This window comes from Micromesistius poutassou, assembly GCF_964030765.1.
Source record: "Micromesistius poutassou genome assembly, chromosome: 5".
NCBI lineage: Eukaryota > Metazoa > Chordata > Actinopteri > Gadiformes > Gadidae > Micromesistius > Micromesistius poutassou.
Window position 1 is genome coordinate 3,147,812 of NC_140275.1, and position 72,089 is coordinate 3,219,900.

Below are 72,089 nucleotides of genomic sequence, written 5' to 3' on the forward strand. Positions count from 1 at the left end.
GTGGGGTCGTCCCCAGTCCCTGGCTCTCTGGGGCTAACGAGCGGCGATGAGGACACCAACAGAGATGCTTCCCGCCATTGATTTACTCATTAGCAGACGAGGCACTCTGCTGAGGAGTATCAGGCATCGTCAGCCTCCACACAGCCCGCCGTAAAACCTCCTAGCGTGCTTCCCTGGCTTGCCTCCCAGGCCTGATGGAAGCGCTTTTCCTTACCGCAGTGGCGTGTGGCGGGAAGAGGAGGAAAACTACAACTACATCTCTGACTGGGGAACTTCATGACCCGTGTCGCATTGAACCCCGGCAGGGGACTGACCCTGGGTCCTGACCGAGAGCCAGTCCACCTGGGAATGGAGCTGGATGTATCTGCTACACAATGCTAACATTACTTAGCACTGTGTAGCATCTTATCCTAGCTAGCGTTGTTGTATACGGGGAATGGGTTAACCTAGCGATTGCTAGTGCTTGGCACATCCTTACTGTACAGACAGTGATATAAAAACTGAAGACATTTTTGTAGTTCCACTGGCGTCCTGCTTTGTTTCCTGTAGGCTGTCTACATTTTATCTGGAAGCCCAAACCGTGGACACACTGCCAAGAACTTAAAACATCCATTAAAGCAAATCAGATCATTTTTTTGTGTAATTTAAAGAGATATATTATCCTGTAATAAAAATGTTTATTTTATTATATTTTAACGCAATGACTTGGCTGCAGTACCATTAAAATGCTGGGATCTTAAAGTGTAAGTGAACCGCTGTTGTTTCAGCTTAAATTCCAACACAGTGTATTTTTGGCTGACAGTTCTATGAAGAAGGCAGGTGTTATCCCCATGGTTACGACCCACGTCAGCTTTGTAATTCATTTTTTGGAGATAGCATGCCTAAATGTTGTTGACCATGAGCATGATATAATGAATTATATTGTACATGAAACACCCTTATTATCAACCCATTATAAACAAAAGACTAGCCCTATACAAGCCACCACTAGCCCTGTATAACACACCACTAGCCCATAATAACACACTACTAGCGCATAATAACACACTACTAGCCCATAATAACACACTACTAGCCATAATAACACACTACTAGCACATGATAACACACTACTAGCCATAATAACACACTACTAGCCCATAATAGCACACTACTAGCCCATGATAACACACTACTAGCCATAATAACACACTACTAGCCCATAATAGCACACTACTAGCACATGATAACACACCACTAGCCCATAATAACACACTACTAGCCCATGATAACACACTACTAGTAATTTTAGCACTATAACACTTAGACATTATAGTAGGGGGGGCTGCTAACCCAGTACTATATACCAGTACAACACAGTACTATATACCAGTACAACACAGTACTATATACCAGTACAACATAGTACTATATACCAGTACAACATAGTACTATATACCAGTACAACACAGTACTATATACCAGTACAACATAGTACTATATACCAGTACAACACAGTAGCCTACTATATACCATCACAACCCAGTACTATATACCAGTACAATCCAGTACTGGGCCATCCTAGCCCAGTGCAGGAGACTGGGCCCCAGTGCTGTCATCATCAGACCACAGCAGCATAGAGGGCGGCTTGTTGGTTCAGCATTCCTGGGGTCTGGACGGACCTGCGGGTCTAGACCCTAAATGACCGTCCTCTCTCTCACACACACACACACACACACACACACACACACACACACACACACACACACACACACACACACACACACACACACACACACACACACACACACCATTCAGAGGACGGTCAAACGGTACAAACACGCACACACGCGCCATTCATCACCAGTGCATTATCCAACCCCGATAGTAAGATGCGAGTCTACAGTAGGTGAAAACACATCCCGTATTTATGACACCGTGAAACCAAACGAGGCCCTCGGGCCGTGGGATGAGAGCGGCGATGTTTGAACCAACAACCTCATAGGCCTCCTATCTTCTCTGATGGACAGGCGTTAATCATATCACGGTGAATAAGGATCGTTTCAGAGCCACGGGCAACAATGAAGCCATTTTGTGTCGGCGGAGAATCCTTTCCATCGGGATCCACCCAGCCCATCCTCCGCCCTGCACCACCACATCCACCCTGATACCAGCCCTTTGTCGGCGATATGTCGGCCAGTCTGCACGATCCACTAAACCATGGGGGGGGTATTCACGTCGGATGATGTGTGATATCACATTAACACCGACGTCAGATGAATGATGAACGGCGGTGTGGTCAGTGATCACCTGCCGGAGACCCGAGACTACCGAACCCCGGGGACCCGACCGGGAGGGACCGGGCGGGCCAGGAGGGACCGGGGATCGTTGATCACTCACCGAGAAGAGCATGGAGTAGATGTTGAGGGTGAATTTGATGAAGTAGTAGAAGCGGTTGGTCTTCCGGAGCTCCGAGTAGGACGGCATGGCGGAGACGGAGGCTGCTGGGCCGCCGGGCGGTGAACGCTACTGACGGCTGGCCCCCCGCGGTGAAGCGCTCCCCCGACCGACTCTCTCACTCACACACACATACACATACACACACACCCGCGGTGCGCTCCCCGACCGACCCACTCACACACACACACCCGTTTAAAATCTGCTATTAAAGAACACCGTCGTTTGTTATTCCTCTCATTCTATTGTGTGGATTGTGTGTGTGTGCGTGTGTGTGTGTGTGTGTGTGAGCATGTGTGTATGTGTGTGTAGCGCACGCAATCACTTCCGTGCGGCGCCACCGCCGTACACACACGCTTTGTTTTGACTCCATCCTTAAAGGGCCAGCGCGCGGCTCGGCTGGCCACGTCTGACGGATTTAGTGGGAGAGGATTTGACGAATTACACACACACACACACACACACACACACACACACACACACACACACACACACACACACACACACACACACACACACACACACACACACACACACACACACACTGAAACACAGAGCTAAATTAAGTCTTGCGTGGGGTTGCATCAGTGGTTGCCAACCCTGGTTGCTAGGTGTATTCCCTCACAAATAGGTTTACAGCTGGACATGGCCTGTGGCTGGTTGATCCATAAGGTCATAAACTGCAATACATGAGTACTGATATTCAACTTTTACATAGTTTTTCTTTCACTGTGAAGGAAGCATTGTGTTACTTTATTATTTGTGATTAATGAATCAATTAATGATTTAATATTCAAAAACAAAACATTGAACAAAACAAAACTTCAGTAGTTTGTTGACGTATTCAATTATAAATACAATATATTATTGTATATTATACAACATATAATTTTACAGGCATAAGAAGACTTTGATTTACACAGAACATTCCCGCTATCTTTAAAAATGTTGCTCAAGGTGTGACTACTTTACATTTACATTTAGGGAATTTAGCAGCAACTTACAATAAGTACATTTGTCAGAACAAGTCGGTAGAGTAAAGATGTTCATAGATAGAACGAAATGCCAAGCACTAACCATTGCTAGGTTAACCCATTCCCTGTGTACAACAAAGATAGGATAAGACGCTACACAATGCTACTATTTTCAAGTGCCAGGACGTACAACATACATTAACTTTGTACTATTCCACTGTGGAAAGGCTCTGTGATGCACTGTGCTGTTCCTATTTATGCACTCAGCAGACAAAGACACTGACAGTGAGATGATGTCATTCAGGAGGGGGTGAGGGGCCTACAGGTAGCTGAGGTGTTTCTGTTCTCCTCATGAAGAAGGTCTATTATCTAACGGTAATCCTAGCCTCACTCCTCCCATGGAGCCAATGAGGAACCCCTCAAACGGGTGTGAAGGTCAGGGTGACGCGCGGGTAGGGGATATAATCCACTAATCCTCCCGCTCTGACATCTGAACACCCAGAGGCAGAGACATCTGCCTGTATGTAAACACACAGGTGGACCTAAGTGCACACACACACACACACACACACACACACACACACACACACACACACACACACAACTCAGTATTATACTGTGTATTGTGTTATATACTGAAAAAAAGATCACGTAATTTCATCATACAGTTATTGTCTGTGTTTACAATTTTATTCCATAGGGTAATGGGTACAAAGGTAGCTAAGGATATGTCAACATGTAATTATATTTTATTATGATATATCCCTCTATTATAATCATCTATACCATCCTACTCCTAACAAACAACCGTGTATAATATAATATGATATAATGATATGAACAACTGGGCAGGAAGGACAATAACATTCACATTTATAACCTTTTACCATATGGGTATTACCTAATACCCCTGAACCTTATCACCCTATAGTATCTACTATCCCCTCTCTTCATAGAACCATAACACCTACAGTGGGGAGAGATGAGACTACAAACCTCTCCATTGTTTCACATTGAATTAATAATTAATAATTAATTAATCATGAATAATATCAACAGGGTTACTGCGTGACTATAATGTGACAAGAATAAGAGCTGTTTAAATATGCGTGTTTGCGATTTACAATCACCACCCCATTCATGAAGGCTATAATATACTGAATAATATGTAAACGAGAACAAATCAATGTACTGAGATTGAAAGCTAGAGTACGGTATTAAGTGCAGAATTATGCTCCCTTTGTTCACATGAATCCCGTTAGAATATTAGCTTGCCTGGCAGTCAATGGTTCAATGCGCTGGTGTTTGGACCATGAAGGTAACACCAATAATAACCGGCTCGCTCTACATTATGCTGCTAATTATAGTAATTTGACCGAAAAAATATTATATTTTATTTGATTGATATTAAAATGATTGAATCGCCTCTGCTGAAAATAATTCTGTTGGATTCTGTGGTTGGAAATATCGTCCATAGCAACAGTCTTTTATTCAGAGCAGGTTCTACTTCTCAGAAATAACCGACCGCTGAATGTCGTAATCGACCAATCAGAATCAAGTAGTAGGGTTGATAATAGTAGGGTTGGAAATATCGTCCATAGCAACGGTCTTTTATTCAGAGCAGGTTCTACTTCTCAGAAATAACCAACCGCTGAATGTCGTAATCGACCAATCAGAATCAAGTAGTAGGGTTGATAATAAAAGCTGTGTATGTCAACGTCGTCGCCATATTGGAAGTTAACTGACGTTTACATTTCTAAACCGATTTCAATGACTCAATTTTAATTGTGTGCTCATGATCTAGCGGATTACAAAAAAATACAATACAGATTATGAACATTTAATATCAAATCTATCTATCCATCTATTATAATTAAATTTTAATATAAAATCCACTCTTTGAAATCCATTGAGAAAAGTAAATGTCATGGTGCTTAACAGCAGCTCCCCTTGCCGCTGGTATTGGGTTACAGGCCAGTCTTGGCCTTTCCAGTAAGTCGACATTGAGATACGACCGTAGGCCATCGCTGCGTCTCTGTACATATGATTATGGGCAACATGCCTCATAGCGTCCAAGGTCCTACGCTACATCTGAATCTCTCTCCTCTCACACCCTGTCTCTCTTCACGGTACTGTCCAGAAGCGCTCAAAACAGCCCATAAAATATATCTATATATATCTATATATAATTTAATTTAGATAAATTGGATTGGTTTATAAATCAATAAAGACATTGATCGTCCTCGCGTCTATGAGCCATTCGGCTTCCAGCTCCTGGGTCTGGTAGGAGTGGCAGTGAGGCTCACCCTGATAGACTGCAGTCAGGTGGTCGTATATCAACACTCTGGAGGGAAGGCGTCACCCTATTTCATCACCACAGGCGATGTGTGTGTCCAGGCTGGCTGGCTGACTTTAGATAAGGTTTGGGAGGTCAAACCGATAGGTTAGGAAAGGTACACTGAGAAATTAAATGGGCTAGGGAGGGGCAGAATGGGAGTTGATTAAACACAAATCATGAAAGGCCTAATAATAATTATCATTCCTTCAGATTTACATTTACATTTATATTTAGGGCATTTGGCAGATGCTTTTATTTAATGATGCTTTTATGTGACTTACAATAAGTACATTTGCCAGAAGAAAGAAACAATATATCGCTGTTGGTACATTAAAGATGTTCATAGAAACAAGTGCCAAGCCCTAACAATCGCTAGGTTAACCCATTCCCCCAGTACAACATAGCTAGGATAAGATGCTACACAATGCAAAGTACTATTTTTTAGTGCAACGACGTGCAACACAATAAGTGCGTACATATTCCGTCTGTATTCATCCTACTTAAATTCAAAATGACGTAAAAATTCAAAATGTGTCATAGCCTACTGCACATCTGATAATAAAATAATTTGACACCTGATCCAAGTGGTCGCCCCGTCAGCTCACCACCAGCTAACCAAAGAGGCCTTTCCATAACCGTCGATATCGACTACAGCCACTCTCTGATGTGATGTCATGCGTTTCAACCTGGAACCGTGAGCAGGCTGGGACATCTTGTGTGTAAAGGAAGTGATGTATCAGACACAACAGGAAATCAATGTCCACAGGAGGGTCCGCTGTCACCCAGCCCACACAGCTGACAGGAGCTGCCTCAGAGGCTGGTGGCTGTGACACGGTGACTCCCCATGTTGTCTCACCGTGTCACACAGTGATTGCTCATGGGCCCTGGGGCAGCGAGTGTGGGGCCGAGTCCCCAGTGTTCTGAGTTCTTTTCATCTCAAAAAGACACGCAGGGGAAGATAATCTGAGATCAAACATTCCCATTTCTTCCCCCCCCCCCCCCCCACCCGGTTCGTCTCGTTCCTGAGACCTCTCTCTGTGCTGAAGGTGTCACGACGTTTTCTCCAAACCGCATGCGGCACATTTCCCCTTTTCAATTACAATTACAATCTTCCCTGCCTGATGCTTCTCAGCCTCCCTCCAAAGTTACTTTGGATGGAAGCGCCGGCGGAACACCTCACTGCTGCACTAACCACCAGGGTGTGCGTGTGTCTGTGATGTGCAGCCCTTTGTGAGTGTCTGTTCGTTCAGGAGAGGAGGGATGGAACCCACAACCCCACAAACCCTGGTAGAAATGGCTTACCTCACCAGGCTTCCTTGTCTTAAACTCTCACACACACACACACATACACACATACACACACACACACACACACACACACACACACCAAACACACACACACACACATACACACACGCGCACACACACACACACACACACACACACACACACACACACACACACACACACACACACACACACACACCAAACACACACACACACACACACACACACACACACACACAAACACACACACACACACACACACACTCCGTCAAACACTCATCTGCTCAAACACACAAGAACTAGGTTGTGGTCCTATTATCTTCAGTGATGAAATGTCTTTTAACGTGACATTAACTCATTTCTAAACCCAAATCCTGCATGCGCTCCTAAAACGAGGGACTGGCTCTGCCGGCGTCGCCCTCCATCGAGCGTCACTCATATTAATGAGTCGCAAAGGGCAGCCATTCCTCTTTCTCTCACTCCGACGTTGGCTCAGACGGACGGCCTGGTGCTGGATAATAACATCTGTCATAATAACCCCCCCCCCCCCCCCCACCCCGAAAATATGTTTTCATGGATGAGATGGGCCCCCAGATGAAAAAATTAAACAATTAATAATTATATATTTGATCAAATAATTTGTTTGTAATATGAATGTACATAAATGAAGTATTTATCGATATTGTTCACATGCAGGATTAAAGACGTATGCATAAAATAAAAGACGAACGGTATGTCGAATTAGCTGTCCTTACTGGACAGCTAATTAGATATCGCCTAATCAACTAGGCGTGGGTAATAGATGGAGACCTATAGAGTATTCTATTCTAGGATAGAATCTCCCTCTGCAATCAGCACTGATCACAGACGACCAGACGAGCGCTCACTAACCAGAGCTCCCTCACGGAGACCAGAAAGAATTCTAAGAAAAACCTTCTGATTGTGAGATGGAATCCAAGAATTATGTAAATAATTATTTGGAATGGTTTACCCCTGCAGCAGGTAAAATCCGAATGTGAACACATCCACTCCCGTTATCAATCCAACAAACAGATGAATGATTGACTCACTGATCGATGATTGACTCTGAAATGTTACTTTCTGTTTGTCATCTTGTGTACCGATGACTACGTTCAAACATCCAGAACATCCTGTTCTGATACAGCTACAGAAGCCGCTATCTGTCCTGTTTTGACTCGATGAAGACAGGTTTATAACACACTAGTGTACTATGTTTGCATACAAAAACGTCTAGTGCTCAAACTCAAAGTGATGGATGATTTTCAAAACATGAGAAATTAATCTGAACACGCAAAATGAATATGAATAGTCTGCTTATCTAAATAGCTCTGAAGGAGTTTGGGGGTTCATGACCAAAGGAACCACAAGAGGGCGCAGTGAGCAAGAATAGTAAAGCATTCATTCGATCGGCAGAGATTCCTTCATCTATCATTGTTGGGTGCTCCAGATTTCCATTTGCTTCAGGTCAATTAATATTATTGATAAATTGAGTCCAAATAGGCCTACTGACCGGGTCACCTCGTCTGTAGCCTACTTTATTTGACCCTACGTTACCCAACAACTTCCTTTTTTCATTGGATCATTGCGTTGCCCTGGAAAACTAAAAGGACCAATATACAAAACGAACTATGATTAACATGAGGCATAAACCATTATTATAACAATTGTTCCACACCACTTGGTGTAGGATACTAAAAACAGCACCGATAAGTTGTTGCTGTGACTCCGGTTGTGCGCTCATGGAAAAATAACAAATGTAATTTCCTTTCATTGTTCAAAGGTCATTTTAATACACCAACACACCAACACATCCAAGCTCAGCTCTGTGCGGGTGTGCGCTCGGGTTCTGCGCGTCGCAGGGCTCCGTGGAGGCGCGCCGCGTTGGGAGCCGAGAGCGCGCGGCCGAGACGCGCAGAGGAGACGCGCGTAGCGGAGGAGACCCGCAGACTTGAAGGCTTCATCTCCCCGTCACTTCACGGAGACACCGAGACCCGCCGCACCGTCCGGGACCCGTCGCACCGTCTGACAACAGAGCAGGTCCGACTCCGGGCTTTGGCGCACAATGGAAAGTTTAACCCAACGTACTTTGATTGAAATTCCTCAATGAAATTATTCTTCAATTAATTCCTGAAGTAACTCTGGAGACCAAAATGGATTTCGATTTTTTTTTGCCATCGTGTAAAAAGTCCTTGAAGAAAGTTGAGTATGCCTCCTTAATGTAAGGCTCCTTTAGGCTCCGTTAGACTCTTCAGATCACAGTCACTAGTCCTCCAGCTATGGACCCCCTCTACGACCCCACGGACGCCCCGTTGCTGGACCGGAACGGGACCAACGCCTCGGACACCAACGGCACGGCGGACGGGAACCAGTTCGTCCAGCCGGTGTGGCGGATCGTCCTCTGGGGTCTGGCCTACAGCTGCATCGTCCTGGTGTCCGTGGTGGGCAACCTCATCGTCATCTGGATCATCATGGCGCACAAGCGCATGAGGACCGTCACCAACTATTTCCTGCTGAACCTGGCGTTCACCGAGGCGTCCATGTCGGCCTTCAACACGGTCATCAACTTCACGTACGCGGTGCACAACGACTGGTACTACGGGCTGGTCTATTGCCGCTTCCACAACTTCTTCCCCGTGGCCGCCGTGTTCGCCAGCATCTACTCCATGACGGCCATAGCGCTGGACAGGCGAGTGGATCAGTTAAATTACATTAGATTAAATTACATTTAAATTAAATTAAATTTTATTTGTCTAGCCCTTAATCACAGGTGTCTCAAAGGTCTTAACAGGCCCCATATGTATAAGACCCCCCTGACCCAAGCCCCCAGAGGGCAAGAAAAAACTTCCTTAATTAGCAAGGAAGAAATCTAGAGAAGAAACACAGAGTGGGGGATCCCTCCTTCCAGGGATGATGAGGAGTGCAGTGGGTGCCATAGTTGAGATACATACTTAAATGAATACATGCAGGCAAAACATTTTAAATCGGTGATGGGGTGCTGGCCGGTTAACCGTAAGGATGGTCCAGGCATCCAGTCGCAGTCACCGCAACAAGCTAGAACAGACTGAATAATGAATTCAATCAAACTAGATATACAACTATGCACAGCCCACCTCAAAAATAACTTTGAATTTGAATTAACAGCTGTGGTTGTACCTGTATATTGTGGTAATAATTATTATTCTATTATTCTATTATTATTAAATTTTGAGCAGAACAATTGTGACCGATTTAATTTCTCCTGGGATTAATAAAGTATTCTCATCACCTGTCACTGTGCGGCCAAACGAATGTGAATAACACGAACACCGTGTAGAGTTTGGGGCGACGAACCGTCCACGCTCGATAAATCAGTGGTTATTAATTATTATTATTCATGTGTATGACCAAGCCTTGTTGAATATGTATGAATATGGAACGGGCAAAGGCCTATTCTGTTCTGTTTATCACTCTGAGTTTAATTGAGATAGGATGCGTCTATGGGGGGGTTATTTACATGCTTCAGCACCCTCCTCTTCCTCTGTACCTGTGTGTGGGTGAGTGTGAGTATGTGTGTGCGTGTGAGTATCTGTGTGTGTCTCTGTGTGCATGCGTGTATGGGTGTGTGTGAGTATGTGTGTGCGTGTGTGGGTGCGTGTGTGTGTCTGGGTGCTTGTGAGTATGTGTGTGTGTGGGTGCGTGTGTGTGTGTCTGTTTATGTGTAAGAGAAATGTATGAGATAGAGATAATGTCTTTTTGTGCGGTGTGTCAGAGTTTGTGCGGTTGCGTGAGAGTTTATATGTGTGCATGTGTGTGGGTGAGTGTGAGTATGTGCCCGTGTGTGTGTATGTGTGTGCATTCGTGTGTGTGTGTGTGTGCCCGTGTTTGAGAGAAAGAGTATGAGATAGAGATAATGTGTTTTTGCGTGGTGTGTCAGAGAATATATGCACTTGTGATAGTTTATATGTGTGTGCGTGTGTGTATGTGTGGGAGAGACAAAAATCTTAATTGTGTGTGTGTGTTTGTGTGTATGTCTGAAATGTCTGTGCGAGAGAGAGTGTGTGTGCGCACGTCATTTCTGACATGTCATAATTGTAAAAAATACTCTTAATACCCGTGTAAAATGAATCAAGTCCTGCGTCCTGCATCATCAAAGTCCCTGAGATTTAATCACCTTAATTTACTTAGACATGAAGAGCATGAGCATAAACTCACCTTAGGGGAACAGGTGGGGACGAGGGGACAGTCTGTTCACATCTGACCCACTCACCACTCTGCCTGTCCTACGCAAACACACACACACACACACACACACACACACACACACACACACTCACTCACCACTCTCACTCTCTTACACAAACACACACACTCTCTCTCACACACACACACTCACCACTCTCGCTCTCTTACACAAACACATACTCTCACACACGCACACACATACACACACACACACACACTCCCCACTCTCGCTCTCTTACACACGCACACACACTCTCTCACACACACACACACACTCACCACTCTCACTCTCTTACACAAACACATACTCTCACACACGCACACACACACACACACACACACTCCCCACTCTCGCTCTCTTACACACGCACACACAAACTCTCTCTCACTCACACACACACACACACACACACACACACTCACTCACCTTTCTCGCTCTCTTACTAACACACACACACTCTCTCTCGCACTAACACACGCTCCTCACGCACACACATTATACCCTTTCTCTCTCTCTCCCCCCCCCCCCTCCACCCCCCCCCCCCCCCCCCCCGCCCCCGATGCCGCGGTGCAGGACTGCTTTAAGGAGCCGTCGGTAAATTATGCTGTCAGAGTCGCTGCATGCACATGGCTCAGAACAATGGCATGATGCCCGCCCCCCCCCCCCCCCCCCCCGCCGGCTGTAGATAAGACTATCTTCTATAATACAATATCATCTTAATGAGACGTGCGGTCCCCACCAAGCCTTTCATCTCAGAGGCGCAGAGGGAGTGCGATGAGGAGATGAGAAACACGTCATAACAGGAGATGGGAGGAGAGATATATGGATCATGTGTGATTGATGGAGCCCTGAATCAGGCCCTGGATGTGCTTTAGTGACACTGTGGGACCGCATCTATGTACGCCATGATTGAACTGGAAATACATTCCGTTTATGGCGCTGAATGCGATGCTCTCATCATGAAATAATGGTTAATCTGTACAAAGAAGTACAGGCAATACTCGGATCGCTCTTCTGAACCATGTGGGAGACCACAGAAAATGTGATGGCAAACCCTTGTCTGGACAAACCACCTCTCTCAGGACAGGACGTCATGCTCAGAGCCCTGAGAGAGGCCATGCACACTCAAACAGGAGTGGGATTCCACAAGAAACATTAAGTCCCATGAAGTTGATAAATGTCTCTCAGAGCTATTTCTTTATGGACCCAATACCTTTGATAGGTATTATCATCGTACACGTTGTAGGAGCACCCAGGGCGGCACCCACAGTATAAAACACGTGTCAGAGAGATGATTTCTAAAGGGGTTCCAGTGGGCCACCCGTCTCTCTACTACTTTGGAACAATCAAATGGTGGGCGTGCATGTGGCTCAGGAGGTAGAGGTAGAGTGGCTTGGCTGGTAACCAGAAGGTTGCTAGTTCGATCCCCGGCTCCACCTCCAGCTAGTGTCAAGTCGTCACACCTCAGCCTGACTGCTCCTGACAAGCTGGCTGTCGCCTTGCGTGGTGGACTCCGCCGTCGGTGTGTGAATGTGTGTGTGAATGGTTGACTGTTAGGCTCTATTGTAAAGCGCTGTGAGTGGCCGCTGGTTAGGAAAGCGCCGCGTAAATGAAGTCCATTTACCAGCCTGCGTGTCTCGGAGATGACAGGGCCTGCGTCAGCCGCCCGTCTCCTGAAAGGCTTCGGTTGCGCTGCCGCCATCGTACGTCACGTTGCTCCCAATCTGCGCCTCCCATCAGCGACCAGGGAGTTGGGGGGGAGGCTGGGGGAGCAATCACTCATTCACTGCCATGAAGCCCGCGTCTCAGGCCTGACTCTGCGTCACGCGGTAATTTCTTGTCTCGGGGTGAAATGAAAATGGACGAGGACTGGGGGGGGGGTGATGGCTCCTTGCTAATGGCTAGGAGGCGGTGAGGAATCAATCGCTACCCCTCTTCTCACGACGCTGTGGATCAGTTGAAGTGAAGCCCCCGGACGTGTGGGAGGGGGAGGGGCATATAGATATGTGCTCCTCTCACACCGAAGAGCTCACGGCTCTGGCTGGAGGCCATTTCTGTACCTTGGGGCCCACCTCTCCTCCCTCTCCCTCCCTCTGCTTCTGTCCCTGCGGACCACTCTCGTCCCTCTCTGGGGCCTCACAGAGCCCTCCTGTGGGGCCTCACAGGGCCCTCAGTGGGGAGGGCCCTCCCTTGAAAACACATTGAATTGCATAAATATTGAAACATTCTTTATGAGATCCACTGGATCCGTAAGCATTCACCCCCCCCTCCTGTCCAGTATAGTGTATTATACTGTCTAGTATAGTGTATTATACTGTCCAGTATAGTGTATTATACTGTCTAGTATAGTGTATTATACTGTCTAGTATAGTGTATTATACTGTCTAGTATAGTGTATTATACTGTCTAGTATAGTGTATTATACTGTCCAGTATAGTGTATTATACTGTCTAGTATAGTGTATTATACTGTCTAGTATAGTGTATTATACTGTCCAGTATAGTGTATTATACTGTCCTGTATTGTGTATTATACTGTCTTGTATTGTGTATTATACTGTCTAGTATAGTGTATTATACTGTCTAGTATAGTGTATTATACTGTCTTGTATTGTGTATTATACTGTCTAGTATAGTGTATTATACTGTCCAGTATAGTGTATTATACTGTCTTGTATTGTGTATTATACTGTCTAGTATAGTGTATTATACTGTCTAGTATAGTGTATTATACTGTCTAGTATAGTGTATTATACTGTCTAGTATAGTGTATTATACTTTGTACTGTCTAGTCTGGTCCTCTCTAGTGCAGTCCTGCCTGGTGACAGACAGTCATGGAGTTGACAGGTGGTGGTGGTGTGGTGGTGTGGGAGACAGCTGAAAGTCTCACCAGGACCCTCTGTCCTCCATTCAGAGGATTGATTTCTTACACACATACACCCTGCCCCTGCGGGGGGAGGGGGGAGGAAGTTTCCGAGAGCAGCAGCGGCCCCCCGCTGGGTTCAGGACCCCTGCAGCAGATGCTTCTCAAGTCACCTTAGCACCCTCCCGTCCTCGTGATCCTCCTGGAAGACGAGGACAGGAAGGAGTCGACGTTCCACCCTCACAGCCCCTCACAAAGAAGCTCTAAAAAAAGACCTGGGAGGTTTCGCGCCACTGACACAAACTGATACTTTATTCTGTTGGCACCTAATGGGGTTTTCTCCTTTCGCTAGCCGGGACCCAGAATCCTCTACTCTCCTCTTACCTCCTCTCCTCTGTTCTCCTCCTCCTTTCCTCTCCTCTGCTCTCCTTTTTCCTCCTCTCCTCTGCTCTCCTCTTTCCTCCTCTCCTCTGTTCTCCTTTCCTCTCCCCTCCTCTCCTCTCCCCTGTTCTCCTTTCCTCTCCCCTCCTCTCCTCTCCTCTGTTCTCCTCTCCCCTCCTCTCCCCTCGTCTCCTCTCCTCTGTTCTCCTTTCCTCTCCTCTCCTCTCCTCTCCTCTCCTCTCCTCTCCTCTCCGTCTCCCTCTGGGCTGGAGGATCGCGAGTGCATCCGCCCATTTCAGGAGAGCCAGGGCCCCTGAAAGCCGATGATGAAGGGAATCATGGACTGAGGAGGGTCTATTAACGGAGGGCTGCGTCATCGCAGCTGCAGCGGGGACAGATGTGACGTGAGGGGTCAAAGGTCAACCGTGTGTTGATGTTAATCTGACGGGTTAGGACTGATGATCCCTTGATTTCAAGCTACAGCTCACCATCCAAGTCAAACTAACATGGCCTTATTTACTGTAGACTTGGTAACAGCTGTTTTAGAGAAAGAACACTAGCACTAAGAACAGCACTAGTAACAGCACTAGTAACAGCACTAGTAACAGTACTAGTAACAGCACTAGTAACAGTACTAGTATCAGCACTAGTAACAGCACTAAGAACAGCACTAGTAACAGCACTAGTAACAGCACTAGTAACAGTACTAGTTACAGCACTAAGAACAGCACTAGTAACAGCACTAGTTACAGCACTAAGAACAGCACTAGTAACAGTACTAGTAACAGTACTAGTAACAGCACTAGTAACAGCACTAGTAACAGTACTAGTTACAGCACTAAGAACAGCACTAGTAACAGTACTAGTAACAGTACTAGTAACAGCACTAGTAACAGCACTAGTAACAGTACTAGTTACAGCACTAAGAACAGCACTAGTAACAGTACTAGTAACAGTACTAGTAACAGCACTAGTAACAGCACTAGTAACAGCACTAGTAACAGTACTAGTAACAGCACTAGTAACAGTACTAGTATCAGCACTAGTATCAGCACTAGTAACAGTACTAGTTACAGCACTAGTAACAGCACTAGTAACAGCACTAGTAACAGCACTAGTAACAGTACTAGTTACAGCACTAGTAACAGCACTAGTAACAGCACTAGTAACAGCACTAGCCATAGTACAACAGATGTCTCAGAGGGTCCAATCAGGGGGGGTTTCCTTTAAATGCTGCTGCTTTGGAATTTCAATTTTGAAAGCAATTCTCCTGTTGAACAACACCGCTCTCTCTCCCCGAGGCCGAGTAAAGAAATCACGCTTATGATCCGATTACTGGAAACCGGCTCGCAAATGTGATTTGGAGGAAAAATGAAGGATAGATAAAGAAAGGGAGCTGGGGCCGGTTGGAGGCTCGGGAGGGGGGCCTCACCGCTGGGGCGCTGCTTTAATCACAGAGGCGGTCCCTCAGGGAGACGGTCACCATGGAGATGGTCCCCATGGAGACGGTCCCTCAGGGAGACGGTCCCCATGGAGACGGCCCCTCAGGGAGACGGTCACCATGGAGACGGTCCCCATGGAGACGGTTGGACACCGAGCTCTTCCCGGTTTGCCCTGCAGGCTGAGCTGCTGTTGGTTGGATCTGAGAGTCTCTCCATGACACCAATTTCACCTTCTGTGAGGATGGGGGCGGCTTCCCTAGGCTGACACCCACTCTGAAGATGGCCCCCTGCTGGGAGAGGAGTCGGGCGAAGGAGGTGGAGCTGGAGGGCGAAGGGGGTGGAGCTGGAGGGCGAAGGGGGTGGAGCTGGAGGGCGAAGGGGGTGGAGCTGGAGGGCGAAGGGGGTGGAGCTGGAGGGCGGAAGCGTGTGTGTCTCCCAGGGCGGAGGCACTCAGTGGAGGAACTCGGGGCTCCGATGTGAGGCGTAAAATGAAAGGAAATGGAGAGTGCAGCGGTGCAACGCCCCTGGAAATGAAATACCTCCCATCAATAACAGCCGATAATAGGATGGATACATACGTACCACGCAGCCAATCACAGCAGGAGAAATAGAGGGGTTCCCATGTTGCGATGGTACGGTTAAGAGAGCGAGCGAGAGAGAGAGAGAGTGTAATGGAATGTAATGCTTGAATGAGCTTTGCATAGACTCAATATTGGTGTTATTTATCTTTTGAAGGATAATAATAATAATAAGTAATAATAAGTAATGTGTCAATTGTAATTGCATCGTTTGTTTGAAACCAACCGTGCAGTGCAGCACCCACGCCAAACAATCTAGTTTTACTGGTCCCAGTAAGCAAGGAATACCATCAACAAGAGTTTGGTGGTTCAAGTTAAACACTGCAGTGCATTATGGGTATGTATCTTGGCCATCAGTCACTGGCCGTGATTGACAAAACAATCAAGGATTTTAAGAGGGCTGGTTTGTTGCCGTCCAACAGAAGGTCTAGTTCTGATGTGGCATTGACACCTGACCATGGGGGCTTCTCATCTCTGAGCTGACAAGAAGTAATTGACTAGATTAGAAGATAATTAATTGAGACACTGAGGGGAGAATGGGTGGCTAAACAGATCATATTGACTATGAGGCTGTATGTTCATGTTCCCCTGTGGAGTATGGGTGAAGACAATCACTACAGACCACTATTAAGGTGGAGCTGAATAAAGCTCTGTTAAACCTTGCCCATCACTGTGAAAACATAGTTCCAGGGTGAGTGTTACGACCTGCAGGGAAGTGTGTTCATGGTTACAGCTCACTAACCCCCCCCCCCCCCCCCCCCCACCTTGTTGACGGCGCGATTACGGGCTGGCGGAGTTGTTGACGGGGTGGGAGGGGGGGGTATTATCTATAACAGAAAATGGGCAAATAACACCATGGATGAAAGAGGAAAGGAGATCTGACAAAACAAGGCTTGAACCAGCCAGATCAACTTAAAACAGTAAACTCCCCAAACAAAGCCTACCAGATCTCAAATGGACACCAAACTTAAAGTGGTAGAAGAGAGAGAGACTGCGAGTGGACCCTCTCTGATATAGCTCATTGGTCAGGCTAATCATCGTCAGCACGGACACCGGTTCTCTCTCCACCAGCTCTCTGGAGTGAAGATAGATTAGACCGGAGCCAGGACAGTGACGAAGCAAACACTTTAATCAAGTCTTTAATAGTGGTTGATAGAATTAATGGGCCCAATAAACAGCGACGGTTGTTTCAAAGGCAATATGAAGTGTCTGGAATGAAAGAGTGAACACCATTCAGCAAAGTATCCCTCTCTGCATTTTTCTAAAATAACACCAACTCGCAGTAAGATTACTCTATTATTTTCTCTATTTTCCATTTCCCATCATCCTCTGTTTGTCGTATTCAGTGTGTCTGTTTACTATGTAAAACAGTTGGCATAACATATGGCATAACATATCTTGTAGAAAGAAACCCCTCAAATAAACGAAATGTTTGACAAATTCATTATGCCTTACATCTCGTTAGTTTCATAGACACTGCGGGCTGCTTAGGCTGGTCCTTTGGGGACAGCCTGCATCAATTAAGAAACCTTCCAATGCCTTCCTAAAATGGTGCAGAATCTCAGCTAATCTTAGCTAATTAGGATGTTTCCGATTTACTATTGAATTAACAGTCGTACGCCAAAATTTGACCGATTTTTTTCCACCTATTTATAAAGCTTTGTCGCGATAGAGACGCAGCCGTCGCATGAATAGCAAAGCACCAAACCAAACTAAACGCTGTGCCAGACGGGATCCTCTTCCTCCTCTGAAAGCAAATGAACCAAACTTCTAAATTAAAAAAGAGGACAATGTTTTAAAGTGTTACTGCTGTGATTGTTCGCATGAATACGATGATGAAGAATGAGGGTGAGAAAGAGCTCGGCATTATGGGTTATCATTCATAACAGACCTCTTCACATTGCAGTTTTGTGTAATACAAAAACTATGATTCCATCCTCAACCAAAGAGCTTCAGAAAATGTATTTTTTTTCCTTACAGGGATGGATTTGTTTCCTTACAGGGATGGAATAGGTGATGAACTGAAGAAGTATATTTCAAAAGAAGTCAAAAAATATATACAACTATCCAAGTCATGAAAAAGTTACTTCTCAGATGATCTTTGATGGACACCTGTGTATCCTTTTATCCTTTTTTTATGGACACAGATGACAAAACCTGCCTTGAGGCGACAATAGTGCCTTCGGCATGTGACTCAGCATGTCAATTTTCAAATCAATTCTATTTTGAGTGTTTCATCACAGCTACAATCTAAAAGGGCTTCACAGACCCACTCTGGACCAGACCCCATAACACTCAGCCCTTGGAAAGACAAGGAAAAGCTTTTCTTGGACCACAGCCGAGCTTAGCAATAGGCTCCAAAACAGGGTTAAATGCACGGCTGGTCCGGCCCGTCAGGTCTTGATAGTCCGTCACTAACCTCCGTGCGCTCTCCCCTGCAGGTACATGGCCATCATCCACCCACTGCAGCAGAGGATGTCAGCCACAGAGACCAAGGTGGTGGTGGGGGTGATCTGGGTGCTGGCCCTGCTGCTGGCCTTCCCGCAGTACTACTACTCCAACACCATCGCACTCCCCGGACGTGTGGTCTGCTACATCGACTGGCCCGAGTACACGCTCTGCGACTTCAAAAAGATGTGAGCCGTTTCACTCCTGCCTCGTTCTCTCTCTCTCCCTGCCTGCTCCCTGACCCCTCTCCCTGGCGAGAGGACGTGTAAAATGCATGTTGTTAATTGCCTTGTGATGGAAGGTGGGCGGGAAGGACAGGGTTTGTGTCGGGGGAGACTGGCGGAGAGTGTGAGTGGGGAGGAGAGGAAGTGTTGTTGTGAATTTCAGGCACATCACAAGAGTGTTTCTTTTTGAAGAGACTAAGGACCATAGGCAATACAACTTTTGAGCCTTTCTTTGGAGACCCTGGCCGAAAATCGGCCATTCCAAATTGTCTTCTTCTGACAATCACATTTTTTTTTCCTTTTTGATAGTTCGAAGACTTTCATTTTTTCATTTGCACACAATCTCTTATATGGAGCCCCTCTAGGGGTCACATGATAGAAAAGAAACCTTTATGTGTAAATACGTGCTCTTGGATTCCCAATCTGTGCACACGGTTTTATAAAACCAGCACAGCAGGGATTCCCCATGAGGCATTGTGACGGCGAACGAAAAATCGGATTCAGACCGACATCTATACAGTATGAATGTAGCAACAATATGTAGTTGAAATATGATATATTATTATTATATATATATATTATATACTCTTGGTTGAGTTTACAGACATACAAAAATTGGAAAACAGTGGTTGGAGCTGCTTTTTGTCATGCTGCAAATCTCTATAAAGATAAACACTACATTCAGTCATTCATACTGTATATATCTGAGTCAGATATGTGTTCGCCGTTACAATACTTAATGGGGAATCCCTGCTGTGTAGAAAATAACAAATTTGAGGGAACTGATTTAGAAAACCGTGTGCACGGATTGGGAACACAAGATTGGGAACACACAGATTTATTTGTTTTAAAGAAAGCATTGAAGTGCGACGCAAGCGCCATCTGTGCGTAAGTTACCACCATAGCTTATTTGCAACTCTTCAAAGTTGTAAAAACATGCAGGGATGCAGAACCATTAATAAAAGCACCTGTGTCGACTCCCCAGTCATTTGATGCAGTAGTATCAAGTCAATCTTAAGCGTTATCATTTATAGGAGGATCTCTTGACGCTTGGTCGGGCCATGAAAGAATAGTGGCTGCGATACACTTTCTTGCAATAAATGTCCTTGGGCCCGCTCAGTCCGGTGCCGCCTGCAGTAAACAGCCTCGACAACCATGGGTTTGTACCAAACATAAAAGATGATGAAATACTACTCCAATAGGATCCAAAGAAAGCTCACTGTTCATCAGACCAGTGCCGGTGTAGGCGCATCAGGAAAAGTAACTAGCCTGGAGCTCTAGTCTGTGGTTCTAAGCTTTAGAGTTACTGCCCTTGATCAAAAAGTGAGGCTTCCCTGGATTCTAAACAAATCGCTGCCTTTAGTTTTTCCTCCCAGCAGCCAAACGCCATAAATCCCATGCTTTTCCTCTCGAGTAAGGGCAAACAGGGCAAAGATGAGACAAAGAATGTTTCCTTTCATGCCTTCTTCAAGTTAATTTATACACACAAGCCACAGAATGGATGCCTTTAGCGAGAGGAAGTAACCTTGAGGGTCCCTCGTACAATCTAAACAGTGCTTCAGTCAGGACGCAGGCCTAGCATCTGCTCAGCCTAGCTCAACACAAGCTTAATCATCCTCCACGGGGTTAAAAGGAAAGTCAACATGGACGTACCTTAAGAAAATTTCATTTTCATTTCCCTAATGGCCGCCAGATGCGTTGCAGAAAGACTCTATTTGCATGGAAGTCGTTTGAGGCAAACATGCCCATTTCCTTCCACTTTGAGCGCCTCAATTAAGACTTCCTGTCCTCCTCTAATGCAGACAGGCAGTGAATGGCGATTCAGACTTAAATAGTATTCCGTCATTGTTTTCAGTTTGATTAGCCATGGCAACAGCATACATGTTTATGTGTAGTGTAAATGTTACATTTACATTGTATATTTAGCAGTTTTTTTGAATTTATAAGTAATAGATCTAATAATCTGTGGCTTAAGTCACTCCCCAGAGATCAATGAAGCACCTGTTCTACCAAGGACCACGGAACATTATCAACAGGGTCAGATGGGTCAGCCACACAAGGATCAAATGGCTGTACTTTCACCTTCCTAGCCTTCCTAGACAGTGGCGATTCTAGACCGGTTTGAATGGGGGGGCCGAGATGGGGCCGACTTTTCTGTTAGAGGGGCACGAACGAAATTGATTGTTGACGGGGGGGGGGGGGGGGGGGGGGGGGGGATCGTGGACGACCGCTATTGCGAGCGCGATTGTTGATGGGGGGGGGGGGGGGGGTCCGTATTGCGAGTGCGATTGTTGGCGGGGGGGGGGGATCGCGGACGAGCGCTATTGCGGGCACGATTGTTGATGGGGGGGGTTGGCTTGTTTGGGGGGGCCACAGGGGGGGCCGGACTCAAAGTTAATAAGTAATCTAAAGTTGGATTTATGAGAATACTAAAACACAACCACAGAGATCTCTGTCGCTCCGTCGCTGCGTGACAGAAGCTCTGCGACTGTAGCTTCCTGTCCCAGCAGGGAGTCGTGGCAGAGAGAAGACAGGAGACGAGCCGCGGCAGAACAATACGGTGCCGTGGGTCCACGAGGAACCCAGAGAAACCCCTGCTGGGCCCAACACACCTGCTAAGTGGCTCTAGCTGCTAGGGCGAAGATAACACAGGAGACACACACACACACACACACAATGCATCTCTTTTATGATCGCTAAGCAACTGTTGCAGAGCACTGAGGACACAAACGGTGGTACACAAGACCCACAGACACAGTCGTAAATATAAAACACACACATTCCTACGCAGAACAACAGACATAGTTCCAATAACGACTCTCTCTGTGTTCATCTCCCCGCTCATCAAACCTGTGTCTACCCCCGCTGCCAGGCAGGATATTGCCCCCACCCACCACCTCCCCCGCCTACCGCCATAGACCGAGTCGGCAAGCAAGGAAACGTCACTTCCGGTCAGGGCCGTGAGGGAAAACAAACCGTTTTCCCCATACACACTCATGCAAAAAGGCGGTATTTTAAACCTTTGTCAAACGCTTGTCCGCTGTCATTTCTTGGTTTGAATCACTTGTATATGCTGTCAAAGGGTTATATATTAAAAAAATTATCATGATCGGGTCGATTGTTGTCCGTATATTTTTTAAAAAGTGGATCTTTCACAGTTGGTCTCCCCCCACAGCGTTGAGTCTAGGTGGGTGTTCCCTTGGTCGCCGGCTGTAGACACTCGGAGAGACAATGCCGAAGAGTTGTTGTTTACCATTTTGCACCGCAAATAAATTTAAAAATCACAACCTGAGCTTTTATATCTTGCCAAACCGATATAGATCCGGCCGGCGACCAAGGGAACACCCACCTAGACTCAACGCTGTGGGGGGAGACCAACTGTGAAAGATCCACTTTTTAAAAAATATACGGACAACAATCGACCCGATCATGATAATTTTTTTAATATATAGCCCTTTGACAGCATATACAAGTGATTCAAACCAAGAAATGACAGCGGACAAGCGTTTGACAAAGGTTTAAAATACCGCCTTTTTGCATGAGTGTGTATGGGGAAAACGGTTTGTTTTCCCCCACGGCCCTGACCGGAAGTGACGTTTCCTTGCTTGCCGACTCGGTCTATCCACCAAAGTAGCATCGCAAAACAAATTAGACTATCCCCCTTGGAGCGGATCGGGCCTGGGGATGAGGCACTGAGGCTCGGTTGTAGCCATCACCTGTTCTAATGGAACCAATCAAGGTACCTGACCCCTCCCCCTACCAGCTGATCCCCCCCCCCACTCCTTCTGTGATTGACACATATGATCGGGCGCCATCTGTCCGTCTGGCACTGGTGGCACCTGGTGCTGGTCAGACGACGCCCCCCCTCACCGCTCAACACCCCTGACCCCATAACTTCAGCCGGAGGAATTTTGCGGGTGCAAGGTCTCAGGGGAGGTTATAAATACAATCTGCACACAAAACGGTGCCAATGCGATCGGTTTCGTGACCGCACACACATACCGTTGATGGGGACATTGTGCTAGTGACACCCTCCACCTCCCTGACGTGGTGACTTGGCTGCTGTAGCTAGGTCACAGGGTGAGCTTGGGTTCTCGTGCGTTCGAGGGAGGAGTTGTATTGCAGCCGGGTGGAAGTGAGGCGACAATCGTTATGGGTTTTGGATTCAGAGAACTTTATCGTCCGTGAACAAGGACAGAATGTCGTCTTTGACGCTCACACTGATGTGTTTGGCTGTGAGCCAAAGCGGAGGTCTGTTGAGTCCTGATGGAGAGGCGTGTGTGAAGGCAGGTGGAAGCCTTCAGCAGCTTGTTGACTACTGCGAATGGTGTTAAGATCCACCAGGGGCTCACCAGGGACGTCTGATTGCTCCCCACAAGCACTCGGCTCTGCTTCTCAAGGAGTGTGTGTCTGTGTCTGTGATTTCCATGTAATAGTTTAGTAGAACTGGATTGAACCCCGTGTTTTGGATCGCTAGCCAACTTTAGAGCAAATTCGAATGTTTAAAGATTTTCCTCAATCAATCATTTTACTAAAACCGTCAGGGCGTGACTGAATAATTGTTGGGTGTGTGCACGTGTGTAGGGTGTGTATGTGTGTCTGTGTGTGTGTGTGTGTGTGTGTATGTGTGTGTGTGTGTGTGTGTGTGTGTGTGTGTAGAGTGATGTTTGAGTGTGTGTGTGTGTGTGTGTGTGTGTGTGTGTGTGTGTGTGTGTGTGTGTGTGTGCTGCTTCGTTACGTATGTGCAGCGCGGCCAGCCTGCGGTGTTCCAGGAGAAGACAGAAGCATTTCCCTCTCTGGGCGGTCCGCTGCATCCCCCATCCTCAGAACACATTCCCCGGCCACCACTACCCAGCAACAACCAAGCTCAGCTTTACTCCAGGGAACAAACTAGTACTGGCTTGTGACAGTGGTTCCATTCAAACAAGCCAGGGAGATAATTCAGATGTTCAGACTGAGAGCTGACAGAGGTGGGGTTTAGAGATGATGGAGGTGAGGGGTGGAGGTGACAGGGGTTGACAGGGGAAGGGTGGGAAGGGGTTTGAGGGGAGGGGGTGACCGAGGTGTGAGAGACAAGGATGGAGGTGAGGGGGGTGGAGGTGACTGCGGTGGAGGAGATCCCTTCGAAAAAGGGATGCAGAAGTATTACAACACGCAAGCCACCGTCATCCGTCATCATCGCTCACCTCCATGTGTGGGAACGGAGAGACGAGTCGACGGAGGAAATCCTAATGAATTACAAACGAGGAGTACCTGTTCCCCGCATGCGGTGGGGTCAGCTCGCTTTATCATCGCTGTGCGCTGAGAAAGGCTAACCTATTAGTGAGCTGTGACAGCCAATTTCACACATGTCTGACAGCTCAGAGAACGCAGGAGTCTGTCTTCTCAGGCGTTAAGGCAGAGAGGCTGAGACGGAGGAACAGAGAATAGAGTATAGAGAGAGAGAGAATAGAGAGAGACCAAGACAGCGACAGATTCTCTGTAGCGGCATCAACGCCCTGTAAACTATTTCCATTCTAACACGCTGTGGAGATCACACCTCCCAGCTCAAACCCTGCAAGGAAGTAAAAATACAAACGCAAGCACACCACAAACGCAAGCACACCACAAACACAAGACGTTCCACACAAAAGGAGTATAGCTAACCTGCCAAGCGGATTACTCACGTATATATACCCTTCTCTGTATTCCAATGGCTCCCATTCGTATTTTTGTCACAAGTGGATGAGAGCCAACATCAATATTTTCAGAATGGAAATTTTCTTTCTGGGCTCTTTGGGGTGTAAGTGGGGTGGGGTGGGGGGGGGGGTACTACTTTGTTTTTCTGTTTCTGCCGAAGTATTGAGGGCGAGCGTTCACAAACTCTGTATTGAGGCCTTGCACTTTGTGGTATACTTTATATGTTTTCGCTGACGCACACTCATGCTGTGAGTGCTCTCCTCCAGAATTGGTATAACAAAGTTGATCATTTTTTGACAACTTATATTGGTAGTGGATGTTTTAGAGTAGCCGTGTAGAGTAGTTCTTTCAAGGTCTTGGCAGGAGAAGAAAGTAGAGAATGATAGGGGTGAGAAGAGAGAACGAGGGCTGAGAGGTATGGAGACGGACAGAGAGGAGAGGGATGGAGAGGAGCGGTAAGGAGATGAGAAGAGTTAAGGATAGGTAGAGAGAGAGAGGTGAGGAGAGGGACAGAGAGAGGAGAGGGACAGAGAGAGGAGAGGTAGGAGAGGTACAGAGAGGAGAGGTCGGCAGAGGGAAAGCGAGAGGAGAGTGGAGAAGTGGAGAAAAAGAGCACAATATTATCAGGTGCCAGCAAGGTGACGGCTGCCTTTCGTTTTTTATTATTAATTTCATCCCACGTCCCACAAACACGTATTGTATTGTGTATCACAATACACACAAGCACACCAACACCCAAAGTGCTTTTTCCATTTCTCATGTTTTGCTTCACGGTACACGGCGTGGCTAACTCCTGGCGGCGGGTCTGGCTGCAGTAGGGGCTGCAAGGTGGCCTATTGTCTGCCCCATGAAAGGCAGGAGCGACGCCCGGTGGCAGCCGTGGCTGCCCCCCGGCTGAGCTGTTTATGCTGATTAGCATAATTGCAGTTAATTGCCAAGCAAAAAGACCCTGCCCGCTCCGCGGGACACTGTGCCCAGAGGGAGAGAGGGAGAGGGAGCGTTGTTTCACTGGCGCATGAGTAGAGGGTGGGTGGTTCGCCTATGCTATGGTGCACAAACACACACACTCTGAATGGGTTTATTGAATACACTATTTGAATGCATTATTTATTATTATCTATAATCTAGCACATGCTTTGTTCCGAAGCATTTTTCAGTGAATTCAGATGCATGCCCTGGAGGAGAAGGTATGGGTTAAAAGTCACTGGACATTCTAATTAAATTACACACTCCACGAAGGTTCTGTGAAGTTGGGGCTACACACACACCGACACACACACACACACACACACACACACACACACAGGAACACACATTACCACTGCGCTGTGAACGTGGAGAGCGAATCATTCGATAAATACAGAGACCGTCGCGATTCATCATTTCAAGCAGGCTTTAAATCAATCGGACAGTTGGGCTGAGCGTTCTCACCCCATCCCTCACCCCCGACATCTGTAATCGTCAGTAGTTTAAACACTTCATTCTCCTCCGTCGCAGTAAAACGGACGGATTCTGGCCGCTGCCTTGATTCATTACTCTGCTGTGGAACTTCTCACTCTGCTGTGGAACTGTGGGAGTTCTCAAGTTAGCCCCTGGTTAGAGGAGTGGTCATTCAGTACGACACTGAAGGAAAATAAAACATCTGAACTTTAGGTACAGATGTACTAAGTTATTTGTACGTGTCAGTAACATATCTTATTTGGATGTGCAGTTACACAATTTATATCTTATATGCTTTATGCTTTATCCCTCCATGTTTTATCTTGGTTTTTCTTAAGTAATAGTAGTATGTTGTTTCCTAATTATCAGACGGCCTTAAAGTAAATCATGACCACAAACTAAAGTGGATGTACCCATAGGTGGCAGAGAGATAGAGATAGACGGTAGACAGTTGACCAAAGGGTAAGCAACTTGGAGGAACCAGCAGCAGTAACTCGATTGTGAAAGCACCCAACAGAAACACACCAACTCCTCCCTCCAAAGCCCCTCGCCACAAACACCAGATTTATTTTTTATTTTTCTTGGCACAGCTGATTTGATTTGATTGCTCAGGGGGTCAGTGGAAGTGACGGAACAAATATGACCAAAAACGCTTCTAAAAATAAATGATGTATCCTAACTTAAAAGGCGACGGAAAACACCAAGCTCTAACACGTGCCTCCGTGTCCTTAACCCTGACCTCATGTCCCTAACGTCCTTAACCCTGACCTCATGTCCCTAACGTCCTTAACCCTGACCTCATGTCCCTAACGTCCTTAACCCTGACCTCATGTCCCTAACGTCCTTAACCCTGACCTCATGTCCTCAACGTCCTTAACCCTGACCTCATGTCCCTAACGTCCTTAACCCTGACCTCATGTCCTCAACGTCCTTAACCCTGACCTCATGTCCCTAACGTCCTTAACCCTGACCTCATGTCCCTAACGTCCTTAACCCTGACCTCATGTCCCTAACGTCCTGACCCTGACCTCATGTCCCTAACGTCCTGACCCTGACCTCATGTCCCTAACGTCCTTAACCCTGACCTCATGTCCCTAACGTCCTGACCCTCACCTCATGTCCCTAACGTCCTTAAAACCCTGACCTCATGTCCCTAACGTCCTGACCCTGATCGCCCCCCTCCGCCCACGCCCCCAGGTACTACGTGTGCGTGGTCATCCTCATATACCTCCTGCCCCTGGTGGTGATGGGCTGCGCCTACCTGGTGGTGGGCCTGACCCTGTGGGCCAGCGAGATCCCGGGGGACTCCTCCGACCGCTACAAGGAGCAGCTCATCGCCAAGCGCAAGGTTCGCCGCCCTGGGGGTCCGCACGGGGGAACCGGGGAATGTTTTCTCACTCGCTGCATCTTCTCTTTCCTCTCCGCTCTTCTCCGTCTCAGTCTGTTTTCCCTCATTGTGTGTTATCCGCCCGCCACCGTAAATTGATTTCCCTGGAGCACTTTGATAACCCCAATCAGATCCAAATCCAATCTAACGGCTCAGTCTTTACGTTCCATCAGTGCTTCTCTCACTCTGAGGATTACCTTGTGAGGATTATTTCCAGATACACCGCCTGCCTAGCTGTTATTTACCCTCAGCTAAATTACGAGGAAAGGAAGGAACTATTTTACTTCAGAAATGTCCAAAATGGAGACAGTATTCTTGAGTACTTGAGTATAATGCCAGGGTGTCCTCCTAATGAAGTGGTATAATGAAATACTCTACGTTAGATAACTACGTTAAAATCCACCTGTTAACATAACAAACACAACAGAAAACATAACCAGTAAACGCAGATGTTCCTTGTTTTTGGGCATCCTGCCAAACAAAGCAACAAAAGATCATTATTGTTCGAGGGCTGCAGCTGCATCTGAAAGTCACCAATTCACACAAGCAGTAATCACATTACCATCCCATCAGGCTTTATTAGCCGGGCTGTGATCAGGAACAAGCAGAAATGTTCACATTTGCGTCCACGTTTTTTACCCTCTTCGCCGATTTATCATGACTGGCATAAATGTCACCATATTTCCTCATCGATCTCTCTTGTCTCACTCCCCTGTCTCTCCTTGTCCTGCTTTTTCTGTGGTCTCTGGCCGATGGTCTAATTTGTGTTGAGCTTTTGTTCCCGCGTTCCTTGCTCTTCCATTCTCCACCGCTTCACCCGCCCTCACCTCAACCTTCCTGTTGCTTTGTTGTTTCTCGATGCCCTTGCTTGTTGGTGTGTATTTGTGTCGCCTTGCATCTCAACGGGTGTCCTAAATAGGGTTACAACAAGATCACCTGAACACAAATTATTGTTTAAAGCCAGCGGGATACTTTGAATACACAACGCATATTCTACCGCAATTGTTCCAGTCTGTAATTCCACTAATAGGCTTTGATTTGATCACATCTGTAATCCAATTTCCCTGAAGGTTCAGGTTTGCCATGTGTGGCATATTAACACAAATCTGCAAATTACAAATAAGTCGACCAGGGAACTGGTGTTACATGGTGTTACGATGTCAGTGTGGAACTAACCACTAGTGGTGCCAGCGATGGCAGGCTTGCACATAGGCAACAGCGTCCAACTGTCAAAATGACTATACAAACTAAGCTGTGACACATCTCAACCAGTTTTGACTTGACTTGACTTTCTGAATCCGGTCACAGGTGGTCAAGATGATGATCGTGGTGGTGTGCACCTTTGCCATCTGCTGGCTGCCCTACCACGTCTTCTTCCTGCTCCACGAGTTCCTCCCGGAGATGTTTGAGCAGACCTTCATCCAGCAGGTGTACCTGGCCGTGATGTGGCTGGCCATGAGCTCCACCATGTACAACCCCATCATCTACTGCTGCCTCAATGACAGGTCTGTGGTCCCGACACTCAACAGAGAGACGGGGGAGGGGAGACACGAGACAGAAGGTTGAACGGAGAGACATAGGTTGAAGGAAAGGGAGGACTGACTTGAAGGGATGGACTGACACACGCGCACACACACACACACACACACACACAGTCGTCTCCATAACAGTTGATTGGCGTGTTTACAGGCGTTTTCAGTTCTCTCTATCCCGGAGTAAAAGAAGAAGAAACGAAAAGCCAGCTCTGAGCTTGTATTTGGTATATGGAGATTACACAGATGGGCCGACGGACAGGCGGCCACACCGACAGACGGACTCCGAACCCTCTGCATCTGTTTAACCGTGATGTGATTTGGCAGCAATGTGCAGAAAGGGGTATACACACTATGTTTAGAACCCCGCCAGACCCTGGCTGTGTGCTTGAGTGCTCGGCTGGCTCTGTGTGGAACCAAGTCAACATTTTTGCAGGAAATCCAATGTTCCCTCTTCCTCCGAGAGAAGCTGGATGCGCAATGATACATGATCTCCTCCAGGTTGGCGGGATGGACCTTTCCCCCTGGACGAATGGCCTCTATGCACTTTAAAGGGTTCCTGTTACCACCAGGTGTGAGAGGGAGTTGTCATTCCAAGCCATTTACAAATCCATCCAGTACTTCACATCTGTTCATTCAGATGGACCGATGCAACTCCAGCCTAGCAGTTGGTACATTCTACCAGAGTGGGGACCGTAGGAGTAGTTGGTCCACATTGCATACACCTCTCCCACTGATGTCAGAGGATAGGCCTTGTGCATTGAAGCTTCTCATCACAACGAGCGCCTCCGTGTTGGAACAATAGGAGCTTTGTTGTTATGTTGTTATGGGAATAGTTTCTAATGCAAGACTTGGTAAAACAAAGTTTTCATTAGCCTAGCTTTTGGTATATTTACGTTGATTTAGGATATTACAGTATTACGACTCCCTTGAGTCCTCTGAATATGGGTACCAGCAGCAAAATCTCCCATGATCTCCCATACGAGCCCCATTGATAATGAATAATGAATAATGAATGATGAATGAATGAAATAATGAATAAGTCTCACATTGAGTTGTGAAATAGGGGCCCTTTTAAACTGATTTAATGTCAGTACTGACAGACTCTTTGCGAATGAGTGATCAGGCTCATCAGTTATTCAACATCCATGTCAGCAACAGAGGCTTCCAACCATCTTTCATCAGTCCTTTACACCAGAAGCCTCATGAAACCATCTTGATCTCACACACTCACATCCCAGCTTCTTGCTGAAGATCAGACTGGTCTCGCTCCAGTTTATATCAACTTTGAAAACCCAAAAAGTGGACGTACCCAGCGGCAGGGTGCAGGGAGGTTCAGGTCAGAATGTGCGCTGCACCGCTGTCTGCAGAATTTCAAATACAGGGGAGCCCAAGGAAGGCTAGGCCAATTGATGGTCCAGTAGTTTTATAAAGATGGAAAAGACAATATGAATTTCAATGAAAGATTTTCTCATCTTTTGTTTGACTTCCAACTGGATTTGGCAAGAGCGAAGATAGTAAGAGCATCACTTCAATATTTTATCTGGTTGGCTGGACTTTTTTGAACGACGTAAGACCGGCCCATTTATGGAAACCAATGCCAGGTCGAGGCCTGGCTCGTTATGCGCTACCCCCCCCCCCCCCCCCCATTAGCGCTGATTGGCCTGTCCACATATTGGAATTCAAAGTCAGTTTCAACCGGAGCGAGGACAGCCTGGTCTTCAGCCAACAGGACGGTCTCATGAGGCCGCTGGCATGGGGAGAACGACATTTTGTTCCCTGCTCTTTTCCTGGGGAGAAAGCACTTGAGCGCTGCTGTGGACTGAACATAAACAGCTGGCTGCACATGCCCTGACTTGTTAGCATTCCTACTAGAAAGAAGGGAAAAAAAGAAAGCCCGTCGATGAATTTTCTGATTGCTTTTTGTCCCGTAGTAAAGAAAGAGGGAAAAAGTGGAGCGGGGGCGCAGGCGGGTGGCTGAATGAGGGACATCCCCTGACAAATGACCAGACACACTGGTCCCTCCCCCTCCTCGTCTCTCGGTCTCATCACACGCTCAACATGGAGACCCGTGTCGGAGTGGTGGACGGGGACTTTGTCTGCCTTACCCGACACACGGGCGGCACAGCTCCTCTTTATTGGGCGACATATTGGAATTCAAATGTGCGACAAGCTTTGCAGCGGCTCTCTCTCCCTCCCTCACCTCCGCCCGACACACCAAAGACCCCCCCCCCCACCCCCCCACTCCGCCCTCCCTCCCTCCCTCTACGGGAGCTTGCGCTGCCTTAGTGCTTATTGGCCTTAGTTTTCCTCTTCTCTTCATATTGCTTGTTTGATGAATCTGAGTAGAACATTTAGGCCGGTATTTTATTTTGTAGAAAAAAGTGCATTATAGTTTTAGTTGCTCTTCGTGTTTTAAGTGTTCCACAAACCTTTTGCTGACCCTAAAACACACCCCTTGTGTGTGTGCGTCTTTGTGCTTTTACTGAGTGTCCATCTGGGCTTAAATTTGTATTTCTAAAATGTAAGCAAATGTTGATCTGTGTATCTCTGTGCGTCTCCGTCTTTACATCCTCTGTGTGTATGTGCATGTACCTACGTGTGTGCATGTGTGATTCCACTGGATTCATGTCTATGCATGTCCACTCTCCATGCTTGTATTTTATGTGTGTATTTCTTTTATTTATGTGTGTTTGCTCCCCCCCCCCCCCCCAGGTTCCGCGCGGGCTTCAAGCAGGCGCTGGGCTGCTGCCCCTGCGTCCCGCGGGGGACCTACGAGGGGCTGGAGCTCAAGTCCACCCGCTACCTGCACACGCAGACCAGCGTGTACAAGACCAGCTGCATGGAGACCAGCGTGTCCACGGTCATGCATCTGACCGAAGAGGGAGAGCCGCGCGCCAGGAGGACCGGCCCCACCCCCGCCACCCTGGGCCCGCCGGGGGGGGCCGCGGCGGTGCCCGGAGCCCCCCACGGAGGGGCCGGGGGGAGGGGGAGAGGCGGGGGGGCGCGCCGCTCCTCCCTGGACCTGGCCTCCAACGGCTCCTCGTCCCGCAGCGTCTCCAAGACGGTGTCCGAGACGTCCAGCTTCTACTCCAGCCACAACCTGCAGGAGTAGGGGGCGGAGCCTGGCAGGAAGCACAGGTGTGTATACAGGTGTGTGTGTGTGTGTGTGTGTGTGTGTGCACAGGTGTGTGTACATGTATGTATTAGGCCTGGGCAATAAAACAATACATTATCGTATCGTGATAGACTTTTGATCAATATCAATATAAAACATGTTCAATATATACTATTGAACCACTGAATCTAGCAGCTGGGTTTGTTACACAAACACGGTTCTGTACTTATTTACAATATTTGAGTGTTTTTCATTGTTGTATCGACATTGGAGTATTTATCGATGAAGAACAGTGGAAGGTCATTAAGTGTTAAACAGAAGTGTTTAAATCCAGCATTGTCATTCCTAGTCTTTTTAGGTCATTAAAAGCATCACTAGTTATCGATATCGATCAATATGATGAAGTTATAGCGTGACATGTCTTTCAGCCATATCCCCCAGGCCTAGTATGTATACAGGTGTGTGTAGAGGTGGGTGAACAGGTGTGTGTGCGTGTGTACAGGCGTGTGTGCACGCGTGTGTGTGTACAGGCGTCTGTGTATAGCGTGTGTGTACTGCTGTGTGTGTGTATGTGCTTGCCCTGGTGTGTGTAGCGGTGTGTGTAGCGCCGGAACAAACACCTGGTCTGGTTTGTGAGACAGAGACAGAACCAATATGATGTCATCCAGAGAAACACCCAGGTTGAAAATAACCGGCGTGAGTTAAAAGAAAAGAAAAAAAGCGACTAAAGGCGCAAGCGGAGGGAATCGTCAACGACGCCACAAACACATTCACAAGACGCACATCGTCACATCCATCATGCTCATTTTAAAACCGAGCGTTCGTCCTCGCGTCTCCTCGCGTCCCCGGCCTCTCTACGTACGGCGTGACGTGGAGGCGGTTCGCAGGTCCCCGCGTGCCTCACACCCCCCGCCCCCCCCCGGCCCCCCCCCCCCCCCCCCCCCCCCCACCCGTGCTGGGGAGACGGAGCCCAGGGTAACGTGAGAGTTGGTTTTTTGGGTGAGAATGTAGCGGGAGAGAGCGGGGGGGGGTTGTTCATCGATGAAGTGAGAGAAAAATAAAATCACACTCGCTGTGAACCGGCTGTGAACACGGAGGTGATTTTCTTTGCGTGTGTGAGATGTTATCACGTGGTGTTCTGCATACTGGTTCCCATAGTGAAGGGGATTTGCTCTGTTGTATACGCGGAATGGGTTAACCTAACAAGGAGTTTGTGCATGGTGCTTGGTTCTATGAGCATCCTTACTGTACCGACAGAGGATATATGGTTTCTCTTCCTCTGAGAAATGTATTTATTGTAAGTCGCTTTGGATAAAAGCATCTGCTAAATACCCTAAATGCCGTAAATGTAAATGTAAATGATTTGGTAACAAACCTATTGTGCAGTGCAGTGCACTGCACTGCACTGCACACTTCATGACATCACACTGCGGCGGTGCACAGATGGAGACGTCGGAGTGCTGTGTGTTCACGTTAGGCTGAAAATGGACCCCGACAGTATGGGCCCTAGATGGAGAGGCTAGCACCAAACACAGCCGTCGGCCACGTGTTCACCGGCTGCCTACCTGTATCGACGAGACAGGAATAAAAAATAAAAAGTATAGAAAAATGAAATCATGACTGCCAGTATGTTCTATGAAGATGCCCATATATATAGTAAATGTTCCTCATTTAGATAGCTCTTTCATCCAAAGCGCCTTACAGTGTTGACTGACATTCACCCATTCATTCACACACACACCGACGACAGAGTCAACCACGCAGGGCGACAGCCAGCTTGTCAGGAGCAATTAGGGTGAGGCGTCTTGCTCAGGGACACCACGACACTCGCTTGGAAGCGCCGGGGATCGAACCACCAACCTTGCGGTTAACAGCCAACCTGCTCTACCTCCTGAGCTAATGCTCAGGATGTAATGCTCAGTATTGACTATTTATTTAGTAATCTACAGACACTGTTATACAAAGTGCCTTAGAGTGAATTCAGATGATGTGATTAGTTCCAGGTGGGGATTAGGGCAACCTGCTCAACGAAGCATAGAACTAAACTGTTGACACTGGGGATCGAACCCAGAACCTTGAGTGCAGGTAAAGGCAGCCGGCACACCTCCTTGGGAGTTCAGGAGAGAGAGAGAGGGGGGGGGAGAGAGAAGGAGAGAGACTGAGGGGGGGCGGGGTCGAGGGAAAGGGAGTTCAGGAGAGAGAAAGAGAGAGAGCGAGAGAGGTGAGAGACTGAGGGGGGGCCAGGGAGTGAGAGAGAAAGAGAGGGGAGAAAGAAGGAGAAAAAGAGGGAGAGTAGGAGAGAGAGGAGGAGAAGGGGAGAGAGAAGGAGAGAGGAGGAGAAGGAGAGGGAGAGAAGGAGAGAGGACAAGTATGACTGCGGGTGGTTCCAACTCGGAAGAGATTACCCGACACAGCACCACCCCTCCTCTACCACCCCCCCCAACCTCTACTACCAGCACCATCCCACAGCAGAGAACATGTCTGCTCTGCCTCACATGACATTTGCTCCATAAACACATGCATACACGTGCCGAACCAAACCCAAATACACACACACACACACACACACACTATGACACACACTTTGCAGAAGCACACACAGACCCAAACGTACACACACAGACACACACACACACACACACAGACACACACACACACACGCACACACACCCTGTCCTTTTCCCAGCAGACTTATTATATCCTTTTAGCTCGTCGGGGGGGAATGGAAGGGAGGGAGGGGAGAGAGAGGAGGGAGGGGGGGACCAGGGTCAAAGTGAATCTGTATACAACAGGACATGAGTGCTGGTTGCTGTGATGGGGGGGGGGGGGGGTGGAGGGGGGGAAATGGCGGACCACCTGCTGTCAGCCTTCAGTGGGTCTGCATGCGCTGGGGTCTATTCTCAGCACACAAAAGAGACAGGGGGGGGGGGCCTTAATGTCAGCTGGCGCCATCTAAAGTGATGAGGGGGGGGGGGGGTACCCTGCGTGGGGTTCAAGTGTGACCACTTAATGCTCCTCTGGACTTAATTGTGTTGTGGTGGAATTAAATGGGCGCCTGTACTGGGCGCGTGCTGCATGTTGCTGGGCAGTCTGGTCCAACAGGGCTGTGGTCTGGAGGCGAATAAGAGAGAAGAGGAGGCTCCAATACTCTTATTTACTTATTCAAAAGAATATCGTACTCAATATATATTTAGATTTTTTACCAATTATGTTTTGATATAATATATGTTTTTCCATATTGGCCATCCCTATAATGTGATCTAGTATCTTTTTAATACCGATAATATCCGATAATATCAAGCATATAATAAACCAGGTGATTTAATACATTTTTCCATATCGGTCCTGCTTATAACGTGATGATTGATGATAATATGTAGGCCAGCCATGGGCTGAGCGTTCTTGTGTTTGTGAAGTGATCTCATCAGACAGAGACGTCAAGAGGACCCTCAAATTCTTCGCGACCAAAGTGGAGGATGCACGATACACACAACAATCCGTAGCAAACATATGAATCCGACCCAGCCGTTCCTCAGAGTGGGATGGGATTACAGACGTAGGCCATGAGCGGGGGAAAAATCGTTGAATTGGATACAGTCCGCGGCGTGTGGTTTATGAACGTCGGAAATAAAAACCTTTTAATAAAGAACATAGGTTGTTAGAAAGCAATCAATGCCACGGTATTAACAAGCCAATAAAATCCCACTGCCCGAGACTTCTGAACCTTACTTGAAGTCCTGGAGAGCAAGAACACGAGACAAGCGTGAGCGAGGGGATTACTGTGTGAAAGGAGTGATCAGCGCCGTGCCGTGGACTCCTCTGGATCAGAGTGGCGTCCTGCGAGACAGCCCGCCTGCCCAAACTCAACGCTAAGCTCACACACCTAAGCATCGAGCTTCGTTAAACATCAAAGCCAACCTAGCGTTGACACAACTCTGTTCATAGCGGACCTACCGCTCACATTCTCAAAGTTTCGCAAAGTTAAAACAACTTCAACTTTGACCCCCAGTGGACGCCGACCGCTCAGAGTGCGTCCGATTAGATTAGAGTTTTGTTTGATGTTCTAAAACGGACAGAATCCAAACAAACATTTGAACCGTGCAGGGGAAGCTCTGGTGATTCTCCCAGGCTGCACAACGTACGTCCGTGCAGCATCACAGACGCCCCCAGTCTGAAGAGCCTCATGTGTTCACGTCTCTGGGAGGCTGTTTCCCAGAGCCCTGGGAGAACCATGATGTCATTAGACAAGGCTCATTGGATTACACACATTATTCCACCTGCACTCCCCCCAGGCGTGGTGGTGGTGGTGGGCGAGGAGGACGATTGGCATTGCAGAAAGATTTGTGTGTGTGTGTGTGTGTGTGTGTGTGTATGTGTGTGTGCATTTGTGTGTATTTATGGTTGTGTGTGGTGAGTGAGTGGGTGTGTATGTTTTGATGTAGGTGTGTGGTGATTGAGTGTGTACGTTTGAATATCTGTAGTGTGTGGTGAGTGTGTGTGTGTGTGTGTGTGTGTGTGTGTGTGTGTGTGCTCGTTGACTGTATGAATGTGTGTGGTGCGTGTGTGTGTGTGTGTATGTGTACGTTGACTGTATGAATGTGTGTATGTACCAACGAGAACTCGTCCAAGAGTTATGTTTTGGAATAATAACAGCAGTACTGCTATGTTATGTGTGCGTGTGTGTGTGTGTGTACGAAGGTGAAAGACTGTTGTGTATGTGTGTGTATGTTTACATCGTTTTAATTCCAGGCCTGTTTCTTTGTCTCTGTTGATATTTTCTTGCAACAGATCATAGCCATGCAATGTTATGTTCACAGCAAACACACAGCATGACCGGTTTAGACTCTACAGACATAGTACATTGCACTGATGGACTCACTATTAATCAAAACAAAACATAACATAGGAACTTCATGCCGAGGGACCACTCATGACCATGACTACTCTATTAACATCTGAATCCTGCCCTCCAACCCGGGCCAGGCCTGCAGTAGGGCTGTCAAAATTGCTCAAAAATTACGTTTGAATATTCCCTCTAAAAAACCACATATATTCAAACTATTCGAATATCTATATTTGCGCATTATGTCAATGACGCGCATTACGTCAATAACAGGACAAACTAATACAACGAGATATAACTACTTGTATAGGTAGTTTATTTAAGTTTAAACATATTTGACAACATATTACCTACACAAAAATAAGTAAATTAACTAATGGCCAAGACCGCATGACCTCGCTCTCGCTCGCTCTCTTTTTCTCTCTCTCTCTCTCGCTCCCCCTCACTCTCTCTGCGCATACCGGTTTAAATAAACAAAACAATGAAATGCTGAGTGCTGATCAAGAGTTTTGTGCAAGCAATTTAACTTCCCGACTCTTGTCGCTTGACTTGTCGCTTGACTCGTCTCTTGTCTTGTGGTGTTCTGGTCGCCCACTCGCAAAGCAGACAGCAGGTGTTTGTTTTTACACATTTTAATATTAATTTTGACCTTCCAATGTCTGTTTTTAAAAACTATTTGAATATATATTCAAATTTAGAATATTCATTGACAGCCCTAGCCTGCAGCAGTACCGCCCACTGCCCCGGGCCATGGGGCGCCATATCCGCTCCCCCGGGCTGGAGCAGCAGGCCTGGGGAAGAAGAGGGGCCCGCTCACCCCCTAAATGATGGATGGTACCTCCTGCGTGGAGCCGGGGCGGGGAGAGGGCCCCGCCTGGGGTGTTTAATGAATGCGTAATCAACTCTTCTCCTCTCGTCGAGTTAGTGCTCAATGTTGAGGACATGGTTGTATAGGGCCTCTCGAAAACACGCCCGTGCTCGCTGATAAACGAGACTCTCACGCACACACACACGCACACTAACACACACACAGACGCACATGCGCAAGCGGTGATGGAGACCTCTCCACAGAGAAGTGTTGCCAGAGGGAAAGGCAGTTAGAGGCAAACAGGCTCATCAGCCCCATCTTCAAACACACACGACGCACGCATGCAGCCACGCACACCAACACACGCTTGAACTTACACATACTCATACGCAGTCATAATAACACAAATACTCACAAACAGATGCACACACACTCATGCAAACACACACACACACACACATACACACACACTCATGTTCCCTCTCCTCCCCTCCATTTTGTTGCTCACTCTCAACTCTTTCTATCTCTCTTGATCTCTGTTCCCTCCTTCCTCTCTCCAATCATGCTAATTTTACTAGAGACAGCTGAACACATGCACACGCACGCGCACACACACACAGACACACGCAAAGATCTTATCATTTGTTTTCCGGGAGGGTTGAGAAGAAATGCTAATGAGGACGTGCTCAGGAAGGCGAGAGTGTGTGTGAGCGTCTGCACACTTCAACACTCTCCTGTTTCTGTGTGTGTGTGTTCACAGGCATGGCTGTCCTGATGACCTCCACCCGTCCCCCCGGTCCCAGTCCCACTCACTATCATCCCCCATCGAGGCCAGCTGACCAGTGACGGCCCCAGACCCCAGAGAACATCACGACCTGTTGAATCCAGAGATAAGCTGCCCAGGACAGGGAGAGGGAGAGCATCGATCTCTCTTCGTCCACTTCATATGTCCACCGGGCAGCTGTGTGAGTGTGTGAGTGCGCCTACTGCCACCATCAATCACGGCGCGATGGGCGGGGCTAACCACGTGCCCAGCCAATCAGTGTCTCCGCTGACCTGCCTGTTCACGTTGGAAGCGGAAGAACTGTGGTGTCCCGTCTCAAGGCAGGGGAGAGAGTTCTCTGTCTGAGGCGGCGGCGTAGCCAGGTGGAGGATATCATGTTCAAACTCCCCCCGAAATACAACAATAATTGTGAAAAGAAGTTACCAAAATTTGAAGTCTTTTGGGAGTTATAGTTTTGCTTTGATTTTTTTAAATTCAAATGTATATAAGAATATTAAATTGAGAAATGACTTGCCATTGCAAATCAAACGTTATGCCGTTTATTTAAATGAAGCCTTGAAAACTGATGTTACACACATCAGTATAGAAAGCAAGGAGCAAGATGACTTGTCAAACTTAAATATTAAATATACTATTCTTAAAAATAATATATAACTATATATACTATATGAAATATTGCCATGGATTGTGTTTCATAGACACCATGTATTGCAATTAATACACAAGGTATGGCATGATTTATGAATGCTTCATAACAATCAGGCTGAAATTGCTAATACTTTCCAATGGTAGTCAGCTGCTGGGCTGAGTTTAGTCATTTCCTCTCCAGGCCCTGTAGTCCATGGGCTTCCTCTGTGGCAATGGCACGATATGGACTGGAATTGCTTAGGTGTGGAGACAAGGAAAGAAGAGAGGAGATGAGGATAGGAGACAAGGAAAGAAGTGGAGAGAAGGAGAGCAGACAAGGAGAGGAGAGCAGGAGAGAGGAGAGTCATGTCTAAACTGACATAAAATCAATAGGGAAAAAAGCTGTGAAAGATTTATGTTTCTGAAACTTTATCAACGCCCCCTAAAATCAGTTCCTGACTATGCCACTGCTTTTGGAAGTGATTTGCTGTGTGCGTGTATTTTGGCCCTGGTGTCATATGATGCCTGGGATAAGCTTGGTTTGTTAGGTGGTCTCAACTATGATGTCTGCTTACAGCAGGCCCTGCACTTCTACCAACGTCACACTCTTATCTGTTTGTCACCGCGAATGGACAACACATGCAACAGCTTTTCATTTTCTGAAGGAAAATCTAATGAGCATGTACTTTTATCTCCAGAAATCTGACTAACATATTGCCCAATTACCAAAATCATGGAGATTTTTTTTTCTGTTCACATGTAACTTGTTGTACATTCAGTGTTACTGTGTTGGACTACTGTAATATGAGTTTATTTATGTAATATTTATGTAAACAAGCTCACTCTCGCTCTCTCTTTCTCTTTCTATATAAATATATATATTCTCAGATTTAAAAATGAATAATCACCCGCACCTTAAGTAACCTCTTCTGCAGCCAAAGATGTAAATCTGGACATCTTTTTGGATTATTAAAACTAATAAAGCTGGAGGCTAAAGCCATCAGTTCGCAGGTTATTAAATTTAACTTTAATTTAACAAAAAAATTTAAATTTAACAACATTGTAATTAAGTTTCTGAGGGCAGGGGGAGATATAAGGCCCTATCAGAGGAGTGAATCAGCTTAACAACCTTTTAGGCCAATGAGTCAACTCTCTTGGTTTCCCACCTCTTCTCCCAGGGAGGAGAGGGATGTCAGCCAATAGAGCCGTCTCCATGCCCCAGAGGAGCTCTCCATCGTGCCTGTCTCAACCTCTCAAATCCAACAAACTCCGCCCACCAATTTAGTGTGAAATTTGTTGATGTTAGGCAATTAGGTGTTGAAGAACAAGAAATGCTTCGGTTTTAATCAGTTTATATAGTATTATTCGTGGTATCATTTGTGTATTTGTGAGTATTTGCTCCTCTGTCTGGTATTTTATATGAGCTACTTTTAAGTATTAGTGTGTGCTTTTCCTCTGTATATTTTGTGATTCACACCAGTGTGTGTGTACATTCCCCTCAAATGTCCTCTAGCACATGGTATATGACTTTCACACAGTGTGGAGTGCAGTTGTGTTCACCGGGGTATGTGGGTGGGAGTTGTACTTACCTCTGTACAGTTCAACACCTCAACGATGTGCGCTGCATAACGGCTCCAATGAACCACCTTCAGAGAGTTTGTTTGCCGAGATACGGGGAGAAACTTGATGTAAACTAACACATGCGACAATGTTTTTGTATTGTGTTTGCAATCAGTATTTCATAGTCAGGTTTATTTGTGGATCTTGTATGTAGAATTTGTCATTTATTCCTGCAAACAAATGTGGGATGTTCTATATTTGGAAAGATGTCATCATGCTTTTGGTTCGAGTGGCTCTGCACCAAAAAAATAAAAAAAATAAAAGGGTTATATGTTTAATCAGTGGAAGTGTCCCTTTATGGTCGTCGTCATTGGCACCAACATCTTCACTGAAACATGGCGTGTTTCATATTGTGTTTGCTCTGGGATTGGTGTCATTTCCAGGGAGCGCATGTCTGCTGTTTCAGGCAGACCGTGTCATGTTGTGCTCAGGTGAGGGACATAAGCTTGTGTGATTACGATGTCCAGCTCTCCACATTCACCGTGCTCGTTCCAGGAAACCAGAAGCGGCCTCGCTGTTGTGTTCCAATACGTATATCAATTTACATAAAACAGCCCCATTTGGACACCGGGCCGGGAGATGTGTGTGAGCGGAGAGGGCCCTTTAATCCTGCTAATGTTCACACCACCACGGACAACAATAAGCTCCTTGATGGGTGGGTCTGGGTGCAGCACGCTGCTCCTCCAGAAATGACAGCCCTTAGCTGTGGTGGTATGGATGGATGGAAGCTGAAGAGGGAGACGGAGGTGAGGCTAGAGATAGTCACGGATGACAGGGACAGGTAGGAGATGGAGGGAGAAAGAGTGTAGGGCAGCTAAATTAAATAGAGAAAAGTGCTAAAAGAGGATGGGGTGGAATCAAGACGAGAGGCCTATTTGTGATGCTGCTGAGGTCAGAAACTCTTTTAATGTCAGACTCTGAGCCAGAACATATATATGCACATCCACATATACATATACATATACATATACAACACTTGAAGACTAAAGCATATGCTTAGGGACTTTGTGTCCGATTGTGTATTATAAAAGACCAGACACGATGTCCTCCGAAACACAGCTCGCTTGTGGAGTGGGGCAGACTGATAAACACGTACTGTTTTTAGTGTAACAAAAATATATTTCGTTTTTTGGCAACAAACCTTCTCAAAACACAGACCTTCTCTCATGTGGGCACAAACATTTTGATTTCATTGTGTGTGTATATTTAAAAGCTTTGTGCATTGTGCAAAAATAATGGGTGAACAGAGCGCTGAACAAAGCTGCAGCCAAACAACAACATGGCCTTCAAATTGAAATTAAATGAACATCCTCACGCCTTTGCTCATACCCCGGTGTTCAGACAGAGGGTCGAGGACCAGGGCCGGGCCCCTGGGTCAGGCGGGACCCCACCATGTGGGTGAGCTAATTACCAGGCCTGTGTACTCTCACACAACCGGGTTTCATTCCCCCATTCCCCCAAACAACACAGATAGGCTGGCCAGAGCTATATTGGCAACAAACGCCAAAAACCTTGCAGATGACAGGAGGAGGTGGAGGAGGAGGATGAGGGGGAGGTTGAGGAGGAGGAGGAGGAGTAGGAAGAGGAGCAGGAGCGGGAGGAGGAGGAGGAAGAGGTGGAGGTGGAGGAGGAGAGGAGGAGGAGGAGGAGGAGAGGGAGAAGTAAGGCACTTTATGATGAGAGTACGGCTGGAAGAGCATAGAGGAACACGCTTTGGCTGCAGAATATTCTCGAGACCGTTGTGACCGTGGTGCGTGTGTGCCAGCCCAAACAACATTGGCTTGCATATAATCACATGTGTGTGCTGGATATGTGTGCAAAATGAAGTGTGTGTGTGTGTGTGTGTGTGTGTGTGTGTGTGTGTGTGTGTGTGTTCATGTTTGTATATGTGTGTTTGTGTGTGTGCCAGGCTTTGCGGTTTTGTGCCTTTGTGCTGATTAGAGCTCAGACAGGTGGTGAAGAGCTCCAGAGACAGAGAGGGAGTGAGAGAGAGAGGAGGGGAGAGAGAGAGAGAGAGAGAGAGAGAGAGAGAGAGAGAAAGAGACAAGAGAGATTTTGGGAAGCTTGACTCCTGAATTGAACTGAAGGACCATCATTTTCAACATGAGTGGCTGCATATCAAGTGCATAATCACACACCAGTAGCCCTCCATGCATATCTTACTGTCTTTGTCGGCTAGCTGCAGCTCCACACTGGCCTGTTCTGGTCTGACACCCGCCAGGATAAGCTGAACACTGAAGTGGTCATGGATCTAAAGACACACACCAGCCGTTTGGCGGGTCCTTCCTGAGCTCAGTCCTGCAATACTGTGAAGGTGGTGGTGGTGGAGGTGCTGGTGGAGACAGGTGACATACAGGCACCGTCATAGAGAACTTCAGAATACAGCATGAATAGGTATGATGTTTGACGTGGAGCAAAACATCTAACCGGCCGTCAGTTTGTTAGTTGGTTGTTCACATATTCCCTTTACGCAGTGCTAAACTCTAACAGACAAAACAACACCACAATGAAAAAAAACGCTCCGCTGTCACAAACAATATAATCCTGAAACTAGTGTTTTCCCAGCATTGTGGCAGCGTCTGGTGTACAAACTACTCCAGCTGGATGCTGCAGACAACAAAGGGATAAGGGATGTGTCAGAGGAAGGGCTCTGTGCACACCTCAAGTGCTTCAGATGGACTCCTCAAAGCAAGGCGATGTGTTTCTTCTTCTCCTGAGGGGGAGGATGGTTTGTTTTTGGCAATGGAAGCAATGGTCTCGTTGTGCTTCTGAATGTTTCCTGTGTTGGGTTGTAAAGCAGATCATATATGCCGTCACAACCTTAGCACATCAGCATATCCCTTGTACCCAAAAAAGCGAAGTGTGTTGTGGCAACCCGGCCCGGTCCCAATCAACGTGATGCAGAGCACCTGAGGAAGCCGGCTTAAAAGGCAGGCTTCCACATCCAATCAGGGCTCTCTCGTGGCTGGTGTGGACGGAGAGTCCAGCCGTTGTGGCTGCGCCACGCGATCATCATTTAGTTATTTTATAAAAGAGACTTTACGTTTGATTAAACGAGCCTTTGTGGCGTAACACCCAACCGATTTGCGTGCTGATTCAAGCGAGGTGGTTCACTCCCCGAGGAGGGTTGCCACAGTGTCTATTCTATTGTGTTAAAAAAATACATGATGCATGTGAGATTAAAAGATACTGTTTCAACTATAAAGACGACAAATTAGTTATCAGGCCAATGCCTATATTTCTGTTTACCAACATCCATTATGGAGCCTGTGTTCTCTGCACCCGTTCAATGCCATCATCATCCTCAGTGCCTACATGAAGAAGGCAACTGTTGATTAGGTGCACCATAATAAACATGGTAGGCTTATCCCGCTTACTGTACTACCTGACCAAAGGCAAGTGCTCTCTACAGTGGAAGAGGTAGGGACCGTAGGCAAGAACGAGCAGATGAATTTGAAATGGCAATAACTTTTTAATGACTAATGTCATTAAAAAGATATTGTTCCATCTGTTATACATAAATAAATAATAATAGCAAAAATAATCTTTAACCAATTTCAACAGCTCAGGCTCATTCATAGTGTCATGCTCCCAATATCAATTCACTTTTATATACATATCAGAGAAAAAAAGTTTTTTTAGAAACCCCTGGTCTAACCACCAGCTATTTTGTATTTGTACAGATTTTGTATGTTCATCTTAAACACTTGCTACAGATATTGTTTTCCACAAATATGGTAATATTATTGGTGAAATAAATATTCCATGAAAATCATTTCTGGGGGTGAATTTAGTTAATGAGGTTGTCGCAAAATTTTATTTTTCAGTCTAAAATAAATGGCAGTCTAGTTTGAGCACTAGATTGATGCATTTGGCAAAAATTATCAAAAATTATGTTCCGGAGAGGTCATACCCCCGACCCCTCCGAGTGGCTTTGGAGTACTCTCTGTGGGAAACATTACAAAATCAGCGATTTCCAATGGGGGGGCTCATTAACAGCTTGGGCACTCTACGTACTGTTGGCATGAAACAGACCTACAGTATAACGCCAGCCACCACAAAAACACCCAGAGCGAGGCAGAGGAAACCAGCCAAGTCGACCTACAGCTGTCACATCAAACTGCTTCATCATCAGAGACCCGCTGTCCAGAGGTCTGGAGGTCTCCGGCCAACACAAACTAAAAGCCCTCCTTTAACAGAGCCCAACACAAAGGGACTGTGTTTCATTATGGCCTGAAGAACAATCAACACCATTGATGCAGAAGAAAAACACCGGTCTGGGAGACCATCATGACCGTCTCTCCTGGCTTCACTAAAACCTAACTTCCCAATTTATTTAGTCAGAATTACTGTTGTGCAAAGGTTTAGCACTTGGCAAAATTCTGCCAAAGAGCATTCACTGTGTCTGTGCCTTGCCATTCATTTAAGAGTGCTATCTCTGTTGTTTATATTGTTGTTTATATTTGCCCCTTAATCCTTTCCTGCAGAAACTTCTGCTTCTTCTTAAAAGAGGGAAGCGGAATGTGGGAAGAGTTATCCGGCGCTGATTTTCACCTTTCCGAGGCGGTCTGTGAAAGGGAACGGCTGTCAAAGATGTAATTGAGCTCGCTCAGGATCCAGACATAGGTAAATATGTATGAGACACTATTTCCTATGGGAGAGCTGTGGGCGCAGATAGAAATGAGCTCCACGCCGGAGGAGATGAACTCACGTAAATGAGCTGGTACACAGCAGCATCACGACAGTCCGAGGGCTTCAGTTCACTTCACTTCAGTTCACAATGTAGAATAATTACACGTAGCGAGCGCCCATTGCTTATGCCATCCGAACTGTCACTCCAAACCGTCACTCCATCCTCAGGTCAGGCAGACAGAAACATGACCTATGGGACAGCCCCCTAGGCTGCTCATCATTTACGGACCTGCAGACCAGAGTTGGAGAATTTATTATTTATGCAGGCTGTTTATGTATTATGCTATAGATGGTAATGTTTAGGCATAAGGTTAGAGATGGGGAGGTTCAGGTATTTTGTTACAGGTGGTTATGTTTAGGCCTTAGGTTAGAGATGGTTTAGTTGAGGTGTAAGGCTAGAGATGCTGAAGTTTAGGCATTAGGTTATGAATGGTTAAATTCAGATCAGGTTAGAGATGGTTCAGTAAAGGTATTCGATTAGAGTATTTGGGTTTATTATTATTATATTATATATATTTTAGATATTTAATTTGAGGTATTAGGCCTAGGATAGAGTTAACAACTGATTATTATGTTTAGGTGTTAGGGTCTCTGTAGAGATAATTAAAGAGAGATGGTTATCTGAATGTGTTTGGGTAGAGATGGTCAAAGAGAGATGGTTCTTTTTAGGTGTTAGGGTAGAGATGGTTAAAGAGATATGGTTAGGTGTTTAGGTGTTAGAGTAGAGATGGTTAAAGAGAGATGGTTATGTTTATGTGTTAGGGTAAAGATGGTTAAAGATATATGGTTAGGTGTTTATGTGTTAGGCTAGAGATGGTTAAAGAGATATGGTTAGGTGTTTAGGTGTTAGAGTAGAGATGGTTAAAGAGAGATGGTTATGTTTATGTGTTAGGGTAAAGATGGTTAAAGAGATATGGTTAGGTGTTTATGTGTTAGGGTAGAGATGGTTAAAGAGATATGGTTAGGTGTTTAGGTGTTAGGAGCAGCTTGGGTTAGGGTTAGCTAACATGATACTCTCTGCTCTCCCAGGATTGTCCCCCGTGATACAGCTGCACCACATCACATGGTGGACATGTGTTTTGTCGTGGAGAGCCTTGCCAAAGCTACCGTGTAATTTCACTTTGTGTTTTTTGTGCCAAATCTGCTCTGTGACATAAACATGGAGGGACAAAAGGACATGATTGTTTACAGGAAGTGTGATGTAATTGAGCACAGAATAGGCTATAATAATACTTGAACGAAGAGGAGGATTATAAAGCACAATAGCAGGATGTTTGAATTATCCACGCTAGGGAATGCATGCCCTATTATTTATGGGGACATTTATGGCAATGATAACGTTGAGCTCTACGTGGATAGAAGGTGCAGCTGAACATATGCTGGGCCAATAAGATATACTGCACCCTGTCTTATTTCACTTACAGTTTTTTTCCATGCCTGTGCTGACTTAGTTGATAGTAAAATATAGTACATTTAAATTTAGAGTGCTATTTTTAGTGGTCTTCTTCGGACTCTTCTGGTTTCCATAAGCCTTGCCGTCTGTTACATGTAAGGTCTCAAGACAACCCTACTGTGTTACTGCTGGGATCATGTATACTGTGGAGGTAAGGTAAGGGGCTGGAGAAAAAGTAGACTCTGTTAGGTCCTTGTATCAATAACCAGGACAGGTTCAAGTCGGTGAAGACCATAGTAAAGTGGAATAGCATAGTGACATTCCCTTGATTAAATAACACAATTAAATATATACTGTTCATCACTGCATTACATAACACATGACAAGTTTTGGTACACAATAGTGCTCTTCTACATATGTATGTTTTGTGTTGCGTATTATTAAGGAAACAATGCAAGGAAACCATGCTGGTAGACCTCATTCTTTGATTCTACCCCCTGGTTAACATATTCACAGCTCAATAGACCAGTTCAGTGCAGTCCCAGATCGCCCATACTATGTTATGATGCACCAGGCAACCTTGACAATGTTTATGTGTTCATGTTTGTGTGAGTGTGTGTGAGCATGTGTGAGTATGTGTGAGTGTGTGTGCATGTGTATTTTACCCGATGACAGCCCTGCTGAGCTGTCCTCTAAACTCGGCTGCAGGGGAGGAAGAGGAGGAGAGGAAAAGGATGATGAGGTGGAGGAAGGAAGAGGATGAGGAGGGGAAGGAAGAGGATGAGGAGGGGGAGGAGGGGAAGGAAGGGGAAGAGGGTAGGTGGGGCGTGGGGGGCTGCCAAAGGAGCAGTCGCACACGTGCCAAGTCCAGAGGAGGGTAGGGTAGGGGAGGGGAGAAGGGAAAGGAGGGAAGGAGGGAGAGGAGGGGAGGGGAGGAGGGAGAGAAGGGGAGGAGAGGAAGAGGGAGAGGAGAGAGGAGGAGGGGAGGAGGTAGGGAAGAGGAGAGGAGAGGAGGGGAGAGGAGGAGGAGGAGGAGGAGGAAGGGAGTAGGTAACGAGAGAGAGAAGAGGAGGAGGTGATGAGGGAGAGAAGGGAGGGGGAGGAGAGGAGGAGTTGGGGTTGGCAGAACAGCTGGTGATCTGTACGTGTCATGAATCCTACTGTCACCCCCTGTCCTCCTCTCATCCCCCCACGCCTACCAACCAAATTAAATAATAAACGCAACCAAGCGGTGTGCCGTCAGCAGCCAGCGGCCGACATGACAGCTGCAATTGCCTGTTGTTGCCCGAGACGGTGGAACAGGAGAGTGCAGCCCTGTCACCACTGCACTCTTCTTACTCCTCTTACTCTTCTCCTGTTCGTCCAGCTCCTCACTCCCATTTCGTTCTGATACACGTTTGGCTTTTTTTTTTTCCATCTCTGTTAGTCTTCTCTCTTCATGCATTAGTTAAGAGACTCTCTGGATTTTGTTTGTTTCAGAATTTAAAAGTCACAGCGGGGAGGCGAGGCGGTGTGAGATGCGGTAGGTGCAAACGTCGAAATAGCTGACGTTTATTAAGTCTGATGATGGGACAGTTCAGGACGGTGTTAGGATACACTTTTGGGCAGATTTAAAACTGGCGCTAAGAGGACAAGCTGTCGGAATCAAACCTGTGCAACGAGAGGAACTCGATCAAAATATGTTGGGGGGGGAGGGGGTGGTAGCAGTAGCAGTCTTAACATAGAAGCATAGGTAGGTGGCCGCTTGGGGCCCCAATAGTAGGGAGGCCCCCAACCAACCTCAAGAGTAAAAAAAAAATAAACATATATATATTTTTTTTTTAGTACACAAACAGAGACGAAGCAAGACGAGTCTAAATGCGAAAAAATAAAATAAAGGGTTAGGTATAGGGTTAGGAAATAAAGATACCCAAGCGGCTAAAAAAAAGTAAAAAAGTATTTGGCAACGCTGGCAACGCTGCCAAAGATAACTTTTTTACAGCTACTGTTGGGGATACAGACAGGAACAACAACGTCCAAAGCGTTGAACATGCCGCTACAGCAGCAGCAGCAGCTATTTGTGAAGTGGCACTAGGTGAAGACCTGTGAGAAGACGTCAATAAGAAGGACTCTGTGTCAGAAGCGTGTGATCAATCTAGAAAAGGGGAGAACAATCTATCTTTTCTCTCTCATAGACTCTCTATCGCTCTCTTTCTCTCATACACTCTCTCTCTCTCTCTCTCTCATACTCTCTCTCTCTCTCTCTCTCTCTCTCTCATACACTCTCTCTCTCTCATACATAGGTTTGTTTGTCAAATGTTTGAAATGTTCAATCTCAACTGTAATGTCAATTCACTTACAATATCCTGTATCTTGTACATGGGTTTGTTTGTAGAATGATTGAAATGTCAATCTCAAGTGCAATGCTAATTGCAACATCACTCTCACACATACAAAGTAAATTATTCATCTTGGCAATATTTGCTAAGTATATGACTGTTTGTGGGGGTTTACTCTAACTACTTGTCTTGCTGAATACGAATAAACAGTGCTGGTTTTCCTGGCATTTTGGCAAAGACAGGTGTAATCTGAAACCTTATTCTCTGTTGGATTCCATTGTGACTCTTAGTTTGTGTAGTGCTTTGTGTGTTCTCTGCTCTCTATCTTCATTTTGGAGCAAAGAAGTGTATGCAGGGTTTAAGGGGAAGGTTTTTTTTTCTCATCTCCAACCTTTACTTCCAAGCTCCAAGCTTTACCTGCCTATCCACCATTCAGTCTGTACATTTTTTTTCTCTATTCTCTTTTAAAGATCGGCTGAGGTGGGCCCCATACATATCTTCGCTTTGGGCCCCCAATTTGCTAAATCCGCCACTGGGGGGTAGTGTAGGTGTGGCTCGCCGAAAAGGTTGAGTTTGATCCTCGACCTCTGCATGACCAACGTTATCCAATGTATCTATCATTTATCAAACAATTAACCGCAAGTTGCTTTGGATGAGGGTTAGTTACTAAATAATATACAGTAATAGCAGTGCATAGTTGGCAGTGAATACATAGATAGTGAGTGCGCCCAAACAGACCATGTATAAATTCATTTTGACACATGTGAATTCAGGCATACAGCACACATATCAAGATGTTTGGATCCTTCATTAGCATGTATTGACAGATTCCATCTGCTAATTCAGAGTTTCCGAAAGAGTAAACCATTGCCGACATGCGCAGTCAATTAGTGCCCATTGATTAATCAAATATTCCTTTCACAGGAGTCAAAGCACACGTTCTATGTGTTGCAATGCAGGAACTGTATATCAGAATGTTGTCATCAACACAGCTTTTCTGAGCATGCTAACATGTTAATTAGGGGGAAGCGCTACATGGGATAATGACGTACACTCTTCAGCTGAGAACAGCTCAAGTCAGTCAACCTTTATTTATATTATGCCACAAATAAGGCAGGGGAATAAATAAATAAACATTTTGAGAGTACATGAGTACCATTTCATCTAAACTGCATCTGATTAGAATCCCTTTCAGCAAACATCAAAGATGAGCAAGCTCCAATGGCTAAGAGGCCACTGCATACTCCCGCTATGCCCTGTCTCACTCAGTTAGCAGAGCAAGGCATTGACATTGCCAGGGTTAGGGGTTCCATTCCCACTCGGGCCACCCTTGCTATTCATCCAATAATGATGCACTCCCTATGTAGTAATCATCTTTGAACGAAAGCACCTGGACCAAAAGGTATATATATATCGTACAGATCTTCCCCGAGGTCATAACTGGAAGCAAAGCATGTGATGTGACCCTTTTTTTAAAGCTTCATTTGATGTCTGCTGGTGGAAAAAGTCGACACAGGAGACATACGATCTGTATATAAATGTCTGTATCTGTGTCCATACAGAGTCAGTCAACTGGCAGTAACCCACCACGCCATGAGTCTTGGGTTTTTTGGATTTTTGATAAGGTAGTTTTGTAAAAGCAAGTGTGGCCGAGACAGGTTATGTGGTGGTGTGAAATAATGAGAATGTGGTCAACAACAGAGCCCAGATACCAGACCATCCATGATCGGGACTTCACTGGATTCTAGGGAATTCTCTTACATCCTCAATGTGTTTTGAAGGGCAGGTATGAAACCATTGCAGTGTGTACAAATATAAACAAAGAATAGGAATGTTTACCCTTCTCATGTGAGATGTGTGTGTGAAGGAATATGACCCTCTAAAGAAGAAATGATTCTCTTTCCCTGAAAACAGAATAGGCCTATATCTCTCTAAACAAGAGATTCTGCTCTGTCCCTGTAAACGTGTTTATAGTTTAAAATATGACTTCAAAGATTTTCAGCCAACCACAAACACTTTTTCTCATCCATTCATGCCCTCTAATAAATTCGGCATCATGAAAGTGGATGATAGTGCATTCCAGGGAGTCCATTTTAATTGTGTGCAATAGGATTTAGAAAGTAAATCACTTCCTTGATTGGTTATTGAACTACAAAAGCCTGTGGCACCTGTCCTCCATACTCTGATAAAAGGGTTTTATCAGAGTATAGGAGCTGCTATAGGAGCTGCTACAAATGGTACACTTAACTTTAACCTGTTCATGACAGTGCATATTGACGATCAAATCAAATTAATGCATTGCAATTACCTTAAAGAAATTATGTATCATAATGGACAAGACAGCGTGTTGCCTAACAGTGAGTGGAATGTGTTCACTATAGTCCTGTATATAGGCTATGCAATTTGTTAACCTGGGAGAGAGAATGCAATTTTGAAAGTGCAATCAAACCAGTTAACATGTTTTCTGGTTTTGATAAGACAAGAAGGGAGAGGGCTGAAGGCTGTGATGAATTGTTAATTTGCGGCAAATATTGTTAGTGCCCTTTTGATATGGACAACAATCATATGTGACGTATATTTTCTGCTCCCATAAAAGCTTTAGTTTGCCAGATAATTAGAAGAAAGAAACCCGGTGTAAACTAATTGCCGATGAGCAAGACAAAGGCCAACATTGTGTATTTCAATTAAAATTCTTTGATGCACAATTGATTACGATTTTGCCTTTGTTTATGAAAATAACTAAATGGCCATGCAATGCTCCTCTACACGCCAAATAATATTTGTATTATCTATTTTAAACCATTCCCTCTGTAGTATTTCTAATGTGACGTGTATGTGTTTTATATCGGTAAGTAACAAACAACATATAAACGGCAACAGAAATGATGTTGATCTTCACCCTAGGTAGCAGAATAATGAAGGCAGAAGAGATGTATATAGGCTATGCAATTTGTTAACCTGGGAGAGAGAATGCGATTTTGAAAGTGCAATCAAGCCAGTTAACATGTTTTCTGGTTTTGATAAGACAAGAAGGGAGACGGCTGATGTGTGATGAATTGTTAATTTGCGGCAAGTGTTGTTAGTGCCCTTTTGATATGGACAACAATCATATGTGACGTACATTTTCTGCTCCCATAAAAGCTTTAGTTTGCCAGATAAATAGAAGAAAGAAACCCGGTGTAAACTAATTTCCGATGAGCAAGACAAAGGCCAACATTGTGTATTTCAATTAGAATTCTTCGATGCACAATTTATTACGATTTTGCCTTTGTTTATGAAAATAACTAAATGGCCATGCAACGCTCCTCTACACGCCAAATAATATTTGTATTATCTATTTTAAACCGTTCCCTCTGTAGTATTTCTAATGTTACTGTTTTATATCGGTAAGTAACAAACAACATATAAACGGCAACAGAAATGATGTTGATCTTCACCCTAGGTAGCAGAATAATGAAGGCAGAAGAGATGGGGGGTGAGCATGCCTTCTACTGTGTACAGTCAAATGTTGTTTGTTGTAACAGAGCTCACAGAATATACAATATTTTCTGCCACCAGCCTCAGACATACATGTGAGCCCATAACATCAAACAATTGAAGGGGAATGAAGCAGAATTTACAATTGGTCATATATACAACACATATACTTTTCTAAATGTGTAGGAAAAATATGCTTGATTTCAGTAATATAATATATATATATATATAATATCAGTAATATAAGTCAATAACACAAACAGGAACATGAAAGACGTTCATATACTGGGGCAAGGAAGCAGTTTAAAAAGCAATGTCTGAATTATGAGGTATTGTATCTACGCTGCTGTCATTAGTGACCTAACTAAAACATCTTCAAAACAATGATTCTGAATGTAGTACAACAAGGTGGGTGAATCCATCATCTTAAGAGCGATGTCCTGCCATGAACCTGCCAACATGAACACAGGCTGTTTCAACGGTCGCTCCCTTCCAACCACTCATTCAATGTTGATTTTTCTTTCGAGAGATTGCACAGCGGTTGGTGCGGTTTAAGTATTTTTTTTGGAATTGCTTCTGCACATGTTTCTGCCTCATCCCTGACGTCTTGGAATCACTTGAACACCCAGGACAAAATGACAAAATAAAGAACCAACTGAATAGATCTCTGCAGCATATTTATTCAACTCAATACAATTACATAGTCCACATTTGACACACACACACACACACACACACACACACACACACACACACACACACACACACACACACACACACACACACACACACACACACACACACACACACACACACACACACACACACACACACCAGTGGCGGCTTCTCCAGTGAGGAGAGCGAGGAAGATCCTCCTTAACATTGTTGAGAATAAAAAATGTAGATTGCCCAGACTACTGTTATGAATTAATGCACTTAAATATGACTACTTTAATGCCTTTGTACGTGTAATGTTCGTTTCCCTGGGTAAAGGGACATTGGATATTACTTCGGGGAGGACGTTCCTCCCTCAGCCTCCATTGACTCCCATTCATTTCTCGGGAACTACTGGTGGCCGGTGAGTTACATGGGAATCAATGGGCGAGAGGAGGAAAGTCCTCCTCTGAGTGGGTGGGACTAGCTAAGAGACCTGAATCGCGTCAACGTCTATTCACGAATAGGCTGGAGCCCTGGCTGCGCTATGAACCAATAAGCATAACCCCTCAAGTCTCTAGGCTACGAGAACCAACAAACCCGCTCGTATGCCTCGTTTCCACCGAGCGGTGTGCTACTGTTCATTGCGGTACAGTGCGGCTCTGTTTGCTTATATTGGCTTTTCCACCGAGCGGTGCGGTTCGGTTCGCTTATATTGGCTTTTCCACCGCCAAAAGTCTGCCGAAATAAACGCGCTGAGTCTACCTATTTTTTGGTACCATTGGGTTACCAAGCCGTCAGAAAGGGTGGCGAAAACGTGGAGATACACCCGTTATTCTGAAATCACTTCCCGTTACTACACTGATATCTTTGCAACATAAACAGTGAGGAGGATTGACTTGATCTATAAATGAAGTCCCTCAATCTTATTTGGCTTAACACCATGACCAACATTCTGAAACATCCATTAATATCCACATTTGCCTCAAACAATGGGTTTACAGCCCATGTCAATAGTTGTGAAATTATGTTCTTGTTCTTTTAATTGTTTGTTACTCTGACCGTTCTGTTTAATATTGTGGAAAGGATGTTAGTGAATGATTCAGAGCATGATGCATTTTAAATGGCATCACTTTTGGTCTTGTGTCTTCATTTTTCTTAAAACAATTGTAGCTGAAAATAAACATAGCCAAATTACAACCAATAGCTTCAGTCATTGAAGGCAAAAATAGGCCCAATGATAGGCCCAGATTTTTTAAATTTAATTTTTACAAATCAAGAGTAGGCCTGATTTGACTAATTGGCTTTGCATCCTTTCCTTTTGCCCTAGTCCAAGACATGCTGCCCACCAGCTTTCAAAGTACAATGCTACCACTGGTGGATTTGTATCAATTTTATTCACATAATTATCCCTCCCTGCTATTTTGTAGTTCACCAAAACACCCTGAAACAACTTGATTCTCACATACTTATGCCACCATACGCCACTAACAGTGGAAGCAGGCCAATGGCAACCAAGCGCGCAGTCCTTCCTCCCTCAATTTAAAAACCACCAGCCGCCACTGACACACACACACACACACACACACATACTGACGCAACTTCAACAAACAACAGAGGTGGCCTGGAGCAGCACTACTTTACAGCTCAAGTGGCGTCCTGTGGTAGCAGGGCTTTAATTAGCCACACAACACAGACGAGCGGAGCACCTTCTGACTAAGGAGATGGGCTGCTCTATACTTTGTGCTTCCTGCCCCGTAGACAATCAATTCGCTTCAATCCTGTTCCACTTCCGTAGAAAGCAGGGGGAGAGCTGTATTACACAGGGATGGAACCTACTCTTATCTCGACTGTCACAAACACATGCATGAGAAAAAAGAATCCCTGCCCGTCATGCCAATTTCAGCGTCCTAGTTGTTGTGCGTGCTTAGTTAAAGTGCTGTGAATTGATTTCCTGACAGCTAGAGCTACTACACTACAAAGGGTTCATGTGGAAACAGACTGACATCCTGGCCCTTTGCTTTGGCATATTCCACTGTGCCCGTTTTCTACAAAGCAGATTCGATCAACTCAGACTTCATCAAGATGAAAGATGAATATGTCCTGATGATGAAGATTTCATCTGATGTGTATAGTCTCGGTCGAAGTGCAGTTTTATGACTTAAGATGAGGTAGGTCATATGTTACAGATATAGTCTTACTTGTAGTCTTACGTGTAGTGCACAGGTCCAATAATTTCATATAATTTCACTGTTATATGTGTTACGACCCGACTCGTGGGGAAGAGGGAAACAACATGAACCAGAATGTTTTCGGTGAAATTGCAAGTTATTTATTTGCAGAACAAGAATAACAGGAAAAGGGGTGGGTAGATGCTGCTTAACTCAAAGAAAGGAATATAACTTAAAGAGATCTCTTCAAAACGAGAGATGGCCACCGGCTGCTTCAAAATCAATGTCAACAAAATAGTGACCAGTCATGGATAATCAAAAGTACAAAATAAGCAGCACCCTCTAAAACCTAATGTGTCTAACATAAAGTACCTACAGGTGTCTGGTTGGTGTCAGTTTTCCCCACCTAGACCCTTGCCCAATTTCCTTACCACAGGTCTTCGAGTAATGCAACACAGGAAACACAAATGGTTTTACACTTATCAATCCCTAAGGTAAAACTTCTACAGGCGTCAACAGGTTTACCACAGCAAGCACAATATACCCGAGGCGAGTTAAGTCCTCCCCTGAATCACAACTGAGGACAGCCTTTTAACCCCAGGGCTGGGCTGGAAGACGGTAGATGATTGGAGGACCAATCAGCAGCAATCAGATCACCAGCTGGAACCAGGAAGTAGACAGCCAGCCAATCCTCGGCAAGGGATCACACATCCTGCTTTACATGACACTGCTGCACAACACATAGACACATAGACAAGACACATACCCAGGTAATGGCGGTGGCCATAACATATGATGTGATTTATTATTATGATTCATTGTTACCTATTTATTCATTTGTTTAGGTCCAGTAAAACAGAAGATTTATGATAACTGTGACCAATGAGAGGTCTCCAACAGACAAGACAATAAACTCAACCCGTAGGAGGTTGCGTGCTATGGTGGAAACATACAGCTGAATAAAATAATTGTGTTCAGACTTAAAGACCGGGTAAACCAAGAATAATTATGGGTTTTGAGTTTATAATACCACAGGAAAATATATTATTAACCACCCTGCCAAATTTGAAGGACTAAAAAAATCGCGAAGTATATAAAATTATGCTTCAAAGTTGATGAAAAATGAGCAGTAATCCCTGGCTCAGGACGGTGGGGGCGTGTGCGCTGCAGGCCAGGAAACCACGCCCATCACCGGAGAGAGACCGTCTTCGGTCGGAAACTTAAATAAAGTAAACGAACCGTTAACGTTACGTTTCCCACTGTGGCATCCAGGGAAGATGCACCAACGAGGTTGAAGAGGCATAACGGGCAAGCTAGCTGCAAACTGACAATTCAAACCAGACTCGTGAGCGGTAAAATTTAGGTACCGCTGTTTTGCCGAGGCTGCACTGTAACATCTATTCAGGTAACCGTTCAACGGCATTCATTTGCAGACATCAGGTGATTCTCTGACAGCATTGATTCTTTATACTATTCTTTATACTAGAAACCGCTAGAATCTGTAGCGGATCGCGCTACAGAACAAAACACATACCGCTAGCTGCTAGCCGCTAGCCGCTAGCGCGCTAACCCCAACTTAAGTACCTCTTCGCCCGACCACCCGTTCACCCAACGAGACCGAAGAACGAGTGCCACAACCGGGGAGATCCCTCTGTCTTGAAGCCATGGCTCCACTCTCCTCTCCATCCGGCTGTGTCAACTGCACCTGTCTGGCTGAAAAGATCCAGGAACTGGAGAAGAGAATCTCCAGGCTCTACCAGATCCAGGAAGACGAGAAGCTGCTGGACACCATCATCTTCGCTCTACCGCACCCCGACCCCACTGGCACACCGGAGCCTGATCCCGCCGCCGCCGCTGCCGCTCCTCCCGCCTCTCCTCCGGACCCCGCTGCTGCTGCGGCGGCGGCAGGAGCTGCCGCTCCTGCCGCCTCTCCTCCGGAGCCCGCTGCTGCTGCGACCACCTCTCCTCCGGAGCCCGCTGCTGGGAAACCTGCTTCACCCCCTGAGTCTGTCTCCATTCACCGTGATCCCACGGCTGCTCCTCCACCCTTCATCCATGACGTCTTCTGGGCAAGGCTCGGAGCTAAACCTAAGCCTCCGGTTAGCTCCACTCCATCTCACCAGGAGCACTGGTCCCAGATCAGTGCCCGCACCGGGAAAACAAAGTTTCCACCACAGGCTCCAGTCTTCCACCTTCACCTGGAGAACAAGTACAGCATCCTCGACCTGCACGATTTCGCCCCCTTGCCCCCGGGATCCCAGCCTGCTCCTCCGCCCCCGTCCTGTCCACCTGCCGCGCCGGAGCGCTCCCTAACCGGGTCCCGCTGGCGGTCAATACCGTGCTTCACACCTGCACCACAGCGGGCCCGTGTCCCTCCTGCCCTGTCCCCACTGTCCTCCCCGGAGAGGCTGAGCTCCCCTCCATCGTCCTGTCCCTCGCCGGTCACGCAGTCTCCACGTCCTCTTTTCCCTCCGACGACTTTAATTGTAGGCGACTCCATCGTAAAAAACATCCGCTTTTTCAACGCAGTCACACGGTGTTTCCCCGGTGCGAAGGTCCTTGACATTTTAACACATCTCCCCACTCTGTTGAAAACTCTGCCAACCTCCATCCAGAGAGTTATAATCCATGTCGGTACAAATGACACATCCCTCCGCCAGACTGAGCTCACGAAGAATCACTTCATCCGACTTTTAAATTTCCTGAAAAACTCTGAACTCTCTGCATTCATCAGCGGCCCCATCCCCACTTCTGGCCGTGGATGTGGGCGTTTCAGCCGAGTCCTCAGTCTGCACACCTGGCTCCAGTCTGCGTGCCAAGCTCACAGCATTGCCTTTGTGGACAATTTTAATCTTTTCTGGAACCGCTCATCCTTTTTTAAGTCGGATGGAATACACCCTACCCACGTAGGTAGCCGCATGCTAGCGGCTAATCTGCAGCACACTGTACATTCCTTCCCACATGACTGACTGTTTACTTCCCCCCCACTCACGCCCCCCTCTCCCTCTATGGGGCACTCACTGTCGACAGCTTCTCCCCAGAGCTCCCCCTGCTGGCCACACCTGTCATCGTCTCCCTCAGCTGCTGGCCTCTCCATCATTACTCTGTCCAATAACCACAGCAACTCCCAACCACTCCCTATTCCTGTCCATATTACAAACAGACACCACTCTGGCAGAAACACCACCCGGACTGTTAATCACTCTGTACTAGCCAGCCCATCTATGCTGGCTTCCACTCACACCAAATATGATAACTCATCTGTCAGCTTCGGACTTCTCAACATCCGCTCACTTACAAACAAAGGACACCTCATCCACGATCTCCTCACTGACCGCAAGCTCGACTTCCTCTGTTTGACTGAAACCTGGCAACAACCCAATGACTTCTCCTCACTAAACGACTCCACCCCACCGGACTTTACTTACCTCTCCCACCCCCGTAGCCACGGCCGTGGGGGAGGTATTGCAGTCATTCACCATAAGAAATGGAAAGTCCTACCACAGTCACTGCCTGTCTTCTCTTCATTTGAACATCTTGCACTTACACTCCCTGGACCCACTCCCACCATCATTGCCACTTTCTACCGCCCTCCCAAGCCCCACAGTGACTTCTTAAATGATTTTGCCGTCTTACTCACCCTTCTATCCACTCTATCACCAAACATCATTTTACTAGGGGACTTCAATATACACATGGACAACATTAATTCACCCCTCACCAGAGATTTTTCATCATGCCTGGACAGTTTTGGACTCCATCAATTCATCAACTTCCCAACACACACAAAAGGACACACTCTGGACCTAATCTGCTGCTCTGGCCTCACCCCCTCCAACTGCACAGCTGACGATCTCCATGTGAGTGACCATTTCCTCATCTCTTTTAGCACTGCCTCTCAAGAATCAAGTCATCACGCTTCATTTCATTCCGGAACTTAAAGAACATCAACACTGACACTCTCTGCTCCAACATTGACACTATTCTCATCCCGGACTGTTCTACCACCTCTGACGAAATGATAACCCTCTACAACACAAGTCTAAACAACATCCTCAACTCCCTCGCTCCACTCAAAACACGCTCTGTCTCCTTCTCCACAACTGCCCCCTGGTATACCCCTCATCTCCGCTCCATGAAAACTAAAGGCCGCCAACTGGAACGACTCTATAAGAAAACTGGACTCACCATTCACAAAGAAATGTACATAACCCACATACGCCATTACAAGGACTCAATCATCCAAGCCAAAACAAATCACTACTCCGCTCAGATAATCTCCAATGAAGGAAACACCAGATCACTGTTCACACTGCTCAACAGAACTCAGCCACCTGACTCCTTACCTCCCCACCTGTATTCAACTGACACCTGTAACTCCCTAATGCAGTTTTTCAATGACAAAATCTCCATCATTCACCAACACTTAGATTCAGACTCACTTCCCCCTCTCCCACCTGCACTTCCTCTCCTCCCACCAGCACCTCTGCCACACTGTCAGCACTTCTCTAGTTTCCAACCTCCCACTGACCTTCAAATCTATGACCTCATCCGTAAATCCAAACCCTCTACCTGTCAGCTTGACCCCCTTCCCACCACCCTTGTCAAATCTTGTCTCCCCTCTGTGCTTCCCCTCATATCTGCCATCATTCACTCTTCACTCACCACTGGAACTGTTCCCTCACCCCTCAAAACTGCAGCTATCACCCCTATTCTGAAAAAACCTGGCTTAGACCCCAACAACTACAATAATCTCCGCCCCATCTCCAACCTACCTTTCATATCCAAAATCCTTGAAAAAATAGTCGCCACCCAATTACACACCCACTTAACTCAAAACTCCCTCTATGACCCTTTTCAATCTGGTTTCCGCCCCCGCCACAGCACCGAAACTGCACTCATAAAAATCACCAACGATCTTCTCACTGCAGCTGATTCCGGTTCACTTTCCATCCTCATCCTCCTCGACCTAAGTGCAGCTTTTGACACCATTTCCCACCCCATCCTCCTTCATAGACTCTCCTCCATCGGCATCACCCACACCCCCCTTCACTGGTTCCACTCCTATTTCTCAGGCCGCACTCAGTTCATCCAGCTCAAATCCTTTAAGTCTGACCCCTCCCCAGTCACTACAGGTGTGCCCCAGGGCTCTGTCCTGGGGCCCCTTCTCTTCATCACTTATCTCCTCCCCCTTGGCACCATCTTCCGTAAATACAACATCCATTACCACTGCTACGCGGATGACACCCAGCTCTACCTTTCCAGTAAACCAAACTCCGCACTCCCACCCTCTTCCCTCATCACCTGCTTAACCGAAATCAAATCCTGGTTCACTTCCAACTTCCTCAAATTAAACAGTGATAAAACAGAAATCCTTCTAGTTGGCACCAAATCTACACTATCCAAAATTGACCGTTTCCCCCTTCTTATCGACAGTTCCTCAGTTTCCCCCTCCCCTCAGGTTAAGAGTCTGGGTGTCATCCTTGACAGCACTCTATCATTCAAATCTCACATCAATAACACCACTCGGGCTGCCTACTTTCATCTACGTAATATCAATCGACTCCGTCCCTCCCTCACTCCCAACACCGCCTCCATCCTTGTCCACAGCCTCGTCACCTCCCGTCTTGATTATTGCAACTCTCTCCTCTTCGGTCTCCCTCACAAGTCTCTCCATAAGCTTCAACTGGTTCAAAACTCCGCTGCACGTATCATCACCAAAACCCCTTCTTCCCACCATATCACTCCCATCCTACGGCAACTTCACTGGCTCCCGGTCACATTACGAATCCAATTCAAAATCCTTCTGTATACTTTCAAAGCTATCCACAACCTCGCCCCTCCATACTTGTCTGATCTTCTCCACATTGCCACTCCAGCACGCTCCCTCAGATCTTCCTCCTCTCTCCACCTCACTGTCCCCCCTGCTCTCCTCAGCACCATGGGGAGCAGAGCTTTCAGTCGCTCTGCTCCCCGACTCTGGAATTCTTTACCATCTCACATCCGTAACATTGACTCTCTCCCTCTTTTCAAAACAAAAATCAAAACCCACCTGTTTCAAATTGCCTATCCACCCCACCACCCCTCACCCTAACACTTCCCTTTTATTCTGCACATTTTTATTTATTTGTTCTTTTCATTATTCATTTTTACTGATGTGTTTATTGTTGTTTACTCTGTGCTTTTAATGTTGTTTATTCCGTGCTGTGTGTTTTGTTTTGGTATTGTTTATTGATGATTTATTCTGTGTTTTGATGATTTTAACTGCTGTAAAGTGTCCCTGAGTGGCGTGAAAGGCGCTTCTAAATAAAATTTATTATTATTATTATTTAAAACCATAGACGGGTGAAACCACAGAATGCTAGTGCGCGGTTAATGTATTTATACCTAGAGGGCAGCAGGGGGCGGGTCTACATCGAAGACCGCTTTACGTAAAGCGGTCTTCGATGTAGACCCGCCCATTTTAAACCTGCACACAGAACATTCTCTGAGGCCTAGCTCCTCAAGGAAATGATGAATGGGAAAAATATTTTTTACATGTTTTGAGGGACACATTTAAGGCCTAATTAATATGATAAGAAGAAAAATACTGAATTTGGTTTACCCGGTCTTTAAAAAGAAAGAAGAATCTCCTGTATCAGGTTTCCATGCTGAGTAAACATAGTCCATACAGTTCTATAGGTATGAAATATGGAAACCAGTCACCTATGATTATGGCACCCATCAAGATAGGAGCTGTCGTGGCGTATAATCAGCCCTTGATGTATTCCTCAGCCCGCTTGGCTATTTCTGCTTCCTGCCGCTAACCTCCCTCTTATCGGCGCTCATTGTGGCTCATTATGTGCGTTGGCATCCATCAGTGTCAGCTGATCAGTGAGCCAACGGGAATATCACTGGACGTTACTGAGGGTCGGAGCCAGGCGGTGGAGGTCCTGGGTTCTGAAACCATTCCCCCCCAGCGTGATTCATGGCTGTCTCTGGTCTGAACCTAGGGCTCCGGGGCCGGCGGCTCAGACCAGACCACTCCACCACCCCAGCCTCCTTCTCCCGAGACCTCTTCAATTATAAATCACACACACAGCGAGAAATGAGCATTGGAGGCGCATTGTGTGCATTGTATGTGTGTGTGTGTGTGTGTGTGTGTGTGTGTGTGTGTTTATCTGTCTCTGCATGTGTGTGTATGTATGTCTCCATGAGTGTGTGTATGTCTCCATGAGTGTGTGTTTAGTGCTGATACGGACCTATCCAATAAACGGAAAAAGAAGAGCGGAGTGGCAGAGTTTTATCTCCTCCGTGCAAGTGTGTGGGCTTGGGGCCATGGTGAGGGCTGTGAGGTCTGGATCCTCACTCTATCAGCCACATAATGAAAAGCGACACTTTAGAAGTCCTGCATAAACCTTATTCACCTGGAAGCCTTATTGGCTGGTTAGGCTGGTCCTTGGGGAGACCAGGGGAGCTCAATGGTAATGCAGGCATTCTAAATGCTACAGCTGGCAGGGGAAATGGAATGCATGAGTAAATATAATGTGTTGAGTATTCATAATTTCCATAGGTTTGAGGAGGTTTCCCCCACCCAACTCACCAATATAGGCTCTCTGTGAATAAGTAAGGGATAATGCCCAGGGAACCAGTCCATAATGCAAAATGATAATCCGCTTCAAGGTGATGCAGGACACTGACAAGAAGGGGAGGGGTTTAATCCGCAATAATGACCAGTTTGCACATTCTCTTGCATATTATACGGCTAATTACTAAAAAAATCTATGATTTCATTTTAATTGAACCACAGGACATAGTGTCCCTGATATCCTATGATTTCAAATAGCGTCCATAGCAACGATCTGTTATTCATAGCAGCAGTCAGAAATATAAATGACAGATAACGGGCCGCTGAATGCCATAATTGAAAATCAGAATCAAGTATTTAACCAAGCTGTGTAATAAAAGGATAATGCATTAAATAAACCCTGACCGGGTGATGCAGACTTGATTCACCCTTGAAGGGCTGATTAAAGTCTTAGATTCAGTATAAAAGCATTTTTCTCCTTTGGTATTGCTTTGTTGAAGCCACACTAAGGCTTGGTTTTTTGGAATCCTTCACTCACATGCAATTTAACAAGGCTTCAAACAAGTTTTACACTCAATTATTTTGATGACATTAACTTTTGGAATGTACCGTAATTTCCTGACTATAAGCCGCGGTTTATACACACATTTTCCAAAATTCCGTAAGCTATGCGGCTTATGCATGGGTGCGGCCAATACATGGGAAAACGATTTCTAAAAATCCATTTTCAGTTAATTAGGTTATTCGTTCTTAGCTCATTGTCAAGTGTTTAACAGCGACACGCACTCAGAGACAGTAAAGAAAAACAGGTCCTGTAGCTGCTACGCGCGTTTGATGTGCTCTCGCCGTTCTCCTGCACAAAAATGTGTCGCTTTGGATAAAAGCGTCTGCTAAATGCCCTAAATGTAAATGTAAATGCGTGCCAAGCAGAAGGCCTAGTCGGTCTTAACGTTAAGGGGGAAAAGCAAGTTCAAGTTTAACATTGATTTGCAGTGACCACTTGGCTGAAGGGTTTTATATGCCTATTCATTACATAATTAGCCCATTTGAAACTTGTGCGGCCTATATATGGGTGCGGCATATGCACAATTCTGTTTTTTTTATACATAAATTAAAGGCTTGCGGTTTATCCACGATGCGGCCTATATGCGGGAAACAGTTTGTAGAGTAGGTTGTGCAGAGGCATACAATGAAACTTGTTTGCAGCCTTGTTAAATTGTATGCCTCTGCAGAACTTTCTACAACCTACTCTTCGTAGAGTAGTGCCTCTGCAGAACTCTACTCTACAACCTACTCTTCGTAGAGTAGGTTGTGCAGAGGCATACAATTTAACAAGGCTGCAAACAAGTTTCATTGTATGCCTCTGCACAACCTACTCTACGAACTGTCACTACATTCCAAAAGTTAATGTCATCAAAATAACTGAGTGTAAAACTTTTTAAAAGTAGAACAATTAGAAGACTTCAGTGTATATTAGATCAAATTCGAGCTAGGTCAGCTGTATACTGCAACTGGTAGGATGCACACGCAGTCCCACTCGCTCCTTGCGGGTCACCAAACAGAGATAGTTTGAGAGTTAGGAGCTGCTGTTGCCCAAGCATGCATCTTTACCTTTAGAGAAGGTTTATGTTTGCTCTCTTATGGGCTGGCACAGATCTTACAGATCTTAAAGTCTTGACCCCAGATCGCAGGTTAGGGAAATAATTACAGTTAAAGCTTTAATTGCTCTTTAATGGTTGTGAACCACTGCATTTAAGTGATTACTCTGTCTGCAGTAATTATAGCATTTTACATCAAGGGGAGCTAAAACAATTCTACTTGAAGTAGGGTGGGTAGTACATTTATTTTCTGTATACTGTGTATTTTCTGAACATATTTTTTTTACACATTTAGGATTAGTGCATTGGGATATACATATTTCAATTTAAACGTTATCTGTTTGAATATAACATTTCTTATCTAAATTGACTATAAATATCGGTAAAATGTTTCAATGCTTAATGTTTAATAGTGTATAATATATACTTAATAGAATAGTTGTTCAATAGTGTTTAGGCTACTCTCAATGAATTGTGTACTAATACATAGTGTGCACTTAAATACACATAATGTGTCCTCACACAAAAAGAGCATGTAGTAATACATGTTCATAGGACCTAACATATACCTGTTATATTGTCAACCGACAGAGGGCATTTATTACGGTATTGGTCAATGTACTCACCAATGAAATGTATGTATGTAACACAATATATATATATATATATATATATATTAATATATATTCCAACACAAACAATGTGCTTTTCAACAAATGGCAACAGCAAGAGTACAGAGTCTGTCACATTGACCTTTAAACCCTGTCTGCTGTGGGACTCTCCCTGGATGAGCCAACCCATTACTCCCCTCACGTTACACAACACAATGGCCATCAGAACGTTGCCCGGATAGAGGAGGTGGATGCAGGGATGGGAGGTGGGAGTGGGGACTGGGGTGCATTACCACAGGGTGCCGGATATAGATGACACCCTGAATGACAGCGTCATTACCTGTGCTGACGGAGGGATTTCTTATCTGTGGTGGCATCGACCTGAACGCACTATTATCCTGTGAAAGGGGTCGAAGGTGCTACTGATAAGGTCCCGCGATTATGGTGTACACCGGAAAACCCCACACAGACACAGCCAGCGGAGATGGAGCCCTCAATACACAGGCAGTCATTATGGAGCAGCATGTGTAAACTAATTGCCCCCGGCCCAGCAGATCCACTGGTAATGAGTAGAGAATGGCTCGGGCCCCCCCTGGAGATCTGGGGCTGATGGACTATCTGGAGGTACGCCATGGTGTTCCACAAAGCCAATTACAATGCAAAACTGGTTCTGCATCACTGGTTAATACAGAATAAATATGGATATTTCCTCCAGAGTGTCAGTGGCTATACAGCTGGTGAATAAGTTGTTAAAGGTCCCATATTATACCACCAGGTGTGAGCGTGATTAGCCATTCTGCCCCTCCCTGTGTTTTAGTGACATCACAAGTGGGCGTGTCCACCTAGATGTATGACGGATAGATGAGCAACGGCTAGACGGATAGATGTTTGCTACAGTCCACTGGGTAGGCTGGTAGACTGATCTATCCAGCACACATCTAGGTGGACACGCCCACTTGATTTGTCACTCAAGGCTTATTTTCAAAACGGCTTGTAATAGCTAATCAGACTCACACTTGGTGGTATAATATGGGACCTTTAACACGGGGAGACCCCCAGGAGGAATCCAACGCCTGAACCTGGAAGTGTTAACAGCATGCTCACTGTTTACTAATGTAAGAGAGTATGGCTTCATAGTATGTTGTGAAAAAATTGTGGTCTGCAACATCAACTCTGTTTCTGTGGACATTTTGTTAAAAGGTTGGACTATGGAGGTCAACTTGGTGCAATTATTTCCCAACAACCGTATGAAGCAGAACTACTCTGCAGACTCTACAGAAAATAGCAAAGTGCAACAGTTTCCTTTCGAGCTAGACACACAGGTTTTAAATGGAGTCCTTGTGATGTTGCTGGTATAATGTCACAGAGATTAACGGACAATCAGCTAACTGCTCCACATGGCATATTGGCATTTGGTGAAATTTAACAAAAATAATTTTGTGTGATCAACTCCCAACAGGAAGGTGCGCTCATCTCTTGAGCGATATCCAGTTGTCATAGCAGCAACAGCAACAGCAAAGCATCAGTACAATTACAAAATAGATGCATATCTAAGTCATCTGACAAGCTGCCCCTAGCACGATGACAAGCGTATATACCATGTATTTCTATACCACGGGATGGGAAGGCGGTCCGTGTAGGTATGCAGTGGAAAACACGACTAGGACTAGCATGCGTTGGCCTTGATTCTGGGTGTTCGGACTCACTGAGAGCCAGAGTCCTTGATAAGGGACGGTGTGAGCGAGGCCGACACCACCACTGGTGTCATTGTGTTACGGGTTGTTTCAGAATTGAATTCTCACAGTTCCATGGTAAAACCATGGAAACCAAAGCGCGGGGATGAGATCAAGAGAGAGAGAAAGCGTTGTCAGTCTTTGAATCTTGTGCATTGAAACTAGCAGACTGACTTAGCATGACGAGATTTGCATGCTCATCAGCATTCCACCATTGGAGTGATTGGCTGAAACAGGCTAGTGGTGAAGTGGATGCTCGTCCAGGAGAGCTCGTACAGTGCAGAGTGTTTGAAAGTCAGAGAAACTGAATACATGCATACCAGACATTTTGGAATTGTGTTTGATTGCTCCATGGACATTTGGGCGACCGCGCCTCCAGTGGGATTTGTAGTCACTAAAGGCTGCTCTGAGGTTCAGATCGACAGCAAGTTTGCATTCAATGTATGGACATTAAAACAGAGGATGGATAGATGGATGGATGCCTGCATACTGTATACTGAGAGTAATATATTTATCCATCTTTCTTGCTTGGCTGGCATACACGCACAAATACACTTTTTCTCTCTCACGCAAGCCCACACACAGACACACACATACTTTCTCTCACTCACACACACACACACACACACACACATGCAGGCAATCAGAGCAGCATCTGCATATTTGTGAAGAGTGAGAAAGTAATGTCTAGGGGAAGAACCTGTGACTGGCGGGGCAGCAATACAATCCAGATCTCCATCGCTGTGAGGCGACCATTCTATTGGTTTTCTTTCCAAACCAATAGCTGCCATTAGTATGTGACATTATTGTCTGGGGAGGGGGCACCAGGGAGAGTGGCTCAGGGTGCTTACACGCCTGCATTGTACGCAGGCTTTACGAATGTATTCTACTACTGCCCTCCTGCGACACATACTCGCAACAATCACACACAGCCCTTCACCGCGCTAGACTACAGTTATAGGGAAACTGTCCTTTACAAATACCCCTAATAGGGTTTGCGTCAACAATGAAGAGGAGACCTGTGAAGAAGGAAATTCGTAAAACCATCAAAAGAGATGGTCTGAATGTTCTGCTAATTGTGCGAGAACCCTATCCTGGCAACCAGGAAAGAGCAATATACTCACTCCCCGATTCCCCTGGCCCACAACATTAACCAATCACATCGGTGTATCTGATATGAGCGGGCCAAAAGCGTTGCTGTTATACCGTCCGGATACGGCAAGAGTCTTATCTATTGGTTAGTTCCGCTGGTCTGGATACATCACCACTTGTATTCTTCTGATTGGTCGTAGTGTTATCCAATTGCGTGCAGTGATATTTTCGAATGCATGCTTGGTGCCGCCCCTTGAGTTGGGCCATTTTTATCATTACTTGTTGCCAAACCCTACAGCTTTCTAGATGTGGGTCTGGATTTCCAGGCTACGAGAACCCTGGAAAGGGCAATGGATTTACCACAGACGTGACCAACATGAAGTGACCATCATAGTCCATGCACTGATCACATCACATCAGTGCCTTTTATGCAATAGCAAAAAGCACTGATGAGGCAAAGCAGTCATCTTCAGATGCAATCAAATAACAGCTCTAAGTTGTATCTCGCATGTTGCAAAATGACATTGCAAGTCATCAATTCATTGCAATGGCCACAGTGTTCAAATTTGTAAAAGCACAGACTTTAAAAACTTTTTTATTATTATTTTATTATTATTTTTATTATTACTACATTGCCGATCATATAAAACATATAACCATGGGGATGGGGAATACCACCAATTAATTTGAGCACCTACGAGAGAGACGTGGTGGAATGGCAGGTGTGTGTAGCAACAAAGAGATGCCAGCTCAAGCCACATAGCGCCTGCTGAAAGCAGGTTTCCTTGGCAGCAGTGTTTTCGCAGTCATTCATTACGACAAGAAAGGGCCCCGGTGGTAGGCGATCACAATGCGGTGACATATCACATTGCAAAATATATGGTCCCAATTCACACAGAAGAAGGCAGGGGTTCATTAAGATGCTGCCAAAGAAGGAGCACATATTTTTGTCATTTTAGTTTTAGTTAGTAGCTTAGACATAAACTGTTTTAGTTAGAAATTTTCTATATTCAACTTTTAGCCAAAATCGCCCAGCCCTATACCAACTGATATTCAGTGCAGATAAGACAGTGTTGACTTCTGGCATAGTTTTATGTGCATTATGGATTTATCTTTTTAACTAAAGGTGTTCAATGCAAAACAATCAAATTCAACAAATTAAATTCCCCAAAAAATCAATGTCACTACACAAAAAAAGGTGTGGGAAATGTTGCAGTCACACCATGTGTTGCTGGGCCCATCTTCTGGTTTCATGGCGGCCTTTGGTCAGGCTGGTGGGGATCTTCCAAGATGGATGAAATTTCCTTTTGCTTGGCCTCTCCTATCGACACAACCAGGGGCCTGACAACTCTCTGCAATTCTGTATGATTTAGTGGATAATAACTGCACAGAATAGTGGCACACACACACACAAACACACACACACACACAGCTTGGACGTAGACTTTAGACATAGCGTTATGGGAGTGTAGATCTGCCCTCTATGGAGCATCACCATTCTTTGCAACGAGCAGCAGAATAAATCCTTATTTGGCACATTTAGGGCGGCACTTGAATGGCCGCCTCACACCAGTGTATCGCCAAAGCTCATTAATATCCAATACATAATGACCTTTAAAGGAACTATAACTGTCAACCAGGAGCTCAAAAATACATAATATGAAGACGAACTAGCCACTGACATCCAAGCCGAACAAAGAAAGAAATGCATTGGCTTTGTATCATTTTGAATTAAATTAAATTGACTGGTGGCAGATCTTCTGCCACCACCCCCCTACCGTGGACCGTAGATGAACTAGTCTCTTTTGCATGAGCCTCACAGATGGTGATGGCTGCTTTTGTACTGTGTTCATCCTGCTCATGCATGCTGGGACATTGCGACTTCAGAGCTCTAAACGGTACACATCAAGGCACTTAAGCTTGATGTGAACTCAGTAACATCCTACAAGAAAAGGGTTTTTACCACAACATTACCTTTTAACACCCTCAGATATTAATAATGATTAGATCCCCTTTACAAAGAAAAGTAATGCTTAACAAATTGTGAATCTTAATCTTAATCTTTATCCAAAGTGACCTACAACATATTTTTTGAACGTTCATTCATTCATTAAGCAGCAGGGGATTAAGCATCTTGCTCAACATAATTATAATTTATTTATAGTATGTCTTTTATAGTATGCCAATGTCAATTTCACTGAAAATGAAGATTGTAGATTAAGCCTGTGTGGAAAATGAAGAACATGAAGAACAATATTCATTGCTAAATAATAATAGACAGAATACCGGAGAATGTTATTGTGTACGTGGTGGTGAACTAGGATATTAGGGATATTATGATTTGAAACAATGGGAGTACTTTGAAGATGACTCCAAAGGATAATCAATATTAGTGATGTATTGGTGAATATTGATAATGTTTGAAGCCTTTTATGTTCTACGTAGTTGTGAGAGCAGACACAAATAAAACCATGAATTATAACACTGTATACATTGTACTAATTGATGTAGTTAACTGTGTTATGTCATCCACTGTGTTAACTGTGTTATATCACATGCTACAGATACAAGACATACAGCCGAATTATTTCACTGTTTTGGTGTCTCTTGTTTGGTGTATGCGTGGACCTGTGTGTACGCACTGCTTAGCCACAGGCCGAGTGTGTGAGCAGTGCCTTGTGTTGTTTGTAATCTGTGTATCTGTTATGTTTATTGAGTCTGGTGGATGCCAAGAGGCACACTGGTAGACAATAAATCCATATTTTACAGAGGGAACCAAACAAATGGATGACTAAAGACGCCTGAATCCATTGCATTGCTTTGGTCTCCATTCACTGTGCGTTGGGCACAACTGTCAGGGGGAATGAGAGAGATTGCGTGTGAAACATTGGACTATGGAGAGTTTGGGGAAAATGATTCAGCAGAAGTTGGAACGCAAAACCGTGCCCAAAAAAGGAGGAAATATATTTTGTCTACAGAACAGCACCATGTTAATCTGGAACCGTCATACTCAATTGTTTTCTAATAGAATAGAGCACAGGAACATAAACCTGTAAATAAATAAATTGGTGGTTTGCAACATCAACTCGGTTTCTACTAAATTGGACCATTGATTTTTCCAGATTAGACCAATGGAGAATGCAAATCTAGGACAAATGTTGTCAATGGTCCAACTTTTCCAAGATACGAATGATGCAGATCGCCATATTTTCACAACAGGTGTATGAGTCAGTACTTTTAAACAGCCGAGTATGACAGTGGAAAAAAACAATGCAGTGGAATCAGCATCAGTTTGGTCACATAGTGGAAGGATAGCAAAGCGGTTATTGTGTTGGACTCCCAGCCAAAACGTTCTGGGTTGAGGCCAAACCTGTAGGCCTAAGAAAGATGCCTACTCCCTGCTCGTAAATTACCTGCAAAGTATCTGAATTTGCTGTAAGTCCCTTTGAATATAAAAAAACGATTTCTAAATGACTAATAAATCAAAGGATTGAACAGTCCATCAGATTACCAAGTAGACATCAACCCTGATGGAACATCAATACGACTGACCTTCGGTCCCGGGGGCTTGGCCTTAGTTGACTGATGGACGGGGAGAACTGCAGTCATCTAATCCCCAGCAGGAACACCACCTCTGGGAGAGAGATATGTCCCTTCTTATTCTGTTTGTGTGACCCTAGTTTTGTTTTTAACCTTTGGGTTATAATCTCGCTCCTGAAATAAGAACCTTTT

General features: G+C 45.7%; 2 protein-coding genes across 2 annotated transcripts in view; one reads left to right on the forward strand and one right to left on the reverse strand.

Moving 5' to 3' along the window:
- LOC311342887 (tetraspanin-15) overlaps positions 1–2,752 on the reverse strand; it is an 11,366-nt gene extending 8,614 nt beyond the window's left edge. Inside the window, exon 1 of the mRNA XM_084467732.1 lies at positions 2,380–2,752. Coding sequence (XP_084323858.1) covers positions 2,380–2,466 — 87 coding nt within the window. The 5' untranslated portion in view covers positions 2,467–2,752. The remainder of the gene's footprint in view (positions 1–2,379) is intronic.
- Positions 2,753–8,826: 6,074 nt separating this feature from the next.
- tacr1a (tachykinin receptor 1a) lies at positions 8,827–41,329 on the forward strand. Its single transcript, XM_084468421.1, has 6 exons — positions 8,827–9,742; positions 18,983–19,177; positions 27,530–27,680; positions 29,028–29,224; positions 31,967–32,392; positions 38,781–41,329. Exons 1-5 carry the CDS (start codon positions 9,333–9,335, stop codon positions 32,364–32,366), a joined length of 1,353 nt encoding a protein of 450 aa, XP_084324547.1. The 5' UTR covers positions 8,827–9,332; the 3' UTR covers positions 32,367–32,392; positions 38,781–41,329.
- The last annotated feature ends 30,760 nt before the right edge of the window (positions 41,330–72,089 follow it).

What these genes read in the sequence shown, in the direction of transcription:
- tacr1a (XM_084468421.1), top strand. Translation starts at nt 9,333, where the DNA reads ATGGACCCCCTCTACGACCCCACGGACGCCCCGTTGCTGGACCGGAAC. An exon ending in AGCTCATCGCCAAGCGCAAG is followed by an intron (nt 27,681 to 29,027) that starts GTTCGCCGCCCT and finishes ATCCGGTCACAG; the next exon opens with GTGGTCAAGATGATGATCGT. An exon ending in TACTGCTGCCTCAATGACAG is followed by an intron (nt 29,225 to 31,966) that starts GTCTGTGGTCCC and finishes CCCCCCCCCCAG; the next exon opens with GTTCCGCGCGGGCTTCAAGC.